Here is a 72,089-nt window from a genome sequence, read left to right as displayed (position 1 = left end):
ATGGATAAATGCTTGGGAAAATCTGGAAATTGGCCACTTGTTCAAATCTGACTTTTTCTAGCATTTGATGGCTGCCACATAACCCCCACAAGGTGGAAAATTTTGTCCAAATAGAGAGAGGGAAGGCAGATCATATTTTTCTATATATATCCCTTTGGAAAATACAAATAAATGTTGGAAAATTAGAAAAATAAGGGGAGACTCTGTCACTATAGCTCTAGCCCTATTTGTTTGAAAATCTCAAGTGTTTTAGGCAAGGAATCATCCAACTTACATCAAGGAAACACCAAGGTATGCTTAAGCCTTCCTATCCCTGAGTTTTGAGTTGAAAAACTAAGTGTAAATGCTGTCAAATTTTTCGTCTGTCCATGGAATGTTTAGGGAAGGATAGAAACCTTAAATACCAAGTGGAATAAGCAAGATTAAGTGGTGTATGGATTGGTTTTTGGAAGAAAATTCACCTAGGGTTTAAGAGCAAGATTTCGGCTTAGCACTATTCATACAGAAGAAAATTGTTTTGGCTTGATTTGATGATTCCGATGGGTTTAAAACATGTTTTTGTATAGGGATAGGTTGTTGGAAAGTGTTCAAAATCATTGGAATCAAAAATGAAATTTTGAAAGATTACAACCCCCATTCGACCAAGGTAAATTCATGGGGAAGGAGTTTGATTTTCAAAAATTTGATTCTATATTTGAATTCCTCATGAAAAATTGTGTAAGAATGAGTCATGAGGTTATTGATTTTAAAGGAGAAATCATTTTAATAAAAATCAAAGAAAGGGGGAGAAAATGTTAAGTTAAAGTTTAAGGAATATGTTTAAGTTGTTTGGTTATTAATATAGCCTATATTTATGCTTGATTTAATAGGGTTTGTGAGGAGGAATCAAGAAAGATCATTGTTCTTTGAGGTAACCAAATTGGACAAGTGATTAAAGGTAGCTTTGAATTATAATTTGATTGTTTATCTTACTTGTTTAATGTGACATATTGTTTGTTTGGATCAAGGGATTTGTATTGTGATATTGGTTGGTTGAAATGATCTTTATTTATGCTTTGGCCAAATGCATTGATTGGTGTTAATATGGAAGTGTTGATGTTCTTTTCCTAGCATGAGAATAAGTATAATTTTATGGGACTTGAGAATGTCTTGAAGTTCTATAATGTGTCACATGATAACTTGCTTGGTTTGCATGATAATTGTAATTCAAATGCTACTGAGATTTTTATGAAATCTCATCCCTCCTATATCAAATTATGTCTCAATAGGGAGTAGCTCATCCATGGATCAAGGCAAGGAGTTGGTATTGAGATAGAGAAGCTTGATGATTATTATGTTATTTTGGAATGCCATGTGATGTATTATTAAACTTTATGCCAAGTTTATAATAGATTATAAATGGTAATATGTTATAAATTATATTGATATGACATGCCCAAGTGTTGAACTATTGAGTGGTAGAATGCCTAAAGGGTATTGGAAAAGGAAAAAGGAATACAAAATTCAAAAAAGAAGTGACTAGGGGATAAAATTGCCTAAATTAAAGGTAAAATGGTGACACATAAAATAATAAGCACATGATGGAATCTGGACTTGAGATTTATAGGCAAATAGATTTCATTTTTAGCTTTAAATAAAGTGCTAAATTATCAAATTTGGAGTGTTTTGCTAAGAGTTATGCCCTTCCAAAGTTGGGCTAAAATCCTAGAAATTTGTAAATTGATCATATAAATAGTGCACCTTGTTGAATTTTTTGGCACTGTTCTGAATGGAATCGAGTCTAATGGATATTTTTTTCCCATAGAAACTTAGCAAGCTTCGTGTGAAAATTGGAACCACCTCGTTTCAATTTTTCTAGAATTAGTTATGAATTTTCAAAGTTAGTCCTAAATTTAGATGAACAGTGTACGGACAGAATTAAATGTGAAATTTTGAAACTGAAATTTTTCGCTCGAAAACACTGGAAAATACATTATAATGGTTCCAATTGATGTATAATGGGGTAATAAACGAGGTGTTACAGTTATCATCACCTCTTGATTCATGGACAATACTTGCCCTTTTCCTATATAGTACTAATTATAAACTTTTCTTCTTAGCCTTCACAATTTCCTCCTCTATGTTGATCCTTGGACCACGATCAACTTCTTCATCCTAGGATTTACTTATAAATTGAGAGTATGACTGCGGTGGGCTTTCTTATCTCACATCCTTGGAACTAGATCCTACCTCATCATGTCTTTTCCTTTGACTGTGTCCTCTTGGCATTTGAGTGTTAGAGCTATTAGACACAAACATTTGGGGCCAAAAGGGTTAGCCTTTGTTTGAGAAATAGGTGTGTTCTATTTTTCGGTGGGAAGTTTATGTTTCCATTGGACCCTCATTTTTTTGGAGTTCTTTTGAGACATGTGATTATTAGATTTATACTTCTTCTACGAGAACCCTTTCGGGAAATGATCTATCAGCCACATTTGAAGCATATAAGGCTTAAACCCTCATATTCTACATTAAATACTTCGTCTGCTGTAACAAATCGAGATACTAGCTACTTTTGTAAATTAAACTCAGCACACAATGGAGCATATCTTCCCCTTTCTACTTTGGCTTTTGACGTCATTCTATTTGTGAGTGTATTAAGGTCTGCTCCAATTGGCTTGCCAATCCATTCACCTAGACTTCCAAAGTATGGGGATATGGGGTATACGGCGTTGGGTAATAATCCGACAAAGCTGATTTTTGAAAGGGCCAAAATAAGGTGTCTGTCTTTGCACCAAGACATAGTGTTGAGTGATGATTCAGGGTCCTTTTTACAAGACCTTGTAGTGTGCCTTCTAAAGATCCTGGCTTGTATCTTCACAATGAAGGAGTTCTTAGGCAAGTCTATGAGATCAATCTTGTTATTCCCCAAAGACATGCAAGATGACTTTTTAGTGCACATATGTTGAAGTATCTTCCCAGAACCATGATCACTAAAGAATAGTTCCATGGCTTACACCATTCATTGTATTCTTCTTGAGAAATAGATACTACTGGGTATATTTTTATGAGCTGGTTGGTCTCCTCTAGGGGTTCTGGCGTTTTCCAAAAAATCTCATCATCAGCCACAAACAAGTCTTCGTTTCTGTACAACCCCTGCCGTTTACGACTCTATTAAAGCTTAACAGAGATTGTTTATACAACGGCACCTAAAATTCACTCCACGTCTCATCCTCTTCTTTATCTTCAATACCTTAGACGTCAATCTAGCATCCTCCATATTTTCAACTTCAGCAACTTTTTCTTCCACGGCATCATCCATTTTAGTTACCATTGCTTCTTTTACTCTTTTCTTCTTATTCCATCCATCCCCAGATGACTTTGCAAGTCGGTTTGGTGGCCTTTTCTGTTCACCTTTGTCTTCCATAACACACACAAGAGGCTTGTCATAGAAACCAAGAGAGAGAAAACTAAGACACTAAGAACTTTTTTTAAATTCTAACCTATAAATTAATGAGTACTATAATCATTCTTCTATTTCGCTTTTTTTGCACAGATCTCCCATCTATTTTTTTTCTAGTAAAACCTTTCTTCTATTTTAAAAACATACTGTACATTTTGCTCAAGATCATTAAGACTATTAAAAAATATTCTGAAAAGATTCTTGAAGTATATTTTTTAATTAAAAACCATATAAGAATAAATTTTGTTTACTAGTTACCCCTTATTATACAAAATCTCTAACTTATCTTTTTCACGTAAATGTCAAATAATGATCTATTCAATTTTTTTACTAAATTTGGACAAAATTTAAGTAACATAAAACATTAATAACTTGATCAAAAATTTGAGTAATTTTTTAACAAATATATTTTTTATGAAATATATTTAAAAATTTTGAGTTTTAACATATTAATTTAAGAATCTCGTAGTTATATTATTTTATAACTTTATAATTCAATTGAAAATACATATATATAATTGTAAATTTCGGCCAACTTTTATATTTCAAAGATCATATCACAATTAATAAATAAATGAGATTAAATATTTAAATTCATTGAAAAATGAAATTTTATATTTATAAAATTAATTAAATTTGTTATAGGATAGTCGATTTAATAGTATAACAAAAGAACATGAAAATATGTATTAAAATTGTTTTTTTAATTTTAGATAAAAATATGTTATATATGTCTACATGATAATTATTAGGTAATGATTGTGTTAAAGAGGAGTATTTTGATTAAAATAACAAGTTGGTTCTATGATTTAATGTTCAACTAATAGTTGGATGGATAAAAGTTGAATTTTAAAACTAGAAGAAAGGCAAGTGTAACATATAATTTGATTTTGCAGAAGATTCATATGGATTTTCAAAATAAAAGCAAGGTCTCTCTGATTTGGGTTACATATAGGAGGGTTGATATATTTTACTCAACTAATATATAATCTAATGTTATATAGAGATATTTTAAAAACACTTTCAAGATATATCACCTTTCAAAAACTAACACTCATCAATTCCATGGATATTGTGTTCGCACAGCAATGTGCATGATCGTGACAAGTGATGAGGAAAAAGTTGTTCCTATCAAGATTTGTGTAAAATTATTGACCAAAACAAAACGAAACACCATGTGAATTCAATGAAGTTGAACCAAGCGAATTTTTTATGGCCAGTACGGATTTTGAAAACTATTTTTAAAACTTAGGAATTGATTAACAAAAATGATTCTTTGACTTCAAGGATTAAAAGGGACCTAGCATTGTTATCCTCCTTGTATGTCATAACTTAAATTTATCTCCTCTCATAGATGTTGTTGATGGATATATGTGCTAGTTTGGGATTCAAAATATAATTCTAAAAGCTTTCTAAGAACAAGTGTTTAATTCTATTAGTTGTTCAATTTCTTGTCACAATTAATAAAGTCCAAATTTAAGCTCCAACTACAATGTGACTATGTAAGGTTAGTAAATATATCTCTTTTATGAACAAAACAATCCATTCAATATGCAAACTTTTAGTTTTTACACAATTTTACCGAGTTCTATACTTAAGCTGACCTTCTTAGGCATCACTCAAATGTAACTAAATGGTGATCAAGCACTTAAAATCATTAAGAATGTTGTAAAATAAACACATATATCATTAATTACAAAAAAAGAGTAGAGTAAGCAAGATAGAGAGAAAAAATAAAGGAAAAAAGCTCAAATCTCTTCAAAGCTCCAGAATCTAGTTCATTGTTTACTGAACCTGCTAGGGCCTAAAGTAAGGCCCATTAACCGTTTAACTAGTTTCCTTCTCTCGGAGGATACAAATTTACCCTTTTTTTTTTTTGGTGAACCAAATTTAACCTATTTATATAAATGAGATGACTCTTTCTTGAACTATATCATAAACAGATCTTCCACCAACAAGAATTGGGTCTAGCGGAAGGGGCTAATCCCTCACAACGTAGTGAACTAAGGTTCGAATCCCCATTGAGAGATGTGCCCACATTTAGTGCCCAACATTGTTTCAAATAGGATTGCCTCTAATAAGAGGATACCTATGCTTTAACAAAAAAAATGAACAGATCTTCCCCTCCACACCAATCACAAGTTTTTCTCCCTTCCTCTCGTCTATGGTCGTAACGCCCTTAATACTCTGTCTAGTGAATTTGAATGCCAAAGTTGGCGTCATCTTCTGCTAGATCTCTCCTAACGGTTGCATTAGATTTCGAGTCCCTATGTCTGGAAGAGAAGGACGGGAAGAACAAATAGAAAAGGGCTAAAGAAGTACTTCTCAGGACTTCTCTTTGGAGCTTGTTTTTGTCCCCAAGGTTCTAACCACCACATTAGAGGCCGGCATCTCTTAAGGAAAAGCAGCGGGAAGGCGTTCGAATAGATCAATGGTTGGCCCGTTTGCAGCCAACAATTTTCTTGTCTTTAGGCGCTTTAACTATTGGTTGAGTAATCGACTGCCTTAGAGACCAAATGGTTCCTAAGGATCCCATTACAGTCTCAGACAAAGCCTTCGCTTTATTCCCTTAAAATCTGGGATTTGTGAAAAAAAAACATTTTTTCCATGAAAGCAATATCCTATTTGATTCATTATCCTTTATTGTTTGGATTAAAAAAAACTAATCGACATACTTTATAGTCGACAAAATATTTATCTGTGTTGAGATTTGAGAAAGAAGATTTTGACATTCAGAAATTGTTCCATGTGGCAGTCATCTTTTAATTTAGCATAAACAAACGCCGTTTGGCGTAGCAAACAGAAGATGAGTAGAAGAATTAATAGTTAAAGTAAAAAAAGAAAAAAAAACTCTAAGGATCCAATAAAAAGAAAATAAATTATAAGCACTTAAGGAAAACCATAATGACTCCCATACGTCTTGGATATATACAAACGAACTTGCGGCTGGGCCGTGTTTGTCATTGGGCCATTAATACAGCAGCCGAAGGCTTCATGAGATCCTTACTTACGTATACCCAATGTAAAAGCTGTTGGTTTTACTAACAAGAGTTGATCCAATTGATAATAAGTCAGCTCATCACCTATAAGGTCATGAGTTTAAATCCTGCTATGGATGTGAGGACCTTGGTGGGGGATCTATAAGTAGCTCTGTAAACGCTCTCTGAGCCTGAAGGCATACCCTAATTTTGGTATGTCCCCAGAGACCAAACTCACCTGAACTTTTTTTTGTGTTAAAAAAATAGTTCTTGGTTTTTTGTACCAAAAAAAGTTTTTTTTTTGTGTGTCAACCATTAATATCAAAGTCTCGATTACAACTTCCCTTTAAAAATTTGAATGAAAATACGAATTGAAGGTTTCTTCGTAAAAATTTTGAACACTTAAGTTTTAGTGATCATTCTATTATTGATGGACTTGATTTTGTTTTCTGAATTAAGGGTGTTGATAAAAAAAAAAGTAAACAGGAGAAATTAACCCTCCAATTGAAATATTAAAATATGCTAAAATATTTTTTTTTCCCAAGCACGCATATTGCTTAATGCTTATAAAGTATCTTTAGCAATTGTAAGTTGTAGGAATTACTACTCCCGACTCCTGAGATACGTTCTTCAAAATTAAAATTGCTTAAATCCTAGTTGAAATCAATGACGTGATAAAATAGATTAGACAAATTAGCCATATTGTTTACTAAAACAAGGTTTGAGATTTACTTGACTAGACAACTTTAATGCAAGTGACTTTGTCGCGCGCTCGAAAAGGTGAAGTGAAACATTGATATATGTGCGTATATATATACATATATATACTCATCTGGTCCTATTTATAAGGTAGAGAGAGAAGATAATTTTTGGTCCTATTTATAAGACACTGAAAGAAGTTTTTGTATAGATGTATAATTTTACCCCTTATTTATTATTGTGTTGATTTTGTTTACATGATGTATAATATATACTCCTCCGGTCCTTATTATAAGACCCTATTTGACTTTTTATTTGGTCCTAATTATAAGACCCCAATCTATTTTGTCTCTTATATTTATGCATTTTTTTTCAAGATAATCCTTCTAATAATAATAGTTTTAGCCAATATACTTAATTAGCAAGGATATTTTAAGAATGACAACACTTATTTATTATAAATAACCAACTTAACTTACTTCCTTAATCTTCTCAAATAAGTCAATTGGGTCTTATAATTAGGACCGGAGGAGTATTAAATAGGGATAAAGTTGAAAAGTTACTAAATTTTAAGAGAGTTAATGAAGTTTAAAGTTTTTCTTGATCTGTGTGAAATATACTGAAAGTGCTTTAGAGGAGTATATATAAGGGAAAAAATTACAGTACACTAACTATAATAAGTATCTATTGGGTAGAGAGCCTATATAATAATTTTGGCTTAACCCTCAACACTTATTCACACAGCCCAGCTGGCAACAATAGATCATCCCACCGGTATTTCCATGTTCTCCTGCAACACATAAAATATTGCAAACAAGCAGGGTTAGGTCTAGTGGAGGAATCAATCCCTCACAACATAGTAAATTAATGTTTGAATTCCTACTAAAAGAAGTGTCCATATTTAATGTCACATAATGCTTTAAATAGGATAGCCTTTAATAGAAAGATATATACCTGAGTTTAGCCCAAAAAAATTATGAATATATTCAAAAGAGATGGATAAGTTAAATTTTGAATAAATATCAAAATTCAAAATTTATCATTTTATAATTAGAATTTAATGAATGAGGGGAAAATAGGTGAAAAGCATCAATTTCTTTTTAACTATTATTTAAACTTTAAAAAATTGAAAATTATAACTATGTAACATTACCAATATTTTGTATCCCTAGGCCTGAATGATGCTGCTTGAATTTTCTGCAATTTAATATTATTATTTTCGTAATGGCAGTTCATCATTTTTATAATTATTTACACAGTTAACAACATCATCAAGGATTATTAATATTTTTTCTTATTAATGAATTCAGCTTGGATTCAGCTGGCCAACGCTCTTCTTCTTTCTGTTTCTTCTTGATAAAGTTGGCTCTGTCCCTCAAGTTTAGTCTATTTTCTCCTCCTTCTTTCGTTCTTTCTATTTTAGTAGCAATATATATAGCTCAAATATAATGGTCACTGCCAGAATCCTGATACGGGCAATCACAAGGAATTTGAGCTTGGCTTATCATTTATATCATTGTTGGCAAGTAAGTATGCAGATTCATATTACCTTCAATCATTAATGTAATAGCTAATTCAAAGTTAAATTTGATGATGAATATAAGACATTAATCTAATTTATCTCTTTATTTTATAATTTTGTCCAAAATGTCCGCATTAAATATTAATAGTGAGGGATTCCCATTAATAAATAGTTTCAATACACAATTAAATAGGGCGGTTTATAAAAATCAACATATATTTGTTATAAATAACCAAATTGATTAATTTTTTTAAGATCTTTAAATTAGTTATCTATCTCTTATATTAAGGACCAGAGATAGTACTACCAATATCAATTAAGCCTGATTAATTTATTATCATTTCATTTTTTGCTTAGTTGATTAAAAGAACCAAATGTTTCCTAATCAGGGACATTATTAGATATCAAAAAAATAAACAAGCGAATGAGGGACATCCTTAGCAGCAGCAAATTCAAGATCAGATTTAGCAAAAATTAATTAATGTCACAAAATAAATGCTTCTCTTTATGTTTTCTTGCCTTATTGCACTTTATGACATTGTTTTGCCTACATTTTAGGAATCAATGTTTTGTTGGTAAAAAAAAAAAAACAGAAAGAAAACTTCTTTATCGTTATATTTCCATGTCCTGGCCACTAAATAAGTCACTCACCCCGGCATATATAATTCCCGATTCCCTTTCGAAGCAAGCTCGGTGAGCTTTTTGGGCTCTGACAATAAGAATGCTAGCACCCATCTATGCTAAGGTTATACTTGAAATAGTTCTTGATTTTGAGCTTCCCTCCATCCCTATTTGTTTTGTGTTCTCTTGCAATTTCATGAAGCTTGATTGCTACTCCTTCTGTTACTCACATTTAGCCGAACCATGTTGATAAAAAAAATTGGTTAAAATTGGCTAAAAAAATAAATATGTAAATACTGTAATTTTTTTGGTCTAAAAATATCCTCATGTATGAGCGGAGAGACTATAATAAGAAAGACAATAAAAAAATTATTAGAATGAGGAGGATTGTGGAAGAGAGAGAGAGAACGTGTGTGGAAAAAGCACAGTGTACGTAGGTGAAAGAGGGAATGATTCATTGAGAGCTGCGTGATAATAAACGTATGGATATTAAAATGAGTAATTAAATGGCAGTAAAATAAAAAATTAACAATAAAAATTTGAGACATCATCCAAATGTCTTTTATAAATAGAAACAAGCCGTATGTGGTAGTTGTTTGTCGTTGAAAAAAGGTAGAGAGTAATTAATTTAATGTTTAAGCATGCATACAGGAAGATTTCTCGCCGCCAAGGCTTTGATTATTTGATCCATGTGTTGACTGATATTGTGCAGAAGCACTTCCCAAATGCGTTACTTGGAGCAAAATCCTATAACGAGGTGGGCTCTCAACAATGTTAATATCATTCATGGCCCCCCGATCTGCTTCCTTATGTCGTCATTATTATATGGGCCGCATATGTACTCAATATGCATTGTTGCTTTATATTTGAACAATAGCAACGCACATGGAAGAGGTTAATTAAATAAGATAAAATTAAAAAATAAGTATTAAATATACTACAAGTCACTTACATTTAAAGTCGAAGTAGTACATATATAAATACATATATATGTTTCTTGGAAACATTATTGCACTTTATCAGGCCTTAAAAAGATTTTTATTTTTATTTTCAGTTTCAGCTCATCCTGCCTATTAATTTTATTGTGTTTTCATTCCCTATTTGTGTGCCGGTACACTAGAATTGAGAGTAAAAAATGGAAATGAATATAAAATCAAGGCAATAGTATATATTTGGTTAGGCAAGGGGGCTTGGAATTGGCTTCCACATGAGATAACATAAAAATACACTTCTACCTATCTTTGTATCATGTTACCCTTGACTGCTGACAAGGGTGAAGAAGGTAGCTAGAAGATGGCGACTACAGGAGTGCCGCTGTGACGACAAGGGTCTGAGGTGTGCCGGCACCGGTGACTCATTCTCTCCTCCTCCATTTTCTTCATTCATCTTCCCCATCTGCTGAGCAACATCCTCCGCTTCATCGGAGTCTCTTTGCCACACCATGACACTCTTTTCTAGATCTTCAACTTCTCCACCAAATCCGTATATTTACTTCCTCGCACAGAGGCTACATTCAAAATCTGGGTGTCAGTGTGGGTGAGTCGTCTATTTCCAATGATGGTTGCCATGAAAAGTGGGGGATGCGATGGTTACCATGAAATGCTGGCAATTTCTGGCAAGTCTCATGAAAATAGGTTCTTTCTTCTTTTGTTTTTTGAGCAAGAGAATTTCAAACTGAGAAAATTGTGAGTTTTTTATATTTTGTTTAATTAAAAGGACATTTTTTTAATATAAAAATTGGGTGTCATTACCAAACAAAACACATTTTTAAACCTTATCCTTATCTCCGTATTCATATTCATTTTTATTTTCATCAAAACCACGTAACAAACGACTGTTTTCTAAAGCGTCCATGACTCATATGATACGACTTTCGAAATAAAAAATAAAACAGTTTAACCCATTAAATAATAGTGAAATACCCACCCATTATGGGTATGTTTGGATTGGCGTTGGGCAAAACTGACTTCTAACTCAACTGACTTTTGTAACTAAAGTTAGAGTAAAAGTCAGTTAGAGTATGTTTGGATAGGTGCTTTTGAAAAGTCAGTTAAAAAAGTTGAAAGTTGTTTGGATGATGAATAAAAAAGTTAGTTTAGTTGTAAAATGACTAAAAAGGGCATGAACTTTATTAAATAGTAGTTTTTGAAATTTTATGTTTTTAATGTGATAATAGGTTAAAAAAACATATAAAATTATTATGATAAAATATAAATAGTTTAATTGTGAAATTATGAAATAAAATATTTGTGCCGGAAAAAAAAAAAAATACATTGGAAATAATTAATTAAATATACATAATGGACAAACATGAATATAAATTAAAATTCATTTAGTCTGTAATTAAAGTAAATGAAATAACATAACTAATTAGATAGTAAACTTTGCACAATTTGGTCTCTAATTGAGTCACGAACACGATTCATTTGTGCAGCAGATGTTAAACTTGACGAGGATGCCTCACCACCTGCATGATTATTGTCTTCATCTATTACACTTCCATGTTCAGCTTCTATAAAGTGATCATCAATTGGAGAATTTTGCCTGATAAAATTATGGACAGCCATTGTTGCACAAACTATGCAGACCTGTGTTTGAAACTTGAATCTGGGCATATTTCTTAAGATTGCAAACCTATTCTTCCACACCCCAAAAGTTCTTTCAATAGTGGATCTCAAACTTGAATGATAATAATTGAAAGCCTCATTCTGATTTGTAAATCTTGGGTGACGATTAAAGTCTGGAAGGTGATAGCGCTCACGTCTGTACGGGCCAAGGTATCCCACTTGTGATGGATAACTAGCATCAACTAAATCATATTTTCCTAAAAAATCATGACAAAATTATATTGAGGTGAAAATAATACAAATGAAGCTGAATTTAAAAATAATTAATTTGGAAATCAAAGAAATATACCTTCAGGTGGATGAGGAAAATTCAGGGATGGAGTTGAGATAGCAGAATGAAAGACACGAGCATCATGTGCACTACCTTCCCAGCCCGCCAACACGAACGTGAAACACATATTCCAATCACATACGGCTATGACATTTTGACTAGGAAATCCCTTCCTATTGATATATTTGTCTTGCCTAGCTTGACTAACCTTACATTTTATGTGGGTACCATCAATTGCTCCAATTGCATCTCTAAAAAATGGGAAGTATCGTGGATCATTTGCTATTTTTGGGTGACAATAGGAAAATGTAGGATCAGTTGGCCTGATATTTTCTCGAGATAAATTGAGGCAAGCAGCTAACACTCGATGAACATGCCGACTGACAGTTTCTCCTGAACGCTGAAACCTTTCCTGAATCATCCTATTACATTGGCCATGCGCAATTATATTCAAGAACATGGCAACAGATTCATGGACACCTATGTACTTAGTATTTTGTAACCCATGTTCAACCAATTTAGAACATAACCGATGGAATGTCTATGTTTCCATTCGAAACATATCCTTAGACCGTCCTTCATGCCCGTCTAAAAGTTCTTGAACCCACAAATAACCAGTTTGTTCACTAGTTCTACATGGTTGTTTGCACAGAAAAGGTGTCACATACTGACCCATTAACACACTTAGCTCTGATAATTGTGTTGTGTGTTCATGTAAAGCGAGAAGTAATTGAGACCATTCATCTCCCCCATCATCCTCCCAACCCTCGCCCCAACCCTCCGTTGAATCAGACATAATAGATGTGTGTTACCTGTGAATAGATAAATACTAAATATAAGTAAAATTTTCACAAAAAAGAAAAGAAAAGATAATACACAAATTGTCATTAAACTTTAACATAATAATTAAACATAGTCATGAAACACACATTAAACTTAGTCATTAAACATAGTCACGAAACACAAAACATTAAACCTAGTAATTAGATACATCGTCATAACACATAACACATAACACATAATAGTACATTAAGGTAGAAAAACAGAAGTCATAACAAGTTTGCTGGCACAACTCAAGGATTCTTGGGTGCAGCATATGGCGGTGGATTTGCAGCATTGTGCTTCAACCAAGCCACTAATACCTCCTGATTTTCTCTCAGACCAGCATATATGTCCCTGAAAGTCTTGTTTGCCAGCAGATTACAACACATGACACAAAGATGAGTGTCACTAACAATTTCCTTCATACTCAGCAGATCAGTGGTTAGCTCGATAGTGTTATCACTGTTGGCCAATTTGTTTACTGCCGCTGTTGTACTAATTGAAGCCTTCTCAATTGAGCTTACTGAATCTGCTATTCTTTTTGTTGCTGGCATTTTTTGTTTCTTGTACTTATCCAACCCTCCACCTCTCTTCCTCTTCCCTTGGCTCCCTGAACCAATAGGTATACTGGGTGTAGTGTTTGATGTGTTTGCAGTTAAATTGATGCCGTCCAAATCGTTCGAAACTCCTGCAGGGCGTTCAGTGTCAACACCTAAAAGGCCATCTTCACTGTCCCCTGAACCTTCTTCCCAATCCATTGTTGGTCAGTAATCATTTGACTGCTCAGTCCTCTGTGGCTCAGGCTGTGGCTCAGGCTGTGGCTCAGGTTGGGTTGAAGAAGGTGACCACATATCTTGTCCTGATGCCATAGTGCCCCTAAATAGAGTTTCTAATTCTGTCCGAAATTTTAACCCATGCTGCCTAAAATTTTCGTATGCTGGATTTTCCTGCAAAGCCAAAAGTAAACAAAGGTTAAATTATTTTCAGAAGTCACTAACTGCTTAAAAATTAACAGAAGTAAGTTCATACCCGCTTCTTTCTCTCCCACCACTCATCAGGTGCCACCACTGTGTTCCTTTCAGGGTCCCACCCTATGCTAGTCTCCTTACCAATTAGCTGCTCAAATAGCTTCCACTCTTTCCTCAGGTTATCCAATCTATTTTTCAGTTGTTTCTTCTCATATCCTCTCCCTGTCTTTTCATTGAATGTTTTGTGAATGTTGTCCCAGCCTGGCTTTGTAAACGAGGATCCTTGACGATGTTTGTTATAAATTTGGGCCATGCATATTTTGAGAAAAACACCAGTAGTGCTTACATCCTAATACGCTTTGCCTTTATCGTTACTCATTGTTCTTGATGAAATTACATATGTATCAAATTCACAATAGATTTAGAATCAAGCAGTAAACACACGAATAAACCCACAATTAACAGTGTCTGCTTAAACTTTTTATTTAAAAACAATCAATCAGTACATTTTTAAACTAATAATGTTCATATGTGTTATCCACTTTATACGCCATAGGACAACCCAACCACATCCCTCTTCACTAAGAGCACAAAATTCTAAATGAATTCTCTGAATAATAACTCCCACGTATTCTTAGAAAGATTATCAGGCAGATTTATCAGATACTACCAGCAAATTTATCAGATACTACCAAGACACAAAAATCAGCAAATTTATCAAATACTACCAGGACACAAAAATCAGCAAATTATCAGATACTACCAGCAAATTTATCAGATACTACCAAGACACAAAAATTAGCAAATTTATCAGATACTACAAGCAAATTTATCAGATACTACCAAGACACAAAAATTAGCAAATTATCAGATACTATCAGGACACAAAAATCAGCAAATTTATCAGATAATACTAGAGAATTAAAACCACAAACCAGGAGCAGATGAGTTCGAAGTACAATGAAGCAAAATGGTTGATCTCAACAGATATATACGTATATATGCATCACACATCGGCGACCTTACCTAAGACTTGAAGCTGTGAGTTTGAAACAGGCCCAAGCAGAAGAGATCACGGAGGGAGAAGCACCGACACAGGGTAAATCAAGTGAAGCAGAACAAAGCTGACGACTTGCTTCTCGGCAGCCATGGTCAATCGAGTAGAGCGAAAATCAAATGAAGCAGAGATCGGTCGAACAAGTAGAAGGGCCGAGCTCAGTCGAACAACCGCAGGGGCGAGCTCGGTTGAACAACCGCAGGGGCGAGCTCGATCGAACAACCGCAGGGGCGAGCTCGGTCAAACGCACCGAGGATGCAACAAATAGAAGGGGCGAGCTCAGTTGAACAACCAGAGGACCACACTGATCTGTAACAAATACTCCGGCTAATCTCTGGCACAACCCACGGTGAACGAAGTGGCAAGCTCGGTCGAACAACTGGAGGACCACCTGAAATGGAAGAACAAAATGGGAGAGCGTAAGGGAGAAGAGCAGAGAACAACACTCCACGATGTGGGAGAAAATGGAGAGAGTGAAGGAAGGAGAAGCACCAGCGACAGTCACGGATGGAGAAGCACCAGAGAGAAGGAGGGAGGGATAGCTGTCGGTGACAGTGAAGAAGGAGGGAGGGAGACCTGTCGGTGACGGTGGAGAAGCTCTACGGAGGGAGTGACTAGCGAATGGATTCGGGGGGAGGGAAAATGTAGGGAGGGTTACAACTGGTACGTGATATTTTTATGAGCTAATAATGACCCATAACGGTAAACTTCAGTTTCAGACGCTCCAGAAGTAGCTCTCCTCAGCGTTGCCAACGTTCATCGTTTGCCACAGAAGTCGGTTGGATAAGATATTCCAGCCAAACAACCATTTTTCTTCATTTCAGTTGCAAACGTTGGTTTCACAATTTCCTAGGCTCTTTCAGTGTTTGAAACGGCAATCCAAACGTAGCCTATATATATGTTGAATAAGTCTCGAAGTTGACAGCGTATCGAGCATGCACGTTTCCTTATTCATTCAGGGACCTTGCGTCAATTAATTACATGATCATTAGCATGTGAGGCTAAATTAAAATACCAATTTCTCTTGGGAGGTTCATGTATTCGAAATTGGAAGTTAGCCGAGTAATTCTCATAAAATTAAAATATTTGTTATGATGGGGCCTTTTGGACCCCCACACGTTTTCCTGCTCACACACTATTCATTAAATAACAGTAATAAATTCAAAAAAAATTAGACGCCGTGTACTGGTAGAAGATCAGCATTAATGGCTCGAATTTTCAAAGAATAAGTAAACTTTCACGAAAAGTATTGAAAATAAGAATAACAATTAGAGGCAAGTTGGATGGCTTCTAGTGGTGGAACTCCGCATTATGCTTCAGTTGACTGGTGACGACATGTTGTTTTATTAAATGGCATGTTGTCTTGACGCGATGGCACAAGGTACTTTAATTTGTTTCTACTTTCATTAATATATAAATTTACCAAAAGTTTTTATTTAGGAGCACTGGTATTCAAAAAAAAAATTTTTTGGATTTAATATTGTTCTGAAAGTTTAAAATTATAGGCCTTGCGATTTTAAATTTCCAGTGCAATATTAAAAAAGTTTTAGATACTCAATATTTTTTTTAATAAACATTTTTAGAACAAATTTGTACCTTAACATCACTACTAGAAAAAAGGCTTTTCACGGCGGTTAATAGTGGCTTTTCACGGCAGTTTTGAAGGCGAAGTTGATAAAAACGACGTTGAATGGTAAAGAAAACACGGTGGTTAAATAAAAAACCGCCGTGGAAACTCAATTTTCCACGACGGCTAAACAAAAAATTGCCGTTGAAATTTAACTTTCAACGGCGGTTTTTGGTCTTAACTGCCATTAAAAATATTTTTTTAAAAAAATTCTGCTGGATTTTCATTTTTACCACTTTGCAATTTACAGTTCCAGATAAATGTAGGCAGTGCAGAATACGCAGAACAAAATCAATTAGCTAGTTAATAAATATACAGCATTGAAATTTCTTTTACATAATGCGAAAATAGGGAAACCGGCCAGTAGAACTAAGGGGTTAAGACCAAAGAACACGTATTGGCTAGGACCAACGTAACAATTCTGAAATAGAAGTAACTACTTCTCTGTATAATAGAAATCATGAACATGTACATATAAGAGGGAACCGAGAGAAAACATCTAACAATGAATTTTTTGAGAAATGACCTAACTATTTGAAAGCTAAATTTCAATAGTTTGTACCAATGTTGTTGACAAAGTGTCCCTCATCAAGTTGATGTCATCCATGAGATGTGGCGCAATATTTTGAAATATCTGTTAATCAAAAATAACATAGTAAACTTAGTCAAAAATGTGAAAGGAATTGAAAAACATCATGTAACGTAACTCATCTTTACCTCGTCTAATTTCTCAGTCATTCCTGTCTCAATTATGTCATTCATGTAGCGGATGACATAATATCCACATTCAACATGTCCTTGTTGACAACGGTACTAAAAAAATAAGATATAAAATTGAATATTAGACATTATTGATTATAAACATTAACTTTAATTCATCCAAAAATGTTTAAAAGTTAGTTCAAAACAACATATACCTTTGGAAGAATCCATGTTGGTGCTTGTCTATTTTGTTTAATCGCCACAACATTAAAAGTATGAAAAGCCCTATCAATAATATAAGAGAAAATGATATTAGAGCATGTTTTTATAAACTTCACAAGTAATAAATATATAAATATAAACTAACGTGTCAATGACATCTTTGGTTTCTTCGGATGGACTTCCACAGAGTGAATCGAACCAGTAAACTTTGTTGTTAAAAGGGGCACAAACAATTAGAGTCCAATGATAACTGCAAAAGACAAACCATGCTAATTATAACCCGATTCATACAACTTGTATATCTCAAATACAATAATACACTTACCCTTCCATGTAAGGTGCAAAATATATTGGCTTTCTAGTCAGAGTCATTATGGTCATAATGTAGATTGACCTTGCTTCCACAGTATTAAATTCTTTCTGCACCCTTTGAGGACACATAAAGCCATATGTTCCTTCAAGTCCTCCATTTCGACAGATTTGATTAAAGTGCCTGTTGTTCAAGTAAAAAACATTAGGACATGTATGAAGTATAATATGTAATAAGAAAATGATATTGTAACTTACAAAATAGCGAGCTGCATGAAGACTATATCAAGCTCCTCAAAGTTAAGGAACTGAATGAGGTCCCTCTTGTCAATGGTGAAGTCGTATGTTATATCTGAACCCACAATTCCCAACGGCATCTTGAAAGTCACAGGCTTATCCATGTTTGGCACCATGGAATGAAGAACCTCCAAACTGGAATACATAAGCGCAATATCACCAGGAAGAGGCAAGAGTACAGGATCTGATGATGCGCTCGTTGTGGCCTTCTTCGCTGCCGCCTTCTTCACCAATGGCTTTGCAATAAGTCTCTTTGGCCACAAAATGAAATGTCCTTTAGCTTGGGCCAAGAGTCGAACCTCATCAATAGGATTGGGCACTGGTGTACCCCCCTGACCACGAACAATTCTCTCTACTGTCACCCTTGCTTGATTGCTCGGAATTTTGTTGCCGTGAATCGTTGTGCCCATGAATGCTCGACCACTAGCAACATGAACAGGTGAATTTTCATAATCCACATAGAGAGAACACGACATCCTATTGTCTTCGACAGGGTTAGGGCTAGGGTCAGGGTCAGACACTGTCAGTTGCTGCGTCTGATTATTACTGCCCTTTCCGCTTTTTATCACAGGTGAACCCTGAAACATAATATGAAATTAGTTAAGGAACATTAAATAAGTTTAAATGGATCAAATGAATCTTTAGAAGATTTAAAAAGATGTGTGATTATTACCTGGGAAGGTTCAGATACTCAGGGCATCTGGAATCCGCTCATACCCATCATCATCAAAGTCTGTTGAAACTTGGCATCGAATTCGTCACGTATCTTTTGCATCTCTGCCATGTGTTGTTGACTTAGTTCAACTCGAACTCTCTCTGTTTCTTCCTGTAGTCGTTGGTCGAGCTTCTCTTTAGATACCATGTTAGCGGAGGATGATTTAGTGCTTTTTCGTGAAGCAGAGCCAAAAAATTCTTTAATACCAATCCCTTTAGGAGTCCCTTGACTCTTTCGGGATGGTCATCTTTTCCAATAGCAGTGGCCAAGATATCCATCTGTCCTTGAGGGATGAATGTACCTTGAGATAATTGCTTCTCAAGTGTATCATGTATCATTAAAGCAACAAATTCAATTTAAGATAATTGAAAAAAACAATTAATGAAGAATAATTCTTAAATATTACTTACAATCCTCTCAGTAACAGCAGCAGACTATGGAGTAATGTATTGACCCTTTTTAATCCTCGCTCCTTCCATTTTTCTTGGCGAGAAGGACGCTCAATAGGTGGAATGTAGCCAGTAGGATCTGAAGCAGCAGTCATCTGTGCATTCTTCATCTGTTCCTCCATCATACTTCTTTCCAACCCACCATACCCTGCACGAGACATGGTATGTGGGTATACATTCTGCTCAGATATTTGTTTGTTCTTCTGACTCAATGCCTATGACAATGAAACAAATTCGACAAAGTTAGTTTAGTTAAATAAAATATGACCTGATTAAAAATTAAGTTTGAAGAAACCAAACCTGAAATGCAGGGTCTTCACGTTGCTTCACAAAACTCTCCCATGCCTCGTCACTAATAAATGAATATCGTTCCTTAGGATGCTCACCCTTTCATTTTCCACGAATATAATGTTTTGTAAGCGTGGCCTTAAAATCCCTCCACCGTTCATCAAGTTGCTTAAACAGACGGTCTCTCATTTGCTCAGTGGCAAGAATATCAAATGTCAGCTACAATACAATAATAGCATAGAGTTATAAAGTAAATAAACAACTATAATTGAAACAAGTAGAGAAAACAATGCACAATATACCAATATATCCTCCTCAATGTTTTTCTTCAAATCTTTGTCCACCTTCTTCCAGCTAGAAATGTCAATGCCAATCTTACTGCGTGCGACATAACCCACATAACTAGTAAATTGAGCCCCAGCCTTTCCTATAGGCTTCAGATCATCATCAAACTCCACTGTAATCCTCATAGGCTGTGTGCTCTCATCACGTAAAGCTAAATGCCTCATACGGGTTGGCCCTCTACCCTTTCTCCGGCTAGTAAAAGAACTGTCGTCACCAAAACCTTATTGACCGGATCCGTCCATTTCCTGTTTAAAGAACAACGAATTAATAAATGTAAGAATAAGAAATATCAAGTTAATATAAAACATTATATTATTAAGTATATTTAGCAAAAAAAATCAAATAATTCATTTAAGTGTTACAACGATTATCCTCCCAAATTCCTTCACAGTGATCATCTCTAACAACATAGTTATCATCTACCAAATCTAATTCAACTGCTTTAGGTCGAGTAGCTGTGAAAGGCGGGGTTTCATCAAGATTAAGCTCTAAGTCACCATCATCTCCACCAACTCCTTGCCTTTTACCTTGAAGCACGATAGAAAATTTCTTTTTTACTAGATCGGGAATGAAGAACACTTGTTTTGCTTGACTTGCCAAAATAAATGGCTCGTCTCCATATCCAAACCTCTCAAGATCGACCGAAACAAATCTAAATTCTTCATCCACTTGCACAGCATTACTATTAACCCACTTACATTTGAAGACGAGAACTTTAAACTTGGTATAACTAACCTCTCATATCTCTTCTATTATTTCATAATAGGACATTGCCGCCAACATTGGGTTTCTGTCTTTAGAACTAGCAAAATGCATGGCTTCCGCTACTACCATCACCCCACTATTCTGCATAGTACTCTTATCGTCTTGGGTTTTTGTGTAAAAAGAATAACCATTTATATCATATCCACCCCAACACAAAACCTCAAAAGAAGGCCCTGCAGCTAGCCTCTGTATTGTCTCAGAAGGATTACCATCTTTTAACACTTCTCGCTTGAACCACTCTGTAAATGACTTATTATGTTCATTAGCTAGTTGCATATCACTCTTTCTTGGATTCAAGTTCCTCAGCATATTCTTGTGAGCATTTAAGTAAGGCAAAACTTCATCCGTGTTGTTTAAAATGTATAGATGTGCCTGCATTACAACTTCTCTTGACATAGACCTCACTATGACACCCCGTGTTCTCTTGCTTCTTCTCCCCTGATCATGTCAATATTGAGGAAGACCAACTGCCTTTACCCTATCAAGATATGGGTTACAAAACTCAACTGCCTCCTCAGCTACATATCTTTCAACAATTGATGCCTCAGGCCGATAAGGATTCTTAGAGTACCCTTTTAGGATTTTTATGTATCTCTCAAAAGGGTACATCCATCTTAAACACACAAGGCCACAAAGTCTTATCTCTCGCACAAGATGAGCTATCAAGTGGACCATAATATCAAAAAATGATGGAGGAAAATGCGTTTCCAATTGAGAGAGGATCACATAACCTTCATTTTCTAATTCATCCAACTCAGTAGGATCAATGACTTTGCTGCAACTGGCACTAAAAAACATACAAAATCTTGTAATAGTATTTCTCACATCGGTTTTCATAATGCCTCGAATAGCAAGTGGAAGTAATTGTTGCATCAACACATGACAATCATGAGACTTCATTCCCGTTATCTTCAAATCTTGCATTGAAACAAGTTTGCTTAAATTAGAAGAATAACCTTGTGGCACCTTAATACTATTGACAAAACCACATAAACTTCTTTTCTCTTCTTTTGGTAATGTGTGTGCAGCTAGATGTAAATAAGCCCTCTTACCATCTCTTTCTTGTGGGTGAAGGACATTTCTTATTCCAATTTTGACTAAGTCTCGTCTTGTATTGATTCCATCTTTAGTCTTTCCACTTATATGCAAAAGTGTACCAACAAGGCTCTCACATACATTCTTCTCCACATGCATCACATCTAGACTATGCCTCAAATCAAGACTTTGCCAATATGGAAGATAAAAAAAGATAGATCTGTTTTTCCATATATTTCTCTCACCGGCAGTCTTCTTCTTCTTCTTACCGAAGACCACATTAATTCCCTCCACCCGCTGATAAACTTCTTCTCCAGTTAATAGTCTTTGAGCCATTTCATATTCTTGTGAGCCATTAAATGCCTTTTTCAATCTACGGTAAGGGTGATACCGACTAAGAAACCTTCTGTGACCAAGGTATACTGTCTTCCTGCCATGTTTAAGTTGCATATAGTGGGTGCCTTCTTCGTATATTGGGCATGCTTTATGCCCCTTAACACTGTTTCCTGACAAATTTCCATATGCTGGAAAGTCATTTATCGTGGTGAAGATCATGGCACGTAAATTGAAGGTCTCTTGTTTATATGCATCAAACACATCAACACCTTCCTCCCATAATTTCTTCAGATCCTCAATCAAAGATGCCAAATACACATCGATATCGTTTCCCGGTTGTTTTGGCCCCGAGATCATCAAAGATAGCATGATATACTTTCTTTTCATACATAACCAAGGAGACAAGTTGTAAATTACAAGGAGCACTGGCCAAGCACTGTGTGTGCTACTAAGATTACCATATGGGTTAATTCCATCCGTACAAAGCCCTAGCTGAAGGTTTCTTGGCTCGCCACCAAATTGAGGAAATTTTTGATCTATTATTTTCCATTTAGGAGAATCTGCTGGGTGACGAAGCTTTCCATCACATATTTTCTCATCGAAATGCCATCTCAAGTTCTTTGCATCTGTGGCATTAGCAAATAGACGCTTAAATCGTGGTATTATTGGAAGATACCACAGAACCTTCAAAGGAGAACCTTTGGTCATCTCATTATAATCACCATCATCTTTCTTCATTTTGTATCTTGAAATCCCACATTTAGGGCACTTATTCAACCCTTCATAATCATTTCTGAATAATATGTAGTCATTAGGACACGTATGTATCTTCTCATATTCCAACCCCATCAGACATAAAATCTTTTTTGCCTCATACATTCGTTTCGGAAGTGAATTCCCGTTGGGAAGAATATCACTCAGCAATTCAAGCAATTCCGTAAAACTAGCATTGGTCCAACCATTTCTTGCCTTCAAATTCATCAGTTTCAATACGGTTGTCAACCTTGTGTAATCATCTTTGCACCCCGGGTATAAAGGTGTCTCTGCATCACTACACAAAGTTTCAAAGGTGGAAGAGAATTGTGTAGAGGATTCAGACCTTGTATCACGAAACATATCCGAAATTCTATCACCAAAGTCTTCATTCACAACCTTCTCATTTGTAGACAGTGTAGTCTTTCTAATTTCTCCATGCCATATCCAATTTGTATACCTCAAATTTATCCCATCACAGATAAGATGCTCTTTTATCTCAGAAATACTCTGTCGACTATTGTTTAAACATTTGACACAAGGACAATAGTACAATCCATCTCTTTTACTAGGGGCATTTCTCTTAGCAAACTCAAGAAACTTTTCAACCCCATCCTCATATTCCTTGCTAATTCTCTTAGCTTTCATCCAACTACGATCCATTATTCTACAGATTATTTAAACAACACTTTACTATCAATCAAAATTCATAACGAAAAAAAAACACAAAATAACAAACAGATTATTTATTACTAACTTCTTATATTTATTACAAAAAAATTACCAAAAATTCGAAATAAATATAAAAAAATTATAAAAAAATTTAAAAACTTCACAACTAATCAACTCCAAACATTTAAACATGTTTCTAATACAATATATAAGAAGGAATTAAGGTTTTCTCACATCCAATGCCCACCAATCAACGGTTCAACCACATAAAAAATGCAAAATGAACAATACAAGCCAACCACAATGTAAAACTAACAAACCCATTTCATATATAACAGATTTTTATGGCCAAAACATTCAACAAACCAAGAAAAATTGAAAAGAATGAAAGAAGAGGATACTCACAGAGTAGAGAAGATTCAAATGCGAAATGAGGGGCATTTGAACGGCGGCGGAAGGCGGCAAGGAACTACAAGCTCAATGGAGGAGTTTAAACGGTGGGATAGTGGGGTATATGGCCGGTAATGGCAGTTTTTCGATGGTGGGACAGAGGGGACCACGGCCGAGAAAGAATAATGCGCAATGAGGGGCGTTCGAACGATGACAATGGTGGCGAACGGCGGCAAGGCACCACAAGCTTAATGGAGGAGTTTAAACGGTGAAGTAGTGGCGGGAATGGCTGGTAATGGCAGTTTATCAGTGGTGGGACAGAGAGGGACCACGGCGCACTGATGAAAGGAGAACAAAAATGACAGAACCACGACGCAGAGAAGGGTAAAGAACACACTTTCCACGGCGGTTTTCTTAAAAACCGCCGTGGAAAATAAAAACCTATTCAATTTATTTACAAAAATACCACTGTCTTTTTTTCCACATCGTTTTTCTGCTTAACCGCCGTTATTTTGCGACGTTAAAAGTCATTTTTCTAGTAGTGCATTTTTGCATATCGGCCCTAAGCATAATCATATATTAATATAGAGATTTTTTCCCCCACAAACGGTGACTTCTTGCATAAGCTAATTAACAAAATAGTTTTCGTTCTGTATTTTTTTTTTTGGGGGTTAGATTTTTCGTTCTGTATTTTATGTTAACAAAAAGCATCCTTATGTAAAACGAAAATAATAAAGTGAAGCGCGCAGTTTGGTCCAGCAAGAATAGATATTGTTGAAATGAGGATTTTATTTATTAGGGTGCGGATGTCTCGGAATTATCGGATTATAGTATCATCTTGTATATATCATATTAAATTTGAAGTTATTTTAATAATTTGTATAAGTATATTGAAACGCGTGAGACAAGGAACATTAAATAAGTAGGGACAGAACACCAACTTCTTTGTTTTGGTCATTAATTAGTCGGGATTTGGCAGGAGCTCAACATAAAACCGGGTCATATAATTTGTAATAGAATTTCGAACTTAAATGATTCAAGACACAAGAATCATGTGTTAATATGAGATGTGTGTTTTTTTTTTTTTAAATAGTTGTCTAGCTGAAAAACTTAAGGCGCATAATTTTACACTCCCACCATTTCGATTTATAAAACGTTTTTCCTTTAAGTATGGTTTCGGGCTTTCCGCCTTCGGTTCAATAGATGGTTTGGAGAAAACAGAAATTCATTAAATCTTGTTTCAGAAATATCCTTCATTAACTAAGTGTGAGTTACGTAGGGGTTAGTATATTAAATGAATCAAATTTTTGGAAGTGTATTGGAGTACTACTACTTCATTTTGAGGGAAAAAAGGTTTTATGTTTTATTGGTCTTTGGAATTTGCTCCAAAAGAAATCTTATAAATTCAAACGAGGGGAGTAACATGTATTAAAATATGAAGGAAATAAGTATAGTTTTGTTGAAAAGTGAGATAGAATTATTGTAAAATATACAAATTTAGAATATGGAATGTACAATAAAAAACCATCATCGAATTAAATACCAAATATTAGTTAGAATATAGTGTGCGCGCGCGCGTCTAATTATCATCAAATTAAATATCGGATGGAAAGTTATAAATTAATGGGAATTGCGAGGGCAACGGTGACGGGTGAGTTTATTAACATTAAAAACAGACATGTGAGTGCAGATTGGCAATGGATCATGAAAAAAGAGGCATATTCATATTGAGAATTTCATGTGGAAGCTGTTTTGAGATATACTGCTACTCATGTTTTTTATATGCACCTTTCTTTTTTTCCATCTTAATTTGCCTCAATTTTCTTGTCTTATCATCAAATCTGTTTCAGTATGTGTGTGCGTCTAGCTAAGTGGAATGATACAATGTGAAAAATGCTGTGGATTATGGTATAAGTGTGTTTGAATTGCTGAAGTTGAATTATAGTAGGTTGACCTCTTAAAAGATAGAATTTGACCTAGAATGGGCTAAAGTTTGACCAGACGTGATTTAGAGCAAATGAAGGAAGTTGATAATCAAATTTGGCAAATCAATAGATCTCATTTTTACTTTTAAAATGAGTGGTAATTCATAAAAATTAGAGTTTTATACAAAAAGTTTTGCCTTTCCAAAGTTAAGCATAAATTCTGAAAAATTAGAAAGTTGACCATATGAAGAGTGCACATTGACGTGAAAATTGAACACATAAGTCGAGCTTGCAATCTAGGAGTATTTTTTCTCTTAAAGATCTTGTTGTAAGCTTTAAGTAGAACTTATAACCATCTTGTTTCAATTTTTCTAGAATTAGTTATGATTTTTCAAACTTTGGCAAATTTTAGGGTCATAATGAATAGTAACCCAAGAAAAGAAATTTAAAAATTTAAATTTTTCTAACTTAAGGACTTATCAAATGAATGTAAAAATGGGTGGTAAATTAAGGTGTTACAAATAAGGCTTGACCTGAAAGATCAATTGTAGAAGGATATTTGGTAGATGAAAGTCTAACTCTCTGGTCACAATACTTGAAAGACATTCCTACTAAATTTAATATGCAGTATCAGGATGATGACACCAATGATAATATTAGCAATAAGCTTTCAGTGTTCAAAAAAAGTGGTGAAGCTAGGGGATATTTTGAGTTAATCTCTCTTTCCTATGAAGAGTATTGCCAAGCAAGAATATATGTGCTCTAAAATTGTGAAGAAACTTGGTCATTTATGGAGTACATCAATTTTATTTAACAAGAATGTATTTGTTATAATTTATATTTTTCTCACTTGTGTAAAGAACATTTAGGGAATATAAGAGAGAACTTGAAACTCGGAGATTAATGAATGAGCAAAGGTAGTATAAGGAGTTTCCTAATTGGTTTTTCTTTTCACAAGTAAGTTCTATACTTTGAGTTTTAGAGCTTATATTAACAATACTATTGCATATTTAAGGAATGATTCTTATTTAATAGGTAATAGCATTGTCCACATAAGACCTTGTAAGTCTTTAACTCATAAGTTTATTGATTACTCCATCGAGGGTGGTCAATCGTTACTCTATGTTCATAAGCAATAGATTTCGCTTTCATGCAAAAGATCCAGCAATAGAAAAAAAAAACTCAAAATGATGGAGCCGTGGCTAAGGGTGATAACACTAATGCTAATAAAGAATATTATGGTGTGTTAAAGCATATTTATGAGTTATCTTACATAGAGAACAAAAAGATATACTTGTTTAAGAGTCACTTGTAGGATGTAACTATGGCAAAGGATATAAGGTGGATAAGTAGGGGTTCACAAATATCAACACTCAATATTCATTACAAACCAATGAATCATTTATTTTAGCATCTCAAACAGAGCAAGTATTTTTATGTGGAGGACATTGTTGAACTTGGTTGGATTGTTGTTGTCAAAATGAATCTACGTGACTTGTTCAATATGCCAATTGAGAATATTAATGTTGGTAGTAGCATTAATGTTGCAATGGTTAATGAAGACGCTTATCAACAATTGGTGGTTGATTTAAATGCAAGTCTTATATAACATGATATCTTTATTGACTTATGCGAAGATGATATACAACCCCAAACTTTCATTCGAGTAGGAGAACCATCATAAAGAAGTAATCCCCATGCCATGGATACTGGATTTGTTGATGATCGCGAATCTATTTCACTAGTTCATATAGATAGTGATAAAGAAGATGTGCTTGATGATAATGATAGTGATACTGAAGAAGAAAGTGACATAGAAGATGAAATAGAAGATAATAAATCAGAAGATACTGATGCAAGTGATAGCACCATAAAGGACTCAACAGAATAAAACTACGATCCTTATAAATGATAATTTTTACTAATATATTTTTTACAAGTTAGATCTTGTACTTTTTACTAATATGTACTATCTTCATAACGAGTAGTTTTTACTAACATAGAAAACAATCTAAATTTTATATATTATTGCAGGATATGTCAGGACTAAAGAGAGGACAAGGTGGGAGAAGTTCTTCCTTCACATAATATGGCAGCACAAGTAGTGGAGGTACTAGTTTTACCCCTACAATTACACATACCATTTCATCTCAACATTACAAACACAATTTGAGAAATTTTCTCCCCCTACTTAAAATTGTAGTGCAGTAAATTTTCTTTAATTTTATATAATGCATGTAACTAATTAACATCATATGTTTTTAACTGTATTATTTTTTTGCCTAAATAATAGGCTCTTCTCATACAATTAAGAAAGGTAAAGGAGTTTACAAGTCGCTTAATATGGACTTAATGACTAAATTTGGAGCAAATATTCAACTTACTTTTACAGAGGACATGACAAGACCAATGGGACCAGGAGCAAGAGAGCTAGCTAATTATTATGGTTATGTTATTAGAACCATAATATCTTTGAAGGATTGTATTGAATGGAAGACTGTTTTCATAAATTATATTGATGTGAAGATTTCAAAAGTGAAGGTACAATTTATGTTTAGTAAATATATATCTTAGTTTATTTATGCTTCCAAAACAAGTACTTATGCTGGTGGTGATGTTTATCTTAGGAAAAATTTGAACTTGCTATTGCAACAAATGAAGAAAAGTCCCAAAATATGATAATGACCACTTAGCAAAATGCTTTCAAAATTGGAAGACCAACTTGCATAGCTATTATAAGAAATTTGACACTAATGAAGAAAGGTTGGCAAATCCACCTCAAACTGTAAGTTTTGAAGATTGAATGTGGTTATTGACATATTTTCAAGTAGATCCATTTAAGGTATCTTACTAACTTTTCAAATGGATAATATAGTTATTTCATTCAATAAATTTAGTAGTTACTCAAATTTGATGTAGAATAAAAGTGCTAGAAGCATATAAAATTAAGGAAGACAATTGACAAAGCATACTTGTGGTTCCTGATCATTTGCAGAGATTGAGTACTCTGTAGTAAGTTCAATTTGCCTCTTCACTTCATTTTGTTTTTCTTATCAATTTTTTTCATCTTTCAAGATTTGTTATTTTTGTATATTACACATTATAGAGAGACCCCGTTATTGGACAACTTGTGCCCCCAGATTAGGTTTGGGAGATAACACATACTAGGAAGACTGCAAATGGCTAGTTAGAGTGGATGGATCCTTGATCTGAAGACATTCATGTATGCATTATATTTATCTTTTATGTTTAATTAAATAATTTTATTTTTATTTCATTAATTTAATTTGCAATTTGCAATTATAGGATCATATGCATAAACTCGTTCAACAGCAAGCCTTAGAGAGTGATGCTCGAATGACCTCTGATGAGATATTGACAACTATTCTTAGTGAGAGGTCAAGATATGTTAAAGGAAAAGATTATGGAGCAGAGCCTTGAAGGAAGAGAGCTCACACTCAATCTAGTAATTCACTTGAAAATATGCGCAACTAATTACATGATGAGCTTGAAAGAATATTTCAAGAGGTGCGAGAAAAGATGCAAACAGAATATGCAATAAAATTAGAAAAGATGGAAGCAGAACGTGTGGTAGAGTGAGCAAAGATGGAAGTAGAGCGCACACAACTTGAACAAAAGATGAAACAATTGATAGAGTAGAGAATATAAGCTCAATTCATTGCTTTCATGCAAAAGATGCAATTAAATGTTCATGTGGATACCCTTCTAGCATCCCCTGTATTGGTCCCTCTACATAGTTTTCCTTTTACATTATATAATGTATCTTTTAATTAAATGATTTTTTTATTTTTCTTAAAGACATAGAAACTCTTTGATGGTTATAAATATTATTATTCAATATATTAGATTTGTCAATGTAACACTTATTTTAACTATACCATAAAGGCTAATTAATTAGTTGTTGAGCCATTAAGCCAGGTTTGATCCTGTATCAGGAACGTGATTTTTTGAAAAATTTTAAACTTTTTTTTTTTAAATAGCTTACAGAACTACCTGTTTAGTGGTTCAAATGTCCAATTAATTTCCTGGCTCCAATATCAATGAGCTGCTTCTACTAAACCATTAATATTTGACTTCAAAGTAATAACTAAACATTTATCTACTAATAAGTAGCCATCAAAGGTGATGGCATTTGCCTATTAGCAACAAAGCCATCACTTTCCTCTTTATAGAGGTCAATACAGCCTATATGTACTTTACATAATTACATATAATTATATACAGAAGCATAGCCTCACATCGTCACATCCTGAATTTTGGGCCTAAAAGTACTAAAATTAGCTTGAATTGGATGGACTGCCAGACCCTTTTTGGCAGAAGTCCCAGAGATTCCCTGCAAGGACAGAGGGATTCTCAGGGACAAAATCGCAAAGAAAAAGTTTTCTAGGACTGAGAAAAAAGGAAGTTGGAGGCTCAGATGAAGTCTCGGGGCCCAGGAATAAGAAATGGAGATGAGTGTAGGCCAAAGATTATGTTGGAGGCCTCAATGAGGTGAATTTCGAGGTTAAGCCAAACCAGGGGTAAAATTGTAATTTTGTAAAGTTTCAGGCTGGTAAGGGTAAAAATGGAAATTATGCCCAAAAATCGCAGAAAAATCCCAAAAAAGGGGAAATGGCAGCCTAAAGCCTGAATAGCTTAGAAAAATTCCAGAAAAATAAGAATAAGGTTCAGAGACCTGTTTGAGGCTAAAAATGATGAAAATGCCCCTAGAAGGAATCTGTGGAATTCCTAGGGTTTTGACTGATTTGGAATATTATTGAAAATGAATTATTTAAAGTATAAGGAGGTCTCAAATAATTGGAAGAAAATGGAGAAAGATACTTAAGGAATTATCACAGGTTTTAAAAATAATTCCATTCCCAAAAAGCGAAAAAGTTGGCTTTAATAGAATTTAAAGTTTATTTACATACTATTCGAGGAAAGTCAAAGTCAAATGTCTAGAGGTTGACTTTTGACTTAAGAAAAATTATAGGAATTTCGTGTGATGAATAAATAGTATTGGTACCTGGAGACAGATTCTCAAAGTCATAGACCGGTAGAAAGAATTTGGTCAAGTTCACTCCGAAGTAAATATGATTAATTATTTTTATTATTTTAATGGAAGAACAAGAGAAGAACATCACTCTCTCTTTGGGCATGTTATATAATGCCATGTGGATTTATTTGAGGTGAGAAAATGGTGCCATAATATGTCCCAGTGGTCCCAAGTAAGTCAGGACTTGAAAAAGTACCCTATACGGTGCAGAATGGCAAAATAGGTGGAGGAATACCTAAGGATTGTATTTTGCACAAATTTTACATTAATTTCCTCCCTATTTTAATGCCTTAATGATGAAGAAAAATGGAAGAGACAAGTGTACGGTTAGAAGGGAAAAGAAGGTATTACGTGTATGGCCGGATGCAAGATATGTGCACGGTTGGATGAAAGACACGTGTATGGTTGGATCAAAGGCATGTGGATTGATGATGTAAGCATGATTTCATCAAGATGATGTAAGCATGATGTCATGGGACACTTGTCACGATAAGATTAAAAGAGAAAATGGACGGCCCAGATCAAGCCACATATTTTTAAGATTGACAGCCCAGATTCAGTCTTGTTTTCTATAAATACCCCCTCCCTTCCCTCTCATTTCGTCCTAAGCCATGAAAACGTTAGGGAAGCTTTAGTAAAATAGTTTCTAGAGAGAGAAAGAAGAGGGAGAAAGAAAGGCCAAGTGGTCATATGCAAGATCAAGCTCTAAAACAAGGTATGTTCATGGTTTTTGACGTAGTTTTCGCTACTCCTGTTGTTGTTGAGCTTGGTTATGGATTTTAATAATTTTTGAGAGCCTGAAACTCTAGGGGGAAATACTGCACGAAATTCTTAAGATTATGAGAAGATGAAATTGATGTTAGAATAATGTTCAAAGGCTTGAAAGGAACACGAATCAAGTGGTTTTATGCTGAAATTGGTTGAACTTCATGATTATGTAACTTGAGTAATATTTCGTCCAGGGCTGGTTCTTGGTGTTAGGATTGGATTTTGATGATTTTGATACTTTCAATGAGTTTAAATGATGATTTTGTATAGCGATATATGGAGAAAACATGTTTGGAAGCATTAGAACTGAAAATAAAAATTTTGAATTCCTAACCCATAGTGTTCGGCCAAATCTATTTAAGAGGGAAGGAGCTGGATTTTGATTTTTTTGAGATTGAAAATAGATTTTATATGCAAAATTATGTGAAAATTATTTTAGAAATATTAGAATTGAAACTCAAAAGTTAAGTTTAAAGTATGTCCAAGAAAGAACCAAGTAAGGGTAGATTGGTGTCTTGGTTCTAATTAATGTTTTGTGTAATGTATTGATTGGTTTAGGACCTTGAGACATCCAAGAGGATGTTTGGGGATACTAACCGAAGGCTCAAGCGCTTGAAATAATAAGGGAGCTAAAGGAAAAGGAAAGCCATGTTACAAGATAGTGAACTTACCTATAATGTCTGCTTGATATGCATGTTTGCATGATGTGGTTATGTTGTCATGATGTGATTAAACTATAATGAAATGTTTGCAAGTTATACTTGCAAGTTTATGTTATGTTTTTCCTTGACAATATGTTATGAAAGCATGAAATACTTTAGCTTACTTTCCATAGCATTCATGTTCTAATGTTATAACATGTCATGCATGTGCATTATGTCTTGCATGCTTATGGGTAGTGTTTGCTACTGAGATTCTCCCAAATCTCACTCTCCCTTAACAACCCCTAATAAGTATAAATCGCATGAAGAAGAATTCATGAAGTAAGGAGAGCATGAGAAGGAAGGAGAAGAAAGTGGAGAATTATTGATGTTAATGATTGGTTAAGGACTTATGTATAATTCTCCTATTATGTAAATTATGTATATAAATGCCAATGATGTAATATTTTTGTTTAGAATGTTCATGGAATGCAACTCAAAGTATATGAATGAATGGGAATCCATAAGGCTAGTTGTTGCATGTTCGAATAAAGGGAGAATTAAAGTAAGAATTGTTTAATAGATAAAACGTAGGTCCTGGAGCAGTTAGTTTTCAGCTTTAGTTTGATCTATCAAATGAATGAGTTAAGGCATGAAATTTGACATGATTAAAGTACACATCCTAAGCTTTAAACGAGTAGTGGATCACTTAAAACAGATGTGTGTGCTAAAAGTTATGCCCTCCTGAAAGTTGAACCTGTAATCTGGAACTTAAACAGTGAATAGTAACCCGAGTAATTATGTTGAAAATTTTAATCTACGAGCTTGTTTCATGAATTGCTTGAACCGTAATGCTTCCAAACGCGTACTTTAAGGAGTTAAAGAAAGGATGTTTCACACATGGCTAACAAAATATAACTAGAACATCCTAAATAAACTTGGTGACCAACAAATTAAGTTCTCCAGCTTCCCAACCTTCTTAATTATTAGCAAACACCACACTCTTGTCCTTTGAGCCACTAGCCTTTGCTGTATGTTATAGATGAAAGGGGTGAGATTCTAGGAATCTCAGTAGTGACAATAGTCCATCATACAATTATACAAAGCTCATAAATACATATAAAACAAGCCATATTAACAGCACTTGCATCTAAGCATAAATAGCGATACTCAAACATCATAAGCTTTGCACACAGATATAATCAACGATGCTCATGCATCTCACGCTTTGCAATGCACATGACTATGGCAATTAAATCAACATCACATACTCATAATTCCACATAATCATACCTGAGTACAACTCTATGAGCTCAATGTAAAGCAACTTCCACATACTCATACCTGAGTACAGCTCTACAAGCTCAATGCAAAGCAAATTCCACATACTCATACCTAAGTACAGCTCTACGAGCTCACAATTGTTTGTCACAGAACATATCCACCATATATTCATTAAAGAATATAGGCACTATGGCACAAACAGACATTCAGGACTATTGCATAAGTATATGAGGGAAAAAGTCACTACCTAGAGTCTCTTCTTTTAATTTACCTTGTCCAGATTTCTTCTTTACTGGCTTTCTTGACGGGCTTAGGAAAATATCAAATCCTATAATATAGTTTCACAGATAAATGGGTCAATGTGTAGTCCATTAAACTTTTATTATCAAAATATAACTTCTCTTGACCCATTAATGAATTCTATTTCTTTTATTTAATAGTTGGTCATCCTGGATAATATTTTTTACTCAACCTATTCTCTTTGGAGGGTTCTTTTCTTTATCTTAACCCATACAGTTATTCTACTTAGTAACTGGTCATCTCAGTCAAAGATAATATATATACATATAATCACACCAATTGATTTCATTTCATTTTTCCAACTATTTTAATATCTATGATTCCTAAATTAAACCTTTAAATAACTTAATCCTTTTTCCAAAATAATTCCTCAAGAACTTTTCTAAATAAATTCTAAAATTCCATCATTCAATCCCTAAATTTTCATTATATTCATTCTATAACAACTAGTCTATCTTCTTGAGCAATTCAATCATCCCTTCATTATTCACAATTCATCTTACAACCCTAACTAATTCTCATATTTAAGGGCAATTCATAAATCCTTCGAGCAAGCCTCAAAATTTCAATATATGAACTTTCTACGTGCTCTTCCAATAACACTAACAATAATCTTATCATTCAATTCCCTCTACTATTAATTCAATACAAGCTCTTCCATTCGTTTTGCTTGGCAATTTCTTACATTAACAACTATCTTATTACACAAGGACCCTTCTTCTTAATTCTGAAAATTTCCAGATTTCAAATTCACCCTAAAGTTATTCCCTAGCAATTCTTGATTATATTCCCTTTTAGGACTATTACCCAATTTAACTTTTAGCTTAACCACATAAAGCAGTAACTTCTAGATCAATTTCAAGTTCCAAAATTCACCCAATAACTTCATAGCATCCCAGACGTATATGCACCTATATATATAAACCCAAGCACTCCAAATGCTTCTATGCCAATTTAGTTATAGCACTTGTTTATAGCTTCATACTACCTTTGAACCATCTAACACATTAAGCTTTATTTCATCATTCATTTTTAACTTCAATTTTTTAATCGATCTTATCCTCAAAACTTAAACCCCAAACTTCAACATCATCATTACATATTCAATACTATATATCCAAGTACCTTCGTTCTGTATATATAACTTAGACATTGTCTAGCCTCTTAGACACTTTCTAGCCTCCAAAAACATTTCGTACAGTAGCACCCATATTCTCAATTTTTTTTCAGATTTGAAAAACATTCACCAAACTATCACATAGCACCATCTAAAGCTCTTATGCATAATATCTGAACTTCCTTACTTTGGTTACTATGAACCCGACACTATACAACCAAAAGAGGGAACTCCATGTCACTTAATTAAAACAGAGCTTGGGGTTCAAAAACCATCATTTCACAAACCAATATCACATACGGCCTCATATATATGTGTGAATAGTATAATTTTCCCTTTAATTCCTCCAAAATCAACACGACCCACATCAAAAACAACAACAACTATTCATATTTAACTTGCAAAGCAGATAAGCAACATACAATACAATATACTCACCCCATGAACTTAACTCATTATCATCCTAAACCAGCGACTCAACCCCTATTCGGCCAGCAACAAAACATGGGAGAACTTATAAAATATGCAGGGGGTGAACGAATTTCTTCGTATATTTTATTGTATTTTTTTATGCATTAATCTTTTTATTAATTTTTTATTTCAATTTTATTTCAATTTCATCAAGGAAATCCACATGCAAGCTAAAAATCATACTCCATTATCATCAACAAACACTACTCTTTCATCATCATTGAGCTTCAGACTTAACCAAGAGTTTCTGTCACTAGAACCCAAACTTCTTTCATCATTAACTCTTCAAACACACAATAAACAAAAGAAAGAAGAGTAGAATGATGATCAGAGGGCTCACCTAATTCTGAAACTCCGTTTGCATGTAAGAATCCAGCCACCGATCACCCACCTCTGTCTCTTTGTTGCTCTCGGTCTCTCCCTCTCTTTTCTCTAATTTCTCTCGGTGTGCAAATGATAAAATGAGAAGGGAGTGAGTCATTGAAGATTAAATGGAGAGGGTGACAAGTGAGGTGTGGGTGTAGGTCATTGTCTTGACCATTCTGCCATTCACAATAATCCTTGTCTTCATTTTGATCCTTTCTCCATTTTTCTGAAATTAGAGAATGAACCCAGAAATTATTCCACCATGTTTTATATGGATCCTTCTTATCCATTAGCTTCTTTGACCCATAAAATAATGTCTATAAAAATTTCTGGTCAAAAATCATCTCCTACCTATTTTTCTTGAATTTTGGAAGAAAATAGCCCTTAAATGCATAAATCAATCCTTAACCCATTTTAAGGATTTTATGCCTCAATTAGCTTCTTTACCTCAAAAATAATTATCCTAAAATTTTTAGCTAAAATATAGATCTCTAACTATTTTTCTTGAATTTCCAAGAAAATAGGTCCTTTTAATTCTCAAAATTATCCTTCAAATTGTGTAAGCCACTTTTTGGGGAAATTAACCCTTTCATAATATCCAAAACTCTCAAAATTAATATTCCATAACTTTTTTTCCCAATTTTCTTAGGTATTAAATAATTTTAATAATTTTTCTTTTCTCCTCTTCTTAAGTCAAAAAATTCAGGTTGTTACAGTCAATTAATTACTTTATTTTCATTAAACCTTATGATGATATTTATCTATAATATAAATAAAAAATTTGAACAATTAATATATTATAAAAAATAATTATACTTTCAGTGGCGATAAATAAGTCGTCGCTGAAAATGGTAATTGGCGGCAACGTAAATGTTGCCGCTGAAAAGGGTACTTGGTAACAACAAAAATGCGCTGCTGAAAACCATAATCAATGGCGACAAAATGTTGATGCTGAATTCAATTTTCAGGGGTGACCGCTAATTACTGTTTTAGGGGTGACAACAATTGTTGCCGCTGAAACTAGCTTTAGCAGTGACAGTTGTCGCCACTAATTCTCGTCTTTTAGTGGGAACATTTGCTTGTGGAAAACCTGTTACTTTTCAGCGGTGATAATATGTCGCCATTGAAAGAGTTTTCAATGATGATAGTGAAGGGAATTGAAAGACGACGCGCAGCGGAAATCAACTTAAAATTTTAAAACTTTCAATCCCTTGCCCGGATCTACCGATCGCGTTTAAGTCAGGTAGTAAGGAGTATTACCTTCAGTGTTCGATTTCCAAGTGGCTTGGTGATTCCGCCGTTCAGGATGCCTCTGCTCGCCTCCTTTATCGTTCGAAGTCGACAACTCCGGTCGACTTCCTCTACCGGTATCCACACGAGTAGCCCTCAACCTCGAACGACGTGCTAGCGTCTATGTCCGTCTAGGGTTTTGAAAATCCGTCCTCTCTCCTCACTTTTGGCCGTCCCTTATCTCCTTAGTGCTTTCACTCTCACTCTACTAACCCTAGCTCCCTAATATCGAATATATAGGATGCTATAGGTATTATGAGTGATATTTTAATTTCGAAATTAATCCCAAATTAATTCCGAAATTAATACAATATCAAATATTGCATAATTAGATAAGAGAACAATTAAATAAATACGGTTTATATTAAATCCGTCTCATAGATTTAATTCACCTATTTATCTAATTCAAAATAAAGATATGACGGAATTAATTTACATAGATCTAATTTATCCTTATAAATTAAATCTAACAATTAATATCTCTTATATTTATATATAATATATATATACGAATATATATATACACGTCCACCCTATTTATTCATTGAATCTGGACATATCCTAGATTCAATGAATCTGGACATCATAACTCGTGTTGGGCTATTTTGTGTGCGACCCTGTAGGCCCATATGAAGTTGGCAGTGGGCCATTAACTATAATGACTCACAAGTCGTAAGCGGTCTCTAGCAAGACATCACGACTACCCAAAACATATGAGGATCATTGAACGATGCAACCTTTCATACAACCATATCGCGTCCCTTTTGTCACACAACATTTTGGTCATGGACGAGGCATGGAGAACGTCATCCTCCTATTCATGACCGTTACTTTCTCGATCCCTGAGTAGTCTGAGTATAGAAATGGAACTACCTTTCCATTATAGTATGGCCATACATTTCTCAGACTCACTCATCGAGGGGCCCAGTAATGTCTCTCTACGAATGTGAGGGACAAATTCCATCTTGACCATTCACATTCCTCTGCATGAAAAACCACTAAGCCTGAACATAGTCTTTATGATCACTCGGTCAAAAGTGACTTTTGACTAGGTCAAAGCTAAGCGTTTCTCATGTAGGAATCCATGATGATCTCAGGTCAAAGGGCACAGTGACATAGTTTGTATATGAGAGAAGCTTATGACTTAACCCATGCAGCTCTCTCATAGCGGGTCGGTCCAACACCTTGTACTCTTACATGTGCCTATGACTTTAATTTATATCTCTATATATCTTTAAAGTCATACTGGTCTTATTTCATCTTTGCTCCCACATAGATGACCGACCAGGGACATTTAGGATAAACCATGAGTTATCCAAGGATAGTCATCACAGTAAACATGCAAATAATATGATAACGTAATTAATAAATTCATAAATGAACAATGTTCAAAACATAATGATTGGCCCCTAGGGCACAATTTCCAACAGATAGTTTGTCGCTGCTAAAAAATAGACTTTCAGCAGTGACATTGTTTGTTGCTACTGATAAGTTTCAGCCATGACTACTGGGGCAGCGACCTAGTGGTAGCTAATAGACTTTTAATGGCTATATTTAATGGTTTTCAGGCATACCTGAAGTGTCGAATGATCTCAGATAGCCACACACAAAAGTCCAGTCACAGTCAGGAACTCAAATCTTTGGTCTTACATAGTAGGAGGAAGAAACAGAGGAAGCAAGCAAAGCAAAGGCAACAACTGGTCCCCAAAAATTTTTCTTTGTGGTTTTTAACTCCCCCATGATCAGGAAAAAACTACCTCCACTCACATACGGTTATTGCAACCATTCCCGCTCCCTTCTGTACAATTTAAATGCAAAAAGTGAAAACTACAATTCCCGACCCAGATGTATTGTAATTTGCACCAGAACCCCAAAAAATAAATAGGTTTGGGTCCAATCCACCAAAGGTGGACTAGCCCATTTTCCTACATCTCCCACTCACACTTGGTGGATTAGATGTCATGGGTCTAGTCTCTTTCTCTCCCTTTAATTTTGTACTTTGTGCTTTGCCGTGACCACGTTGGCATGACGTCTTCACTTAGGTGCCTATACTAGAAATCCCTTTTAAAGGACTAGCACAAGTCACCGTTTCCTTCGTGTAGCTTGAATTTTAAAGTTATGCCTCAGATGTCTTAGATTTACCCATATACACTTTTTCACAGTAAATCTAATCCCTCTCGAGTTAATGTTTGACTCAGATTACTTTCCTCATATGACTAGTGTCCACACTTATGACAATAAAATGTCATAAGGGACATGTCACAAACACTAGCATAGGTGTGTATATTGTAGTTAATCTTCCTTTCGCCCAAATATTACTTTGATATGAATTAGTCGCTTTCTTGGCATAATACCTTAGATCACATCTATCATGACGGTAGGACATATGCCAAAGTAGCAGTCACTGAAACGTATCTTTGTGATATTGTCAAAGTCAAAGGACACCAACGGGAGGACACTTCCCTCCCTGGGACTCACACAGCAATGAAGCGGGGATCTTTCACTTGCTTCCCTTTTGTGATTCTTCCAGCACATGGTATGAAACACATGCTATGATGTTACTCTTTTACTATAAGAGCATATGTCGTTTTAGACTTATCATTAACAATGTACAGACTTAAGTCTAGACACACTCAGTATCTAAACCCAAATTCTTCAACTCTGCTCATATCTACTACGTCGACGTTGAAGAGTTTGTTATCTGGCTACAGGTATTATGGAAGTAGGATTTCAAACTTCGATCCAACTTTATCAACGTGGATCTCATCTTGACTTGCTACACTTTAGTCAAGGTGACATAAAGTTTGTGTTTCTTTCCTAACATATCAGCATTCTTTGCTGCTTTACTAGTGAACACAAATGTCTCATCTTTGCTCACTTCACCTGAGTGTCAAAGGCGGTTGCCCATGTGAGAGAGTCAACCTTTTTAACCTGTATGACATACTAGACATTGTATACTTTTAGACAGACACATAAAGTGACAATGGAAAAATATAATTTCATTAATGAGGTTTGCATATTACACTTTAAGCATGCCAAGGGCTTGCACATGTTCTTTAAAAAAATTTTTGCCTATTGGCTTTGTTAGAGGATCTGCTACCATACATTTGGTTGAAATGTATTGTACAGTAACAATCTTTTGTGCTATATAATCTCTAACAAAATTATACTTGATGTCAAATGTGATACTTAGGATCTTTAGTATAGGCTATGACTGTAGTATTGTCACAATGTAGTAACATCAGATTGGTACTCTTGTTTCCAAATCTAAGGTGTTCTATAAACCTTTTCAGCCATAAAGCCTTTTGCACTGCTGCGGTGCATGCCACAAACTCAGCTTCCATTGAATGTAAGGCAATACACATTTGCTTCTTGTGTTGCTCCAACATATAGCACCATTATTTAGCAAGAAGGTATAACCTGAAGTTGACCTTTGTTCTTCTTCATCTCCGCCTACATCAGCATCAGAGTACCCAACAAGGCACAGGTCGCTTTCCAATGCTTTTCACTAGGGTTAGACTGGAATTTGCTTACCAGTCCCATTGCATAACAGATGTCTGGTCTTTTACAGATCATTGCATACATCAAACTGCCAACAGCACTGGCATATGGAACTCTTTCCATCTTCTTTTTGTCAGACTCGGTTTTGGGACACATGTCAGGACTCAAGGCCACTTTAGTAGCAACTGGGGTACTCATGAGATTGTAGTCTTTCATGTTAAATTTCTCAAGAATCTTGTTGATGTAATTCTCTTGTGAAAGAGAGAGGATTCGTTTTGAATGATTTCTTTAGATCTTGACTCCAAGTATATACTCTGCTTCGCCCATATCTTTCATCTCAAAATTCGATGAAAGCCATTCTGTAATAGCCATCACAGAATCTAGACTATTTTCGGCCAATAGTATATCACCTACATATAAGGATAATATAACAAAATTACCCTCAAACCGCTTAATGTAGATGCAATGGTCTTCCTTTATCATCTGGAAGTCATATGAGGTTATTGCTTTGTGAAACGTCAAATACCATTGTCTAGATGAGTGTTTCAATCCATAAATGGACCTATTTGTCTCCTTTCCTTTTTTTAATGAAACCTAATGGTTCTTCTATATAGATTTCTTCATCTAGATCACCATTCAGGAATGTGGTTTTTACATCCATCTGATGTAATTCTAGATCTAAACTATTTACTATTGCCAGAATAAGTCTAATAGAGTTAAAACGCACAACAGGTGAGAACGTATCTTCATAATCTATGCCTTCCTGTTGTGTGTATCCCTTTGTCACTAATCGAACCTTATATTTGTCAATTGGTCCATCTACTTTTCTTTTAATCTTAAGAACCCACTTGTTCACAATGGCTTTATGCCTGTTTAGAAGATCAACTAACACCCAAACTTGGCTCTTTTTCATTGAGTCCATTTCTTCTTCCATCACTTTCATCCATTCCTCCTTGGCAGGACTTGACAAGGCTTCTCGTGCAGAATAGGACTCATCATCCCCTCCTGGAATAACTAAGAAAGATTCGCCTTTAATTTGAAAGTGTCTTTTGGAAATACTTTCCCTGTTACTCCGTCTGATGGGAGTTGTTTGTTTTTCTTTCTTTCTTTGTTCAGGTCTCGGCGTTGACCTTTCTTGGCTCCCACTCAGATTGGCACCCCTAGAAGATTCTGGTTTGTCAATCTATTCTACACTGTCTTGTTCCTATGTCTCATAAAGAAAAACAGTACGGTCAACATCTCCTTTATTAGGAAATTCAGTCTCAATGAATGTTGCATCCCTTGATTCTATTTCAGTCACCTATGAAAACGTATCCCTTTGATTGTTCAAAGTACCTTATGAAGATACATTTCTTTCCCCTAGGACCCAATTTCCCATACTTATGGGAACTGTTATGGATATAACCCCCAGGGTCCTAGGATGCTCAAATCGGTTTGCGTTTTGTCCATAACTCGTAGGGTGTGGAAGCGACAGATTTTGAGGGCACACAGTTAAGTATGAAGGTCACCGTTAATAAAACATCATCCCAACATGAAATTGGCAGGTTTACTTAGGCCATCATAGACCTAACCATGTCCAGAAGAGTTCTGTTTCTTCTTTCGACAACTCCATTTTGTTGTGGAGTGCCAAGAATTGTCAGTTATCTGATTATCCCTTTCTCTTCACAGAGCTATTTGAACTATTCAGATAAATATTCACGACCTCGATCAGTGTGTAATGCTTTAATTTTATTGTCCATTTGATTCTCTACCTTATTTATGTATCGTCTAAAGCACTCAAGAGCATCAGACTTATGTGAGATCAAATAAACATGACCATATCATGAAAAATCGTCAATAAAGGTAATAAAATACCAAGCTCCGTGTCTCTCCCTCACACTCATTGGACCGTATATGTCTAAAGCACTCAAGAGCATCAGACTTATGTGAGATCAAATAAACATGACCATATCATGAAAAATCGTCAATAAAGGTAATAAAATACCAAGCTCCGTGTCTCTCCCTTGCAATAGATTTTCAACTCTTGTTCCCTTATTGAAAGGCTTTCTTGTTGCCTTACCAGCTCAATTCTCACATACTGACATTTCCATATTCGGAATGGCACCTAGCAACCCTTCTTTAGCTAATTTAATCATTCTATTTTGATTAATATGTCCCAGTCTAGCTGCTAGGTGTTTATGTCAACATTACTCAAAGAAATAGCAAAGCATTCATTAATATTAAAATCACCAACAATATCTAAAATAAAGAACTTTTTAAACAAGAAAGCTGAACCATAAAGGACTGAGTTACTTAAAATGTCTGCAACTTTGCCATGAAAGTTTACATCAAACCCAAACTCTAAAAGACATAAAACAGAGACCAAGTTCTGCCGGATGTCAGGAGCTTAAAGTACATCATGGAGTATCAAGGTCTTTCCACCACGCAAAGTAAATTTACAAGTGCCTAAACCTTTAACCTCAATCCTTGTGTTGTTCCCAACGTAAAGCCACTTGCTTTAATACGGCAACCAATGGTACTCGATAAAGGATCCTCGATCCCTGGTTACGTGGTCTGCGGAGCCTGAGTCTATAATCCAAGAAGAAGAAATAGGTTATGTTAGAAAAACAGTACTAGAAAACATATGAAACATGTGAATTCACATAATCCACTAATACCTTTTCTCTCTCAGCCTATTTTGAACAGTCACGTGCGAAATGGCCCATTCTCTGGTAGCAAAGCATTTGACCTTCTTCAGGTCGAGCTTCTTCTTCCTACCTTTCTTTCCCTCCTTCTTTAATTGCTTCTTTCCCTTTTTAGGTTGAGGACCACCCTTCTTCCCTTTCTTTTAGAACTTCTAGCCCTTCTTGGAATCGGGCCTTGATTGGGAAGTACCAGCATCCTTAATGTAATAAGCTTGTCCAGAGGTCTTGTAAGCCTCTAAGCATTCATCCTCTAGCTCCAAGTGCTTGGCTACATCATTAAAAGTAACGATGATTTCATTATGGGTCAGATTAACCTTCATATGCTCCCAACCAGCAAGGAGCGATCTGATAACAGCCTGCACTTACTGTTCATTAGACAAAACATGTCCAGCTTCCTTTAGTTCCCTGATCATGTTGGCCATCTCTCTTGGATGTTGCTTCATAGGATTGTTTGGCTTAAGTTTGTAAGTATCGAATTTAATCGTTAACCTTTAAGTTTAGTGGTAGAAGTACCACTAAACTTGTCCTTCAATGCTATCCACATAGTTTGTGCAGTTTTGTACCTCTTGAACTTGCACATTATGTCATCAGCCATTGCACTTAGAAGTTTGATTCTAGCTATGTTGTTTTTCTTCTTCCAAACTTGATAACCCTCTTGGTCTCTCCTATGTTGGGCGGTATTCCCAACCTCAAGTTCAATCATTACAGTGGTTAAAGGTTCAACAGCATCTTGTTCCTCCAAGATATATTGGACCTTTCGGTGCCATATGTCCCAGTTATCCCTGTTAAGCTTTTCCCCTTTAGTAAGCTCAGCAATTATGTTCTTGGTTGCCATTTTCAGTTCTGTGACAAATTTATCCCACATTATTCTACATTCTCTCTAAAGGAGAGACGTACCATAGAACATTTCAGTTATATAGCACAGCGAAGTATACAATGTCATGTACTTATAATGTTCCTAATCAGAAAATAATAACACTGCAATATCCATGATTAAGAGCATATGTTTGTACCTCCCATCACATAGATACATGCAATAATCATTATGTCCTATCAAAAATTCTATATAAGTATTTTAAAAATTGTGACTCTTAAAAGTTTTATCTTCTAAAAAAGCTCCCACATATAAAAAAAAGTATACAAACATTATTCACAAATAATCATATAATAGTAATTTAAGTAATTTCATTAAATGAAATAAGACACTTAGTCTGTTTAAAATGCATGAAACCAAATGCTTAACATTACAAATATTAATCAAGTAAATACAAATATTACATCATTTGATATGAATATTAAGGTAATCAAGCATTGCTTTTCACAGTTTTCTAAGTTTGCGTGTTTTGGTCATAAAGGAGGATACTAAATCTATAGCTCAAATCCAATAAAACTTCCTTATGGGTTTTCCTTTAGGTCTACCTCCAACCCTTATTACTCTTATGTATTCCATTATGACTTTAAGGTAGAATTCGGTATTCTTCTCATCGATCATGTATTGGACGTAACTGGCGAGCACGCCATTGATGCCTTTTATGTTTGTCAGTTTAACCGCATCTCTTTCAGCTATACTCATAGCTAAAGCAGGGTACAAGGTTGATTCACCTCTTCTCCTTCCTCAACTTCGATTTGATCAGGAAGACCAAGTGAATCATTAAAGACCAAGTGAGGTTCAGCACGGAGGGGTTCAATGGGGAATAACGTTTCCGACTCAAGTCTAGAATCCATTAACTCCTCCGGGTCTTCTTAAGGAGCCTCTTCAGGGTCCTTCTCAAGATCCTCATTCTCAGGTTCATATTCTGGAACTCCATCATCCATGTATGAGTATGCCAATGAACCATGTTCAATATTTTCAGTGCTATCAGAAGCCTCTTACTTTATTTTCACTTAAAAAAATAATATAAATTATTTTGAATACTCTGGAATTTTTATCCGCATAAAAATGCCAAAAAATGCACTGAAAATACTCATAAATGGATCCTTAATTGTCTCAAAAATTAGCAAATTATATACTGAAACGAAGATCTTGATTTTAAGGATTTTTAGAGACAAACCGCACCTCAAATAGAGGTCCTACGCGCCTACACATGCCCTTAGGAGAATAAAGTCTGTGAAAATAAAAAAATTTTAAGTCCCACTCGCGCAGTCGGCGCGTGAAATACAAGCGTCGCTATGCAGTCCGCCGCGACGACACGCACCATTCCGGCGGCCTCTACGTGCCACCACCTCTCAGGTGTTGGTGTCCATGCATCGAAGCAACCTCCAATCGGGTCTGACCGACTCGGATTCCTTCGCAGGTCGGGTCTGTCAGACCCAAAACCTTTTCTCCCCTATATCTCCTTCGTTTGACGTCTGTTCTTTGCGTTCTTGGTGTCATTTTCTTCGTTTTTCTGAGCTCTATGTAATGGGATAATTTTTGAAGCCTAAAAACTTCATTTTCCAAACACCCAAAAACAAAAGCTTTAACTGTTCAAAAACGAGTCTTACAAATTATGAGTTTCATGCTTCTAAACCTACGTTTTTACCATGTTCTAGATATTTTCGATTGTTTTCGGTCATCTCCCATACAGACTAGTAACATACAATAGTTGGAGACAAAAAATTTATGATAACTGACGGTCATAAAAGCAATGGGAAACTCAAAATAACACAGAATTATCTAAATACACCATAGACAATCATCATACTGAGTATAAAGAGGGGATTTGTGAAATATTTAAGAGCAAATCACTTAAGATGGATTAGAATGCCAAACCGTGAGGCACACAAAAAAAAAGAAAACACAGGGAAAGAAGTTGAACAAGGCAGCGGAAAAATAAAACCTGGCTCTGATACCAATAATGAGTTTCGAGCATACCTGAAGTGTCAAATGATCTCAGATAGCCACACGCAGAGGTCCGATCACAGTTAAGAACTCAGATCTTCGATCTTACACAGCAAATACACAGTGGGAGGAAGAAACGGAGGAAGCAAGCAAAGCAGAGGCAAAAACTAGTCCCCAAAAATTTTTCTTCGTGGTTTTTAACTCCCCCCACAATCAGGAAAAAACTACCTCCACTCACATACTATTATTGCAACCGTTCCCGCTCCCTTTTGTGCAATTTAAATGCAAAAAGTGAAAACTACAATGCTCGACCCGGATGTATTGTAATTTACGCCAGAACCCCAAAAAATAAATAGGTTTGGGTCCAATCCACCAAGGGTAGACTGGCCTATTTTCCTACAATATTGAAAGTCAATTTTTTGTAGTGTATTGAGTCTGGCACCAAGGACTGATATCCATCCTCCATTGTGCATTGACCTTTTTTATTCCCTTTCCAAACAATTCTGTCCACTCCATTAAACAAAGACGCAGCAATATAAGGGTCTTATAATTGTAAGACTAGCTTCTAATTCCAAATCCCTCTATGGCGCAATATAAGATCAGCAACATATGACAAGTCACTGGCTGTGGCCACTGCATTGGCCAAGGCGACTAAAGAGGTTTATTGATGAACCATCAACAATGACTATGCTAATTTAGGCAACATTAACTCTTTTACCTCACAGTTGTCTTTCCACACCTTAGACTGGATTGACCTTGCAAAATAATCCCTTCTTCAAGTAAATCAGCATATTTGACTTTAAGAGTCAATCCCAACACAGAATCATTGTCCACGATGATTGTTCGCCAAATGTTCTTTGCAAGCAAAGCAGAATTAAACTCCTGAATCTTTTTGAAACCAAGACCTCTAAAATTCTCTGGCAAACAAGTTTTTCCCAACTTAACAAATGTAATTTCTTTCTACCATCATGATTTCCCTAAAAGAAGTCCACTATTTTCATATCAATGGAGTGAGTCAAAAAAGATGGAAATATTTGAAAAGGCAATTGATAAACCATTGTAGAAGAAAGAACAGATTTTTTAAGTGTAACTGGCCCTACCTGAGACAAAATAGATGCCTTCCAAGATTCTAGCTTAGAATCTAACTTCTCCAACAGTACGTATCATAAGTACCTAAGTACTTACCTAGACTACTAGCAAAATGAATACCCATCATACTTGACAGAGCTTTTCTCAAGCGAATGTTAACATCCGAAATGAAGACCATTGGTGATTTGGACTTATTGACTTTTTTGACCAGCTAGTCTACCATAATTATTCAAAATGCCATTCATTATTCACAGCCTATCTTCATTTGCCTATACCACTAGAAGAGTGTCATCAGCGAATAACATATGTGACAAAGGAATGAAAGACAGACAGATTTTCAAACCTTTCCACTTGCCTTGATTCACCGCTTGTAAAATCCTAGCAGAAAGAACATTAGCATACAGAATATAAATGTATGGCGATAAAGGATGACCCTGACGTACTCCACAGGAAGGAGTAAAAAGAAGGTAAAAGGAGCGAGCCGATTAATTAAGACTTGATATGAAGATGAAGTGACACAGCTCATGATGAGGCTAATCGAAGAACTAGGAGATCACGTTTTCAAAAGCACCGCCTATATGAATGCCCAAGAAAGCTTGTTATGTGCCTTTTCTATATCAAGCTTAATCACACATCAACCCTTTTTCTGTCTTCCAAAAGATTTCAGTTTGGCCATAATCTCACTCAAGACCATAATACTATCAGAAATCATCCTACCCTTGATAAAAGCATTCTGAAAACGAGAAATTAGTTGTTGAAGAAAGGGCTGTAATCTGTTACACATGACGTTGGTGATAATTTTATAAAGCACATTACGCAAACTTATTGGTCGAAAGTCATTGAACGATTGAGCAATAGATCCCTTCTGAATCAAGGCAATAAAAGTAGCACAAAGTGGCACCAGTAGAGAGTGCGAAGAAAAACAATGTTGCACAACTGAGAACACCTCCTCTCTCAAGAGAGAGGCCAATATTTTTGAAAAAATCTTGGATTAAAACCATCTGGTCCTGATGCACCATCTGATTTCATACGTTTAATGGCCAAATCCACCACCTCTGTAGTCATTGGAACGGATAATTGTTGAATATGATTTTTAGATTAAACAGGTAACTCCAAATCCAACAGTTGATTAAAAATATCACGTGAAGAATCTTGTGAAGCAATAGAAAATCTTTGTTTAAAGTGAGAAATAAGACAGATTTTTAAAATTATTAATCATTATTCATGACTTTGATTTAAATAGTATTTAGATCAGTCTTGCAATAGAAAAGATGCTAAAGACGAATGCGACATCATTTCGAAAGGCGAAGCGTGGCCCTCCCGTTTTTCTTGTTATGAAATAAATCTAGTCTGAATATTAATTGACTATAATATTTAAAAAACAGTTTACAGACGCACAAAGTGCCAAAGTTTTATCACCAAAAAGAAAGTGTCACAGTTGTTCATCAGGAAAAAAAAAAACGGAAAGAAAGTGTCAAAGTTCAACAGCGCCATTATACAACTATAATATGAGTTACAGGCACTTGCATGACAAAAATTTAAGGAAAATGACCTCTGAATGCTTCAGAAAATAAAATACCTGGAAAATGTACATATTGAAAATGGATTAGAAAAACGTATAATGGAATTTGGAATGGAATGTTATCATATCCAATGGACATTCCGTTTGAGGTTTGACAGTCATGTTATATTATACTAACGCTGGTACTTAATACAGGAGGTAGTTTGATATTTAATTTAGTTCTAAATATAATATCACAATCTACTTTATCTCTTATATTTATCTATTTTTTTAAGTAGTCATTGTAATAGTTGTACATATTAAAGATTCCATCAAATGGTAGTTTTAGCTAATACAAATGATTAGCAAGAGTATTTTAGAAAAAATAACACCTAGTTATTACAATAACTAACTTAACAACCTTAATTTACTCAAATTAATCAACTAGCTCTTATATTAAGGATTGGAGGTAGTATTCAAAGTAATTTTGAATTGAATCACTAACTCTAAAATTATACTATTATTGTATACCTCTAACTAGATCTTACAAGAACATTTTTATTTAAAACATTAATTGTTTTCCTCTAATGTTCCTAATTAATTGTAAAACTTCTTAACTTACAAATCAATTTAAGAAATTTAGAATTATTGTGTTAAACATGAACAGGTAAAAACATGTTTGTTGCCGAAAAAGATATTTATTAATATTAATATTAATAATGAAAAACTGTTCTTGTAGCACGCAGTACAAAAGGAGTCAACCCATGCCGGTTTTGCTATCAGCAATATCATTAACCAAAATCTTAAAAAGAGGACCATAAAAAAAACACTAAATATTATTTTTAAAAATAATAAGATAAGTTCGTTAAATTATTAAATTATTCTTGACTTTTTTTTATATAAATAGTATTTACCTTTTTGCATTGAAAAAAGGTGGTACCAAAGAAGAATCCAAGCCGACCACGTCAAGGGATCATTTTCGCAAATCACGCTAATGCTTTAGAGACATCTTAAATTATCATACTTAAAAACTATATTTTCTCTTCATTATTATGATTTAATTATTGTGCTCTTTCCGGCGTACTGAAAAAAAGGATTTAACTATTGTAGAACTACCAATTACCAAAAATGTATAAACACGTGCGTTAACTATATATACATTAACGGTATACTAAGCAATTTTTAAAGGTAGGTGTCAGATAACTAAAAAAAAAATTAAGTTAATTATATAAACAAAAATTGTACTATTAGTTTGCCTAAAATATTTTCTTTATTTACTTCCCTTGGCACCGTGGCCACGTTAGGAGCTTGAAATTTACGGGCACAGGGTCTCTAATGCTTCTTGAAATGCTCCAACCTCCCAAATTTTTTTCTCTCTTTTCTTTTCACTATTAAATTCTACATAAAATGAGTGACATTTTAATATCTTATGGGCAAAAAATGATGCAATTTTGAATCTTTTTAACGATTTATTTAAGAAAAACCCTAAAATTGTGCATTATTTATTTATTTTTGGAAAAATTGTAAAAAAATTCAAAACTGCACCTTTTTACCCATAAAATATCAAAATTATTACTTATTTTATATAGAAACTAATGCTAAAAAGGAAAAAAAAACCATTTGGGAAGTGGGAGGTTGAGACATTTCAAGGAGCATTAGAGAGTTAGGCATTAGAAGCCCCTTGCCTGAAATAGACTCCCCCGACGAAATACACATACATAAAGATTAGTTCATTTTTTGATAGAGCATATATATATATATATATATATATTTATACACACACACACGCACATAAGCTTACTAATTACCAATGACTAGAATATTCTGTCAAAAGATTCTAAAATTCCATTTTAATTGCAGGGTTAGTGAGTGGTGTTGTTGATGGTAAGGAGAGGAAGAATTAATTAACGTTGAATTGCTCCTGCCGTGAGGTTTGTTTCTTTTATTTATGTATTCATCTACCTGAGTCCTGACTTAGACTTGCCCGAGACTAACCATTTTCAAACCAGCAACATATTGCATGAACAGAGATCAAGCCATGTCAACAATCCACAAATCAAATAAAAAATCATTCCATATCAACAAAGTCAGATCGAGTTGTAATTAAATTGAAATAGAAAAATAAAATTTAAAATAAAAACCTGAAGAATTGAAGAACAAAAAAGGTTGGCAATCAACTCTCCTAAAGCATAATCAAGATCGAAGAATAGAATATGGAAGAACTGAAGTGAAGCTCAACTAGCATTACCGGTAGCTTCTTCTATTCAAAATACCCACACACAAAATTTCTCCAATACCCGACCAGATTTTAACTCAAACCAAAAAACACAAAGAACCAAATTTTCACTCCAAAAAATATCAAGGAATTGATCGCGTTCTTTGTTCAAAATACCTAGATCTCGCTACCTTCTTCTCCCATGAGCACTCCCAACTGCATCATTTGGACTTCGACAACTGCTTTCTGACCTTTGATGCTCGCCTATGACTGACAGAGAGGATAAAAAAATCAAGCATCAAAGATCTGGGTATCTCTCACTGCATTATCATCATTTGGACTTCGTCGTCATAGTTTACACCTCTGCTACTGCCACCACCATCAATGGAGGATGTCACCATAGGCACCGGTATGTGAAGAACATGGGTAGACAGGTCAGAAAAACGAGTTGAGATACAGGTATATTTGGCCTCGTCACCTTCACCACCGCTGCTATTGGTGGAGGATGCCACTATGGTCTCTAGGATTTGAAGAATATGGGGACACAGAGAGGTAGGGTGAGGGATCGAGAGAAATGAAAGAAGGGTAGGGAAAGTCGGAAGGATATTAATGAAAATCTTTATTTTTTTTAATTTTTTAAATCCATTAATACAATAATATTATGTTAGCATTATTCTTTATTTTACTTTTTTTCTTCTACTGCCAGCTAGGATACCTGTGCATCCATGTCAGCATTTTCAAACAAAATTTCTTTCTCTAACGGTCAACATAACTGGGATAAATGGTAGTGTTTTGTTTTTTTGCTCCGCTTTTAATTTGAACATTGATGAATAAATTTGCACTTGAAAAAAAGTATATGGTGTTTGACACATTTTTAAAAAAAAATTTATGGATATTTTTGCACTTTAACCTTTTTTAAATATAGCAAACTTATGTTTTCTAATATGAGTATTTTAAGAAAAGACTTCATCATTCACATCAACAATTCACCCTATTTATATCTACAAATTCGAAATTCGTTTTGTTTTCTTCACATCTGGATTTATGGTAAATCAATTTTTCCAATTAAGCAATGTCTGATTTGAATCATTATCATCTTTTATTGCTTGGATAAAAAAATTAATTGAAATACTCTATACTCGGCAAAAAACAAAAAAAGAATTATCTATGTTTGAGAAAGAAGATTGTAACTTATTCACAACCCCCGCCCAACCACAAGAAGAAGATTGTAACTTTAAAAACTTTTCCAATGGTTCAAATGCTTTAAACTTTTAATCGAACACTCCAGCGAGACACGCCATATTTTAAGTTGACTCAAGATTTGTATTCTCAACTGTCTGTGCAAGGGAGAGTACAGCTTTGAGGAGTCTGAAATTATTGTACAGGGAAATAAGAACTTCGGCCTTTTGATAGTGTGATATATACATATACATGCATACATATCCTTAATATAAGAGCTAGATAACTAATTTATAGATCTTAATGAAATTAATTTAGTTAGTTATTTATCACAAATGTGTGTTGATCTCTCTAGACTATCCTTTTTAATCATGCACATTGAATGATTATAATAATCCTTGATGAGAACCTCTTATAATTAATAAAGATATTTTGGAAAAAAATGAGACAAAATGAATTAAGGTCTTATATTTAAAATTATATCTAATCTCCAACCAACTCTTATGTTAAAGACGGGAAGTAGGATATATGTAAATATATTAATAGTCCTGGAGAAAAAAATTAAGTGCTATGCATTTATTCATTTTGTAGCTTCTATATCTGGTGAGAGAAAGAATCGGAGTAAAGTGAAATGAGGAATTACTTTATATATTGTCATTATTTGGAGAGGATGGAGCTTGGACTCCAATCCTTAAAAGGGAGAAGACAGAAACAGGTATTAATAACACAGAAGAAGCTCTCAAACCCTCCCCCACAATTGGCAAGGACAAAAAAAAAAAAAAAAAAACCTTCCCACAAACCGAAAGGGGGGGACAAAGAAAGAAGGCCGCGGAAGTATAGTAGAAATTACGATATGATAGAAAACGAAATAGATGAATAATTAATTAGATGGTGGAATCCAAGGCTAAGATGGTGCTGAGATTCATGGGGTTCATATACTCGCTTGTGCCTGACATGATCTGCTGAACAATCAACTTATTGGCCCTTTCCGAAGGATGAAACGGATCCCAAAATGCGTACACATCACAGTTTGGGCACAAGCTAGATGCTATGGTGCAAAGTCCTATCCCATTGTACGGTCCTTGACCACAGCATGCCACCTTTGATGTCTCAAATCCTGCTTCCACACAACAAGAATTAATCCTCAATTGCTTCATCTCAATTTATTAACGTACCCGATAGAATAAGAAGGAAATAAAATTTTCAAAAATAGTAATACTACCTCCGGTCCTTAATATAAGAACTCATTTGGTTTTTATTTTGATTCTAAATATAAGACCTCATCCACTTTGTCTCTCATATTTATTCATTTTTTTTTCAAGATAGTACTTGTAATAATGATAATTCTAACCAATATACTTGATTAGCAAATATATTTTAGGAAAAACAATATCTATTTATTACAAATAACTAATTTAACTAATTTTTTTAATTTATTCAAATTAATTAATTAGTTCTTATATTAAGGAGTGAGGAGGTAATACTTCTTTTGGAAATACGTACCAAATGCTTGAGGATTATTGATGAAGTCAAGGTGCACCTGTCAAGTGTTGACTCCGATGAATACTTGGGAGCCGAGTTCGCGATTGAGTTGACCCAACATCTGAACGAGCTATGGACTGAATAAGGATGCGGCTCACTGCAACTCAGTGGCACATTCCCCATTTCTGCTATGCTGCGCCAACTCTGCCGGCACACACCCTAGTAGTCTAGTTCCTGTCACCAACACTCTTCAGGCTCCAATCTCGTACAGTCTCTGAAATCACATCCATTTCAGGCATTTTTATTAAAAAAGAAAAGTCAAGGCATGCATGCCTGAGATTCAGAAGCTAACCCGTAGGATCGTCTTGTACTCGGAAATCAAATATTTGACGTAATCGGGCAAACGGACCTGGCGAGATCTAGCTGAGAAAGGCACCAAGTAGTAGTTATTCACAAAGTCATTGCCTCCGAGAGTGATCAGCACAAGTGCTGTCACACCTTCTTTATTATCACATTATACATTAATTGGAACCAATAGGAACTATTATTCAAGTCTTAAATATGAGAAAATTTTAATTTCACAATTCCCATTTTCGGATTTCTGTACACTTTCACAGCAATTTAGGCAAACTTTGAAAATTCATAACTAATTGTAGAAAAATCAAAATGGTATGGCTCTAAGTTCTATAGAAAGCTCTTGACATGCTCTTTAGAGGAAAAATACTTATTAGTATCCAGATCTCATATATCATTTCCAGGTTTCATTCAAAGTGACACTATTCATTTGGTTATTTTGCAATTTTTCAGGATTTATGCCCAACTTTGGAAGGGCATAACTTTTTGTACATGTGAAATAGTACTATGTACATTGTTATGTGTATGTATAAAATTATATCAAATTGTTGTATCAGTGATAAGGGTGCCTTATATGTGAATCTCTTTTCTTTCTCCTTGCGCTCTCAGTGACACCACCTGGGATTCTTATTACTGTTTATACATTGAGGGGAGTGAGATTTCATAGAAATCTCAATAGCAATAAATCATAATTATCATGTCAATCAAGCTTCACAAAATGTGACATGTTACAATGCATAATAATCAATTTCAAGACCATAAATAGCACATTATTCCATCAAGGAAATTAGTACATATTCACATTTGTATCAATGAGCATTTGGCCGAAGCAGATCAAATATCAAAAAGCATTACATACCATAGTATAAATCAATCAATGCATAAAAACATAAAGCAAGCAACATATGCACATTAAGTAAACAAGAAAAACAATCAAATTAGATTCAAAGCTATCTCTTTTATACTTGAACCAATTCAGCCTCTTCAATTCCTTTGAGTTCCTTCTTGTTCTCTGACACAATGCCTATCAATTCACGCATAAACACATTCCAATTCATCACTGATTCAAGCATAAACACTAATGCTTGACATTAAAGTCAATTAAACCCCCTTTTCCTTGATTTTTAACAAAATGATTCCTCTTTTACAATAACTTCTTGACTCATTCCTACATAATTTTTCATGAGGAATTCAAATATGGAATCAGATTTTTGAAAATCAAACTCCTTCCCCATGAATTCATCTTAGCCACATAGGTGTATATAGACTTCCAAAAATTTCATTTTTGATTCCAATGATTTTACACACTTCCCTTTAGTATATCCCTACACAAAAACACATTTTAAACCCATTGAAATCATCAAATCAATGCAAAACAAACTTCTCCACCAAGAACACCCCTTGGCCAACATGAACATATAGAACCCTAGGTGTATTTTCTTCTAAAAATCAATCCATACGCCACTTAATCTTGCTTATTCCACTTGGTATTTACAGTTTCTATCCTTCCCTAAACCTTCCATAAACAGACCGAAATTTGGCATCATCACACTTGAATTTTTCAACTCAAAACTCAACCAAAACTACCTTAGGGATAGGAAGGCTCAAGCATACCTTGATGTTTTCTTGATGTAAGTTGGATGATTCCTTGTCCAAAAGCACTTATCAAATTCAGTTTCCAACTCAAAAACAAAATGGGCAGCACCTCCCCTTATATTTTCCAATTTTCTAACATTTTTCCTTGTATTTCAGGGGGTATTTATAAGCAAACAATTCTGCCACTTCTTCCCCCATTTTGCACGGCCAAAGACCACCTAGGGGGGTTATTTGGCAGCCATACAATGCAAGAAATGTTCAGATTCATCCATGTGTCCCAATTCTAGATTTTTCCAACAATTATCCCTTAATTTTGCATTTTATTTAATTAAAAATAGAGCTGCCCAGAAGCTGCAGGAAATTGGGCTTGAATTGAGCCTAATATGGGCCCCACAAATGGTTTAGGCTGGCCCAAAAAGATGGCCTACAATCCAAATCAAAATCCCAAACCATTCTGAAACTTTATTAGTTATTATTCACTAGTAACATTACATGATTTTTCTAGAGCTTCAAAAATTTATTTCTATTCATGATAATTTATGTTTTAATATGAGAACATGATCTGAAAATTTTCAGAATTTTTTGCTACCTCTTGGCATTTATTTTGAATTTTTCTCGATTAGGCCTCTATTGGTGTCATTGTGGGAAAATAAATTCCTTAAAATTAATTCCTATACTTTCAAGGCTTGAAAAAATTTTTTATAAATTCTCATAAATATTTAGATACTTAATCCACATTTTTTCAGGAATTATTGAGGTTTCTAGCTATTTAAAATAATTATTCTCCTTTAATTTTTCACTGTTTTCTCGAAGAACCTCCGTATTCGGGAAATTCTATAATAATTCATTTTCACACCAATTTCACTTCTAGAGCCTTCATTGAGGTTCCAAAATCTCTAATCCACCAATTTCCCATTTTTAGAAAATTTTTCAGAATTTTTCTCAAATTTTCCCATTTTGCTCTTCCTAGACCGATAAATTTGAAAATACCTGTCTGGACTCTTTTTGAGTTTCACATCATGCTTAGTTTTCTTAGCCAACCTTTTTTTTCTATTAGACCTCAACCAAATTTTTTATTTTTCCTATTAATGCTAAATTTGACGAGATGTGACAAGTGCTCTATTCACTAATCGCTTCGTCCTGGCGGCTCCAATCAGAGCAGTCACCCTTCGCTGGTATTCTTCGAAGTACTCCAACTGTCGGTATATTCTGATGATGTTTACCTGTAGAATTTACTTGCTTTCGTTCAGAACTCATGCCATTATTGGTCAAGTCATTAATTCAAATATTAATAGTCCAATATACGTACAAATTGGATCCCGGTGTCATTGAGAATTCCAATGCCAGCAGAAGCAAAGTTGGCACCAACAAGCAATCTTCGTCCGGTGAGCTCAGGGCTTAAATATGTAGCGTGGATTCTGACCCAAGTTCTTTACCTGTCGATGCAATATATTTAGTTAATGACAAGCAACAACAAAGCTAAAAGCAGATGGTGAAAGCAATTAAATTAATTACTGATAAAGTCAGGAATATTGTAGCCATTAGAAAAGCGGCCAGTGGGTCTGCGAGTTGGGTAGTCAATGCCATAAGGAGAAGCGTCGGCACGAGCTTTGGTTGCCACGTAATTGTTATTGCCATTGTCGACCAGCGAATCGCCAAACACAAAGAAAGCCCTCGCACCCTCCGCCGTGCTCGCCGCAGCCAACGCCACGCCAAGCTCAAGATGATCAAACCCAGAGAGTTAGCCATTTCGGATTGCTAATTAATTTCAGGAAAGAAGCTGACGGGGATATATAGATGGCTACTAGATATGCAGACCTAGCTCTGCAAATAAAAACTCAACTTCTTCGATGCTTCACTTCAGCTATGGCATTAGGTGTTATATAGGTGTATGTTGGAACTACTCATGCTGTACCATTCTTTTAATCAGTCCCCACACTTATGTATAACGAGCCCCAAATACAGCTGACACAGGGAAAAGATGGACTCATTATATAACTCTGTCCCTTAGGAGGATTTATTTAATGTCTATATTATTATAACCTGATTATTGCACATGAAGATCCAGGATGGACGTTGTATTTTAGTTTTTTTTTCATAAAATGAAAAAGAAAGAGCTTAAAAATGAAGAAGACAACTACCAGAGTTGATAAAATATATGAACATACTTTTTAGCAATCCCCATTCATATGCATGGTTTTTTTTTAAAAAAAATAAAGAACATATTTCTTATATCTTGAAAAAAAATATTTCTTTTATTTTATTATATATACATGTATACCAAAAGGTTGATGAAGAAGAATAAACTTTCGCCGTTATATGTGGGTCGTGTAAGATTTCGAGACATCACAACAAACTACGACACTGCTTTTATCTTGCAATTAAGAGCATTTACATACGAGATATACAAACTTTCATAAAAGCACGTGTCATGTATAACTCAGTTTTATTGTTAAGGAAACATCGCATGCATTCTAAAACGAAATCAATTTTGACTAAATTTACAGTTTTTGATGTTTTAATTTATCTTTATTTGGTATGTAATTAACTGTTTGCTTTTTTTTCCCTAATTTTTTGCCAATTTCCTATTTTGCATGATAATTTGATTAATTTGATTGCATTCACAATAAATATGTATATACGCATGTATGTATCAAAAATGTTGAGTATAAACTGTAATATGTGATACTAGCATAAATAATACTATTATACACGTCATTGACAACTGCTTCTAAATAAACGTAGTAATCTTTCGCCAATCACATGCAGCACTGTTGCGTAATTAATTTTGTTAAATATGTATGCGCGCGGCGCCAATTAAGTTACATTTTCCACATTTCATTTTTTTTTAAAAAAAGTTTATGTATTTTCATGATGAGTACAAACTGTTGTTTTTTTTCCCTGTTACTACTGTTTTGCCGAGGAGTACAAAAAACTAAGTGTGAGGGACTTGACAAATCCTTATTTTATATGTATTTACATGATTTATTTTGTGAGTTTTGGGACACTTTTATGGCTTAAATAATGATTATTTGGTTTAATTGAGTGCCAATGGCATTTTAGGAATTATTTGCTTAATTGATATTAATTGATAATAATTATGTGATTTTTAATTCCTAAATATTTTTTTCCTTGGGATTATATGATATGTACCTTTTGCATAGTTTTAAGTAGTGCTTCATGGGCCATTGATGGTTTCTTGATTGCAAACACAGATTTAGATTATAACAAAATCGCTTCAATGGGAAACAAGATAAAAGAGATCCTCATATTACTTTCTTTGGTGTAGATATCCTTCAATAGCTAGAAAATGATCTCATGGGAAAGATGATACTAAATAGGTTGGATGATAGTCTCATAAAAGATTTGATGGTCAGCATGTGCAATGGTGAAAGCGAAGCATCTTCTTCATCCTTTCTTATTAGAAATTTAATTTAGAATGTCATAGTCTCAACATCATACACATTGAAAAGAATATGTGTGATAATGTTCTATATACCTTGCTTAACGAAGTCGAAAAATCCAAAGACCATCTATCAACTAGAAAAGATTTATGAGCCCTTGGAATTCGTCAAGACGCTTGGCCAGATGATAATGACAGGTTTTAACTGGCTAAATTCACATTGATGAAGCAAAACAAGGATATCTTCCTTTCTACACTAAAGAAAATAAAGGTTCTAGATGGATATTCCAGCAATATCTCCAGATGTATCGATCTGTAGGCTTAAAAGGTTACCGAGCTGAAGAGTCATGACTCACATGTCTTGATGCAACCTTCCTCCTGATGACTCCATGGTGTTGGTGGAGTTTTGTTCATTTTTAAAAAAGTTGTGTGCAAAGGTCTTGATAATTGAGAAGCTCAATCAGCTATAAAATAAAATCTTTCTCATACTTTGTCACCTAGAGATGATATTCCCTCTATTATTCTTTATTGGCATGGTTTATCTGACTGTCCACCTTGCTTATGATGTGAAGCTTGCTGGTGTGGTCTAATAACAATAGATGTATCCTATCAAGAGGTATTAGAAATTTGTTTCTCCACATATCTCAAAGTCTTTAATTTTAATTACACATAAAGATGATAAAGGCATTTATTTCACAATTTTTTTTTCTTTCTAGTCAGCTAAGCCAAAAACCCTACCTTTTTTATGTGTACATCTTTGCTTAACCCTTTTTGAGCCTTCACTTGTTTTTTTCCTTCCTCAACCTGAAAAAAAAAATTCCTACCCTTTTTTAATATCTAAGGAATTGAAGTGTATTATATCACATCTACTTGGGATGGAAGAACACATTTAGAATTATGATTTGGGTCAAATTGAAGAAGGACAAAAAAAAAAAAGAGTAGGTAATAAGATTCCGCACCTCTAGTTTAAGCTATGCTTAGTAACTAGGGATCTTAATCACCAATATCAATCTTCACATCTAACGGCCAGTAAAAACTATGAGCATGCTAGTAGCATCTTGGTGCCAATAAAGTTATCCACGCTTGAGTAACCGAGCCTTTGTATCACCATTATGAAAGTTCACATCAAAAGAACATATATATAATGACCTAAGAAAGTTTTAAAAAAAAGTTTGAAAGAAAAGTAGAGAAATGAAAAAAAAAAAAACACAAGAAGAATAATGACCCAGTTCAAGTTTAATTTAGTTTTTTACATTCCGTTATATTTTTTTATTGATTCTCTTTATTTCCTAAGATGTTCAACTTTGTTTTCCAAACAATGCACCCTTTCTTCCTTAACCTTAGCCCCACTATACATTGATAAAAGTCATTTTGATTTATGCTTGCAATTGCTTTATTATTGGTGAAGAATTTAGATTCCTGTTAAACTTATGGAAAAAGGATTGGATAGGGTGATTTTAAGTGCAAACACAAGCCAATACACTTTTGAGTGATGAGTGACATACACATTATTCTTGGTTAGAGATTTCTAGCTTAGATTTCCTTTTGTCAAGTAAATTACCATAATGTTTGTTTTCTTGATTCATGAGAAGATTACTTGGATAAGAAAGATGTTCAATACATTGGCTCACTTTTTGCTTGTGATCAGAACATTCACTTTTGTTGGTTTGTTTTGCTCTTTTACTATCTTTTGGTCTTCGTTTGCTTTATCCAAGAATAGAAAGGTTAAGTATGAGAGAATTGATAAAAGTTAATTTTTTATATATTTTATCCCACATCAATCTTAGATTTGAATGATATCTTAAGCGTAAATAGATGTTTTATGTATTATTGGATTAATTGATTGATTTTAGGATTTTTCATAAAAATTGAGATTTTGGATTGAAAATATGAATATTTTTTATTTCCTATTTTTAGCTTGAAATTAATATTTCCTATTTCTTTAGAAACAATTCTCATATTTTTAGAAAGATTGATTTTTGAAAAGTTTTGAAATTTCTTATCTTATTTTTGTGCATATCTAATATTTAATTTTGATATAGATTATATCATATTTGGATATAATCTATATTAATAGATGCATTTAAATTCTTATAGGTCAAGGAAGAGCATGTAGGAAATCCAATGGTACAAGATTATTTCTTAGAAATTAAGCACAATCTAATAGCTAATATCAAGTGGGTCAATTAATTACTAACGGGTTTGATTTTCAGATCCAAAAAAATCTCCTCTTCTCCTGTTAAATTGACCTAGCTGTAACCTCATCAAACTCACTCACCAATATATCATGTTCTTGGATTTCCTTTCAAACAGCAACCACTCTCCCCATATTCCATCATCATCCATTCAATTAATTCCACATATACTTCACCTATATTACTACAATCATCCACCTAACACCACCTTCTTCATTCATTGCGCCACATGTCCGTGAACTGCACTAAGAAGCTTGGACAAGGAGATATGTTCATGGCAGCTTAAGGTTGCTAAGGAGACAACTTAGGAGGAGCATGGACAAGGCTTGATCTTTAGGCTAGCACTTGAAAACTACAAGGGAATATTGTTCCATTTATCTTTTTAGTTCAAGAACTTGATATTATTTAGTTTTAAATGATTTTGGGTTGTATTTTTATGAGACCATTTAGTTTTAAATTGTTATTTTTATTCTTAGATTGGATTGATATTTGGATTATATTCGTGCTGAAATATTTGATGTAATTTATGTTTATGAACCTTTGCATTGTTAATTAAATTTATAATTGAGTTTTCATTATAGATTTAATTATCAATGTGAGTTGAATTGCAAATTTAGGTTCTTTTGCCTTCTAATAGTTTAATTGAGTTGATAAATTATATAATTTTTTAATTGGATAATTCTAAGCATAATTTTCAAAATTAATTTGAATTTTCTGTCATTGGTTTTGATAAGTTTAATTAACTAACCTTATACTGTTATGAGTTCTCTAATGATTTAAGGGTTTTTGAATTTGAGGGTTTTCTTTGTTTCAAGTAAGTAATTAAACTTATTAATTCCACTATTTTGCCACTTCTCCTTGGTCTAATTAATTAATTTAGGCTATGAAAGTTAACTCCTTGCAAATCCTAAGTTGCTCTCCTTCTACGTATCTGTAGAGAAACCTTTCACTTGTACTTGTTAATTTTTTTTGCTCTCTAAGTTAATTTTCTTTACTTATCATTTTAATTTTCCTTCTAAAAAAATCCCCCCCCCCAAATTGCATTTGCATTCATTTAGTCTAATTTAATTTTCATATAGATTTTAGGGCATTTGCGTATTGCACTTAGATTTAGCATTTTGCGCTTTAGTTTAGGTCCATTTTATTATATTTTTCATCACTTAAATTTTTACCTAAAGAAATCCATAACTTGCTTCTTAGAAGTAATGACCTAGGTTGATTCTGAACTACAAATTAATTAAGACTTAGTTTAATTGAGTGCTTTAACAACAAAGACATCATCAATCATCATCATTTAACTTTACATAATGTCATTGGCACTATCGATATATACATTGATTCAGGCCAAAAAAAAAATACACACACACACACATATTGACATAGAAATTAAATAATGTAATATAATACATTTTCTCAATTATTTTTTTCTTTTATTTGTTTCTACTTCATGCATCCTTTTGCTTGCTCATTAACACATATTAGGGTTGGTTAAGGTAGGGTGAGATCTAAAAGAATCTCAGTAGTAAATATTACCCACATATATGCAAGACAAATGCTGAGTGGATGATATGCTTGGTCACACACTATCAAGCTTATAAAATGACATGCTCTAATGCTCAATATTTTATTCATATATGGCCATGGAACATACAAGAAATAGGATAGCATTCAATCTTTCACATTCTAAATCATCATCAAGCAACACCAACACTCAAGCATACATATCAAGCACACAATAAGGGCAAGTTCACTGCTTTATGTCATTAAGCTTTCTCTTTTGCTCCCTCTTACTCCCTTTGCCTCTAACCATTTAGATTGCTTGCTCAACCTTTTCCATTCATCTTCCTTGATGTCTCATGGCCTTAAATATATTAGCACACAATATAATGCCATTCACTCGTTAGAGCCATGATCACAATCCACATCAACACTTTGCTCTCTTCAAGCCATATTGACTTCTAGCCTTCGAGCTTGATTTCCAATCTTTTTAAAATTAATTTCACATGCTATTTCTACATAATTTTGCATCTAGAATCTATTTCCAATATCATATTAAACAAAATCCAACTCCTTCCCCATGAACAAGTCTTGGTCAAGACATGGGGCAAAAATTCTACTGTCAATTCTAATACTTCCAAACTTATTTTTTTCACCTTTATCCCATATAATTTTTCATTCTAAACACATTAGAAGCATCAAAATCATCAAAATCTAGCCCTATATAGAACCCTAGGTCAGGCCGAAATTCACACAAGGTTAAAGGAAGTTGGATTCATTCAATTTTTATCATAAAACCACTTGATTACAACTCATTTCTTCCTCTAAATCATCAATCTAACATCAAACAATATTTTACATGGTTTAAAACTTCCAAAATCTATCAAAACCATGGCTAAGCTCAACAAGACAAATGGCAAGATAAACTACATCAAAAATCATAATCATACCCTCTCTTAGAGCTTGATCTAACTTGGTTTCTTTTGATCTTCTTTTTCCTCCTTCAAAATTTTGTGCACCTCCTCTCCCTCTTTGTGTTGGCCGAAACTCTCATCAAATGGGGGAGGAGGGGTATTCATAGAGTAGTTTAAATTTACCTTATAGTAATTCCTTAAGTTACCATTTACTTGTTACCATGTACACTTGTCTTCATCTTAAATTAATCCCTTCATGATCTTACCATTAGGTATCCTCTTCATTCAATGCCCATGCCACCTTAAGGGACACATCATATGCCACATATTCCATATGTGAAGAAAGCATAATATTTTATTACACGATTTCATTCTTCCAAGCTTAATCCTTAACAAAATGTATTATTCTATCCATGTCCCTTTATCAAATTTGCAATAAAATAAGGAAAAAAATAAATTAAAATTTATGCATAGTTATACTCTTGACTATTCCTCCACCTATTTAATAATTTTACGTTATATCGGGTACTTTTTTGAGTCCTAACTTACCTGATAACCCTGGGACATGTTTTAGCATCATTTTTTCATGACAGTTAACTTCACATGGTATTATATAACATGCCTAAAAAGGGAGTGATTCTCTCGCTTTGTTCTTTCATTAAAATGTTTAATAATATTTATTTCGAAGTAAACTTGACCAAATTCTCTCTATCAGTCTCTGACTCCTAGAATTTGTGTGTAGGTACGAATACTGTGTTTTTATCATGAGAAATTTCTCTAATTTTTCTCAAGTCAAAAGTCAACCTATAGACGGTTTATTTTGATTTTTCCCAGATAGTATATAAATAGACTTTAAATTCATTTTTAACCTCTTCGCTTTCTGGGAATGAAATCATTTTTAAAACCTATAATAATTATTCAAGTATTTAGTCCCCATTTTTTTCAATTATCTAAGGCCTTTTCATATTTTTAATAATTTAATTTTTGCTAATATTCATAATTAGTCAAAATCCTAGGAATTTCATCAATTTGCTTTAGAGATATTTTTATCATTTTTAACTTCATACGGACCCTAGAACCTTATCTCCCAATTTTCTGGAATTTTTCTTGAATTTTTTCGTGTAGTTTCCATCATTGCCCGTTTTGGCCTGAAACCTTCCAAACTTACAATAAGTCCCTATTTGGGTTTAACCTCAAGAATCATCTCACTAAGGTTCTCAACATAACCTTTAGCTCTTAGTCATCTCCAACTCACATCCTTGAGCACTCAAGACTTCATCGGAGTCTCTAACTTGCCTATTTCATGGTTCAAGAAAACTCTTACTTTACGATTTAATCCCTTAAAATCCTCTCATCCTTCTAGGAAACTTCTAAAACTTCTACCAAAAAGGGTCTAGTAGTTTCCATTTAAGGCTAACTCTGGCATTTCTATGCCCAAAATTTGAGATGTTATAAATATCGTACTTAAAACCACCGTGAAAAGCTCATTTTTAACCATCATAAAATGCCTTTTTTGCAATAGTGGTATCACAAACACGCTACAAAAAAGCATCAAATTAGCTACAAAATTTAGTGAGGGAATTTCTTTGGCTAATCAAAATTAGCAACGAATTAATGACGAAATTTAGTTAGCAACATAATTTTTTCGATCACTAATTATTTTAGTGATGGAATTCAAAATTTCGTCACTGATTACTGATAGATTAGAGATGAAAATTAGTTATGGAATTTTTTTGTCACTAATTCATCACTAATTAGTGACGGACATCAAACATAAATTCTGTCCCAAAATAGTGACGGGAAATTCTGTCACAAATTGGTAACAGAAATTTCGTCATTAATCCGTTGCTAAATTTTTATCATCCCATTGTCTACATCATTACCTTGTCCACATCATCACCACATCACAAATTGGTGACGGAGAATTTCTACTAATTAATTTGATCAACTAAACCAATTATGTGATCAAATTATAATTACTCATTGATTATAATTAATATTTTAAAATCCATATGTGATTTTATTTATGCATGCACTATAGAAAAGTATGCTATGGCTACTCCTTATTAACTCTGCACACTAATCACAATCATCAACTATGTGTATTTGAATCCTATATATGCAAAATATAATGCAAAACTTAACTAATTAATTTAATCAGCATAAGTAACTAAATAACTAAATTAAATTATTCCACTATTTTATGCACCCAAAAATTATTTAATAAATCAAATTCAGCATATTTCAACTCAAATATAATTTTTTTCATTATTCAAACAAATATATAATTACCTAAAACAAATATTTAAACAAGTAAATAATAGACAAAAAATATTTTGCAAAATTTCACGGTATGTAAAATAGCTAAATTTATTTCTATTTTTATTTAAAAAATACATAAACAAAATGGCTAAATAAATAAAAGATAATTTAAATGATACCTTATTTAGGCCAAAATTGCTTCTAGGAATAAAATAAAAATGGCCGATGCAACAAGATGAAAAATAGCGCCCAAAATTCAAAATTTAAGAAACAAATAAAAATTGGAGGCCCAAAAAGAAGCTCAAATAATAAATCAGGAAACTAAAACGTCCAAAACAATTTCTGGAAAATCATTTCAAACAGCCCAAACCACTGAAAACCAAAACAGGGCCCAAAAACAATTTCCACAATAAAAAACTTATAATTTAACCCCAAAAAAAGCCCAATCTGTAACTGTTCGTTAAAAAAGAAAAACAGATTAAATCTGGCCCAAACAATTGTCAAGAATTAAAAACAATGCAAAACTAAAATCTCATCTGAACAAATAAAGTTCAATCCAAGGCCCAAAACTCAATTATAGCGTTACTGTGCAAAAGGTTGTAGTTTTGTTTCAAGTCAATGACCCAGAAACAAGAAAGGCCCAATCTGGAAATTAAAATGAAAAACGAGAAAATAGAGATTTTCGCACAGTCCAATTAACGTATAAAAAAATGCAAAACTAGAGGCCGAAATCTGTGAGCCCATAACTAGGAAAGGTAAAATATCCAAAAAATAAAACCCAATAGTCTAGGCCCAGCTTGAAGAAATTAAAACTGAAATTAAAATAAAATTTTAGAAGCCGAAAAATGTAGGCCCAAGCCAGAAAAGATGAAAATAAAAAAGAGTAAAACCACTTAAAAAAGGAAGGCCTAAGAGACCGGCGGGCCCATGAAGGGCAAACTTAAAAGTTGAGACCAAATATGAAGGCCTTCAACTCCGTGGCCCAAAACAAACATACCCCAAACAAGGAATAACTTAAACCGTGCGTTTTACGTCTCTCTTTCCTCATGGAAATGGATCTCTATGAACCCGACCAGACATCATGTGCGACCCCAAAACAGAACCAGATGCAGCAGCCCGTTCTGCAAGCACAGATGATCTTTTTTCTTTTTTACGGGGAACCAGATGCCTTTTCCGGTGGCTTTAGGATGAATTACTGATGCCAAAACTGGAGAATTTATATAACCATCCTCCTTGGGTCCAAAACCCAAGATTAAGGTTTCAAAAGCACACAATGACATCAGACAAATTATCCATTTAATAAAAGATCGAAACCTACTTCATGGAATATGCAACTTCGAATTAGATAGCATTTGAGACAAGATGAACATGCGCCTCATTTTTCCAAAACTTGTGGTTCAAACTCATACCAAAATAATAAGTTCACGGACAAGAGAGATTTCATTATAGGAAGATTACGATGTTCATCGAAATTTTCTCACCAGGAAAATATTCACAATACGTGAAAAATAAAATTAATCAATGCATCATGTACATCAATTAGTGGACAGAGGGAGATCTAGAAACCTAGATTTGATGACACATGTTAGAACTAACCATATGAACAAATATATATTTATCCAAATATTCATATGAAATTTTACAATCATCATCAGAATAGCAATGATAGACTTATAAATAACTCTCACCATCCTAGATAATTCAAAGAAACAATCTATAATACTCTCGGTCTTAATCTGGATTAGAATAACTAAAATCATAAACTATTATTAGTAGAAAGAATGTCAGGATCTCTTCTAACTAGAAAATGGGCACAGTGATATAATTGAAAAAAAACCGTCACCATTCAGGGAACCTCAAAAGTCATGCATTAGATTTTCTATATGCTCACTCAGTTAGCTATCATGATATAACCAACCATCAAAGTTATGAAATGACTAAAAGGGATTGAATCTAAAACCCTATTTGTACTAAGCCTAACTAACTAACGGCACACTTAGAATATTTTAATTAAAATAAATTAATATAATATATATAAAATTAAAATATCTTACATATAATATAATGCTGTTTATTACATCCATCATGCACCGTTATTATATATGTACGGAAGTCGACTCTAGTTGCTCCGTTGTCTATATAATAACTTAGCGATATATATTTCTTGTTTTCATTAATCACCATCTCTCAAATCGATCTTAACAGCCTACTTTAGCATCCAGCAGTTATCTGTTCGTATTCTTAAGGTGCTTTCCTCCTTCTTTGTATTAATCTGCTTTCTTATATCTGCTACTCATGCCATTTAAATTCCTTTCTTTCTATCTTAATTAATTTGCCTTACATGCTTCTCTACTTTTCGTTACAAGAAATTAAGTCAACAGGATCACAAACTACATCACGTATTCCTGATGAGCTTCGAATTGCATATAAGTCCTCAGTGGATTTATATGTAATTCCCAATATTTGGTTGTCTGTACTACTGAATATGTTTCCCTTTTAGAGGTATGTATTTGGTTTTAGTTACTCTATATTTGAAGCGCTACCTTAGTATGACCGTCTCATTATTAATTTGATGCTCTTATATTTGTAGGTTTATCACCCAACATGTAGCTTTTGCGTTTCTCATCTCCGAACTATTCGATACAGTTGGAATGCAATTCCCATTCGATTCAAGCTCTGTAAGCTTCTGGGCTCGGACTATAATAGTTGCACTCATCTATGGCCACGCCATACTTAATATAGTGCCTTATTTTGAGCTTCCCTCCATTGCAGATCTCGTTAGGTCAGCGTATAATTCTCCCTCTCCTCGTTCAATCTAATATCACCTCCACTTCTTATTGATATAAGACCTAATTGACTAATTTAGGAAGAGTAAGAAAGTCCTTCTCAACACAATCTAATAGGGAGCCATTGCATGGCACACAAGAAGATTTTCATGAAGATGATAACCCTGCTGTAAAAGCCAGAAAATTGCTTGATATTAAGGAAAAAGAATTCTTGAATGAGTGTCTTGGTAGAAGAACTAGCTAAGATTGATAGATATTTGAATAAAGAAATTGAGGTTAATAAAGATGATTTTGATATTTTATGTTGGTCAAAGCTAAATGGTTCTAGATTTCCTATTCTTTCTCTACTAGCAAGAGATGTTTTGACTATGCTAATTTTTATAGTTGCATCAGAGTCTATGTTTAGCATAGGAGGATGAGTTCTAGATTCATTTAGGAGCTCTTTAACTCCTAAAGCTATGCAATCTCTAATTTGTGCTCAAGATTAGCTTAAACACTCACTTCAATATGTTGTAGAAGAAGGGAATGATGATATAAAAAAGATAGAACTTCGTAATGTTTTACTTTTACTTCATAATTTTATAAGAATAATGGGTCTGTTTGGATTGACGGTAAAATAAGTAACTTATTTTCAATGTGACTTTTAAAAAAGTTATATTGGATAAAAGTTAGATTGGATAATGTGATTTATGTTTGGATTAGACTTTATAAAAGTTAGTTTATAAAAATAGAAAAGTTTCTTGGATTAGCCTTATAAATAAGTCAGTTCGTAAAAATAAAGTTGTTTAAATAATTATTGAAAATGCAAGTTTGGTTGTAAAATAACTGAAAAAGACATTAATTTTATTAAATAATACTCCTTTTAGTTCAAAAAATAAGCATCAAATAACTAAATCATTGAACTCAAAAAATTAAAAAATGTTTAATGATTTAACTAACATTCCCTATTTTGTGAAAAAGTTTAATTGACATATTATATTATGGATTAAAAAGACTATTTCTGTGATTCTAGTTATAAGTCACTTCCAATATATTTCAAAAAAACTAAGAAAAATTTTAAACTTTATTAACTCTTATTTAAAATTCAAGAAGTTTTCAACTTTATCCTTATTTAATATAAATTATACATCACAAAAGCAAAGTCAACAAATAATTATTGAAGTGTAAAATTTACATTTAGAGATATAAATAAGGCCAAAAAAAAAATTTCTCTCTATCTTATAAAAAGGATTTAAAGAGTAGCAATTAATATATTGTCTCTTCATGATTCAACCTCTTTCTCTATATATGGTAGTAAATTTTTTAAAGTGGGACCTTCTTTCTCCACTTTTCTAACACCAAAGTAATCAAATTTTGGCTTTTGACATAAGTCTGCCATTTTGATATAAGCTCTTAACTTTCTAAGCTACTCTAAACACCATCAAACGTGCCAAAAGTGCTTTTAACCTTTAAAAGCTACTTAAACGCCACTCAAACTGGCTCCAAATAGGCACAATGTAATATTTGATTTATTGTGATATATCAGGTCTTATTTTGTTTTTCATTATGTGTAGATTTGCGAAAAATTACATTAGAGGTAACTGTTGATATATTTTAGATGTAACAAGGAAAAGATTCAAGAGTAAATAAATCTTATGCTTAATTTATTTGTTTCTCTTTAACTCTAAAGTTGTGCACTGTTTAATTTTCTTACTTTAGTTGAAGCTATTGGTGACTTGTTGGCAGATTGCATGCAAGGAACATGGGGACATGGGTTGGTTGGAATTTGTTGTAATTTTAAATTTCATATGTTATGTTGTTGGTAGTCTGTTTGTTTGGATTTTTATTTGTTATCAATTTGTATGCTCCATTGGATTAATGCTTAAACATTGATTAATGCTTAGAAATGTGTGATATATGAATTGTGTAATTAGATGTATTTGATTTTGAAATTTAGAAGTTTTATTACACTTGTTAAATATCCAAATTCATTGTACAAAGGAATATTACTGTTTAGACTTTTATTCCATTATCTGGGCTACTATTATACTATTTGGAACAGAAAAAAGCCCAAAAAAGGGACCCAATAACTGAACAAGCCAACTAGTTGAACCGAATTTATTTCGATTAATTTTGTTTGGTTAGTTCAACATGTTCAATTTCGGTTTGATGCTGAAATTATGATCAGTCTTGTTAACTCAGTTATTATCATTAACTAAATCAAATAACTGAATACTCACCCCTACATGGGTTAAATGGGTTACAGCATGAACTACTTGTGCAAATCAAAATAAAAATTTATAAAGATAAACACTCATAAAATCATGAGGAAACTAAAAATATATTTATTAAAAACTTCAAAATATAATTATTTAAACTAAAATACAAATCAAATATCGGTCCACAAAAAGAATCAAAATCTTAACATAGGAAATTCATAAAATCAACATACTAGTGGATTGAAATATGAAAACTAACAAACTCCCTAATATAAATAAAAACTCAAACCACGTCATCTTGTCCTTAAGAACAAAGAGGACTAGCCACACATATGGCTAGATGACACCATAATGGTAAAAAGAAAATAATAAAAAGAAGATAGTAAAACAACTAGACACAGCAGAAAGCCAAGTGTATGCTTGTGCTTGTGTAGTGCAGATGGTTTCGTTTTTCTCCAAGTCTCCCTTGATCTCCTTTTATAGTGCTTGAACTTATCCTAGTTGGAGGAGGAAACCCTCAAGACTTCTAGTTTGATAGAATTTTAAATTTGAATTCTCTTGATTTCATGTGATCTTCATGGCAATCAAAGGAAAAGAGCTTTTAAATTTAAATGATATTGGATAAAAGGATAATATTTCAAATTTGAATAAAGATATGGTGGTAAGATGAATTGGGGTTAGGGTTTAGAAAGAGGATAAAGATGATAATATTGATATTTGAAAAATTAAATGGATAATAGATATATGAATAAAATATTTATTCAAATTCAAAATACGATAAAAGAATTATTCAGTAAAGAAATTAATTATTCAAGCTCTTTAATTTATGGTGGAAGATAAGAGATATTTTGTTGGATATTTTGAATAATTTCTAATTAGATAATTGAAAAATTCTCTTTTAATGCCACGTGGCTGCCACAAATGTAGTTTTCATGGGATCCATGTTTTGCTTGATAAAGTATTTCCTAGAATCAAAGCAAAGACCTCTTTCAAAAAGGGAAATTATAAAAATATCATAAGAAATACATTTTTAAGCAATTAATTTATATAATTTCTTTATTTTAAAATATGAGTATCTTCTGTATTTAAAACCCTTTAAACATTATAAAATCCCTTAATTGTATATAAAAATATATTATAAAACAGTGACACATCAATGATACTAAGTGTATATTATGTATGTGTTCATGCACTTAATTTTAGAAGATTGTACTAATTGTGATAGAAGTATGGTGGTTTATGATAACATCAATGATACTAAGTGTACATTATGTATGTGTTCATG

General features: G+C 33.9%; 2 protein-coding genes and 1 pseudogene across 2 annotated transcripts; all 3 read right to left on the bottom strand.

The window, feature by feature from the left end:
- Window positions 1-13,230: 13,230 nt before the first annotated feature.
- Window positions 13,231-13,737, bottom strand: LOC114711785 (uncharacterized). The gene has a single exon (XM_028896209.1). It carries the CDS (start codon window positions 13,735-13,737, stop codon window positions 13,231-13,233), a length of 507 nt encoding a protein of 168 aa, XP_028752042.1.
- A 6-nt stretch (window positions 13,738-13,743) lies between these two features.
- On the bottom strand, window positions 13,744-14,260 carry LOC114711784 (L10-interacting MYB domain-containing protein-like). The gene is made up of 2 exons (XM_028896208.1): window positions 14,009-14,260; window positions 13,744-13,926 (listed from the first exon to the last, which is right to left on the bottom strand). The coding sequence occupies exons 1-2, from the start codon at window positions 14,258-14,260 to the stop codon at window positions 13,744-13,746; spliced, it is 435 nt and encodes a 144-aa protein (XP_028752041.1).
- Window positions 14,261-53,001: 38,741 nt separating this feature from the next.
- Window positions 53,002-64,125, bottom strand: LOC114711783 (GDSL esterase/lipase LTL1-like; annotated as a pseudogene).
- Window positions 64,126-72,089: the final 7,964 nt, after the last annotated feature.

This window comes from Neltuma alba, unplaced genomic scaffold (genome assembly GCF_004799145.2).
Source record: "Neltuma alba isolate B1F8T4 unplaced genomic scaffold, ASM479914v2 tig00011318_pilon, whole genome shotgun sequence".
NCBI classification, from domain to species: domain Eukaryota; kingdom Viridiplantae; phylum Streptophyta; class Magnoliopsida; order Fabales; family Fabaceae; genus Neltuma; species Neltuma alba.
The sequence above is the reverse complement of the archived record's forward strand: the minus strand, read 5'-3'. Positions and strand labels throughout refer to the sequence as shown.

Coding starts and splice junctions, on each gene's coding strand:
- LOC114711785 (XM_028896209.1), bottom strand. CDS start 13,737: ATGGATTGGGAAGAAGGTTCAGGGGACAGTGAAGATGGCCTTTTAGGT.
- LOC114711784 (XM_028896208.1), bottom strand. CDS start 14,260: ATGGCCCAAATTTATAACAAACATCGTCAAGGATCCTCGTTTACAAAG. Junction 13,927..14,008: donor GGTGGGAGAGAAAGAAGCGG/GTATGAACTTAC, acceptor TTGGCTTTGCAG/GAAAATCCAGCATACGAAAA.